Genomic DNA, 72,089 nt, shown 5'->3' on the forward strand with positions numbered 1-72,089 from the left:
ACTCCCCCACACTTGTCCTTTGCTTGTCCTCAAGCAAACAAGAACAAATGAGAGAAAGAGGTTGAATGCATGGGAGTTCACATTTCCTTTTTGAGAGAAGTGATCACAATGAGAATTCAAGTTCATGCTCAATTATGCAATGCAAAGCCATACTCAGATATATATCAACTCAACAAGGAATCTCCACAAGTTATTGTCTCTCTCAACTCTTTCACATTCATTAAGCTTTTTACCAAGTGTATCAAATGATGCATTGTTTAAACAAACATAGTTTGGCTTGGGTGAGGTTATGAGACTAAAATGATCTCATTAATGCCTGAGTGGGTTCAATGCAGCAAAAGGATCTCTCTATGGATTACCAAACTTTGGCAGAATGCTAAAGGTAAAAGGCAACCTATGCAAACAAGGGCAAAGACTCATCCCACCCCACACTCTACTCAAAGTTTCCTCACTTGCTCACTTTTCACACTCATTCTTCTCTCACTAGGGGACTCTCTTTTCTTTTTCATACACAAGTCTTGGAGTTCAAACTTCCAATAGCTCTTTTTCACTTTCTTTTGTAACCTCTAACCTCTTTTTTTTCTTTCTTTTTTTAAAACATTTGAGCTCTTTGGCTTCTTTTCGTTTCACTTAGAGGCTAGACTCTTTCTTTTCAAAACACTAGAGCTCACTTTCTTTGACTCAAAACTCCAAGACTGATTTCTTTTCTTTTTCATTCCCCTAGTTCTCACCATTCTCCTTTCATTTCCACTCATCTCTCCTTTTTCCACTCACCAACATTTGTTCCCCCACACTTAGTTCTTGCCAAATCTCTCAGCTCCTTGATGATGGAACTTAGCACTCAATGAGACTTGCCCTTGTCGCCCTAAACCTAACACTTTCTGCTAAGTTTGGTCCAAGGTGGCCTCTCAATCACACACAAACAATTGGCTTGAAAGAAGGATGGGTTCAGGGTGAGGAAAACTGATCTATTATGCAGATTCAGCTATTTGAGCTAAGGAAGAGGATGGTAAAAACAGGGTTCTAGCTCAAATATGTATATTGGTATCCACAAGCTTGTTCAAACAATGCACCAAATGATAATTTCAAGTCAAGTTCAGGGTTTTCACTTAATTAGAGTTGAGTTCAATTCAAACTTGCTTCTCAGATTCAGATCATTTCAGACTTTGCAAGCACATAAAAAGATTCACAAGCATATTCAGTTCAAGTTCTCAAAGTGATGTACTCTCTAGAAAACCTATCATTACTCCCTGCAAGATGCAACCTACATGCATATGCAATCTAGACTCAATCCTAGAAATGAGAATGCAACTACATGATCATTTTTTTTTGTGTAAATTTTTCAGATTTTTTTCATTTTTTTGGTTTTTATATGCACTTAGATTAGACTACCTGAATATGCAACTAGAATGTGACTCAAAACTCAAAGTGTAAAATAAGAAAAGAGAAAACATGATTAGTAAAGGATGAAACTCCTCCCCCACACTTAAATAACACAGTGCTCTGTGTTATAAAAGCAGAAAGGAGTTAAAAACAAATCAAACAAGTAAAATGCAAAAAATGGAAAAGAAGAACTACATGCATATGTACAGAGTTTTGAGTGTTTACCTCAATCACTGAGGTCTGATCCCAAGTAGTGGGATGGGTTGGAGGTGGAACATGATGGAGTTGAGTATCTAGGTGGGCTGCTCTCAGGTGAGTCTGGTTGGAACGCTGTGGCCGGGTTCACCCAATCTTCTTTTCCTGGTGGTAGCACAAGGTCATGAGCAGCTGAGCTTTCTCCCACCTCTTCTCTTGTATCTCGTTTGGGTGAGTTGGCTGGAGCTGTGAGCTTTTTAACCTTCTTCTTAAGCTGCCTAACACAGTCAACTAGCTTGGTGATGGTTTTGTCTTGCCATTTGCATCATTTCTGAAGGGTGTTAACTCTGGAATACAGCTTCCTTGTGTGATAGTCAGGCTCACCCCAAAAGTAAGGATCAAAGTGATACCTCCCTGCTTCCATCTTTCGTTCAAAATCTCTTGGCTCCTCATTCTCACAACCAGCGGTCCTAGTTGTGTCCTCCTCTTCAACTGGCTCTTTACCCTTAGAACTAGCGGTTCTCTTGCATTTGGGAATAGGAGGGTGAAAGGCTGGGTTGTAGAGCTGATCTTTTAGGACAATAAAGGAGACATTGTGCCTTTCTGTGAGAGTGGTGATTGCTGGGTGTGGCAACAGAACATGAACCTTTTCATCTTGCAAGAGCTTGAAGGTGTACAAGAAGTTTTTACCATTACTTTCTTTTAAAAACCCAACCTTGGTGAGGGTAGCTTCATCAATCAACTCAGGCCTGACCTCAACATCATCAAAGACAAAACCTCTTGCTTTCAGAATCTTTGTCACTAGCCATCCATTGTGCAACTTAGTGAGCTTCTTTCTTTTACCCTCACTCCAAGCAATGTCCTTGTAAATCAGCATTTGGCGTGCCAAGAATGCACCACTAGATGGGATGTAATGTGGGAGGTGAAACTCTCTCTTGCTCTTCAAGTGACTGATGAGAGGATGAAGACCCATACCCAGTAGCTCCATGTCAGCTAGATGCACCACTCCATCATTGTGCTTGGTAAAGAACATTTGGCAAAGCACCTTGTGAGCATAGCGGATTGCTGGGTTTCTTATCCATGAACTCTTGCATCTTCCTCCTCTGAAGCTCCCAAAAGCAATTGTATCCCACAAGTCAGTAATCATGTGATCAGGGTATGTGAACTTCACTGTCTGTTCTTGTGCAGGTCTTGGAAAAGCAAAGATCTCATCTAGTTCCTTGAAGCTTACATGGTATTGTGTACCATCTATTGTGAACTCTATGTGCCCTCATTGATTCTTTCATCTCTTGGGCCATATCCACAAACTTGAAGGGATGCAAGAAACTCTTGTGTAACACCATCATGAGCCACATCTCTCATCTCAAAGAATCCACCAAACCCCATGTTGTTGAAAATGAGCTGAACCTCTTCAAGAATTCCCATCTTCCTCAGCAACTCCATATCAGGGAACTTGGTTTGCAGCACTTTTACACCCCTGAACATAGCAAAGTAGTCATCAAAGGTTGGTTCACTGTCCTCAGAACTTGTCTTTGCTTTCTTGACCCGCTTCAATGCTGTTTCAGGATCACTTTCTGTTCCTTCTTCATCCTCAGCCACAGCCACCTCTTTTCCTGCCCTGTGAATGACCTCAACCAATGCCAGTTCTTTACCAGAAGTTTTTGAAGTAGAGGCCTTTGTTTTCTTTGGTGCAGCAACCTTCTTTGTTTTCTTCTCAGCTGGATCCTTTGGCTTTCTCTGCCTTTTCTGTTTCTTGAAAACCTTATGCCCAAAAGGCAAAATCTGATCTTCCAAAGGTCCAGCTTTCTGTTTTTTGGCTTTATCCATGGCTGCTGTTCTTTTTGTTCCTCCCATCTGCATTTTCTCAAACAGCTGTAAGCACCAAAGCAAGAGAACAACAAAAGTTTTCCAAAATTCACCAAGTTCAAGTGTGGTAACAAATCGATTCCTCTTGAAAAGAATGTATTTTAAGCTGATTAAAAACTCAATAAACTCAGAGCAATGGCAAGAAGCAATGCACACCAAGAGTTCAGCCTGAAACACAATTCTAAAAAAAATCAATACACTTGATGAATTTCAAGAAAAAATTCTCAAAAATTCCAAGAACAGGTTATTCTCAAGTAAGATCCATGAAATTCCTATCCATTCTACTTGCACAATACTCACAAAATGATTCCAAGGTATCAAGAAGTCCATTAAAATCGATTCCATTTGTTTTTCTGTTCATGAACAGTACACTAAAGCATGGAAAAGGTGAGTTTTAACAGATTAAATACCTTGGAATCTTCAAGTTTCGAGTGAAAAACGAATGTGCAGCAAGAAACAAGACAGGATTACGAGTTCAATGCAGTTGGAATTTCTCAATTTGATGTAGGAATGAGAGAGATATGAAAGTTTAAAGCTCAAGAATGGAGAGAAGGGAGCAAACTCGCAATGAAGAAGAAGGAGAGGTGGGGAACAGCTGGCTTGGCGCGTGTGTTGACCGGTCAACGTCCGTACGGTCAACTGAAATTCAAATTTGGTCGCGTCTGGTTGACCGTGTCACGTGGTGGTGGCAAGAAGGCGTTTGAATCTCTTCTTTGACGCGGTCTTGGTGTGGCCATGGCAACTAGACCGTGGCAAACACCGAATGTGTGCTCCTTTCCTTTCTTTTGCCACGGTCTTGTTGTTTCCCCGTGGCATTCTTACCCGTGGCAATGTCAAACCTCGGCCAAACCTTCTCGTTTCTTGCCACGGCCAAACCCTTAGCCCGTGTCCTCTAGACCGTGGCATTCTCCGAACATCTGCATCCTTTCTTCTTGCTTTGCCACGGCCAAGTCCTTCTCGTGACAATCCCCTCGTGTCAAACCCTGAGCACTGCTCATTCCATCATCATCTTGCCACGGCCTGGTCTTGAACCCATGCCTTGTAGCCGTGGCAAACCTCGAATCCAAGCCTTTGTTAAACTTTGTGTTGCCACGGTCGAGTTCATGTCCGCGTCTCGTGGCCGTGGCAAGAACCGAATGAATGCTTAGTCTTTTTTTTCTTTTGCCACGGTCACCTTCCATCTCGTGTCTCCCACCGTGGCAAAGTCCGAACCAGGTCCTCTTCTTATTTCTTTTTGCCGCGGCCACCAGTGTCTCGTGCCTTTTACCCGTGGCAATCACCGAACCCTTGCTTCTTTTGCCACGGCCTGATCTTGAGACCGTGATTCATTCCCCATGGCAAAGCAAAAAGGCTTGCCACGCCTTGTTCCTGACCGTGGCCGGTGCCCATGTGAAAGGCCGAGCACAAGCTTGTCTCCATTCCTTGGTCTCTTTTCATTTTGCACTCACTTTCCAAGGGTTCAGATTCAAACCTATAACCTGTAGACACTAAACAAACCCATCAAAACATCCTAAAACACAAAAAAAGAAAGAAATCAAAAGATCAAAAGCATATTTACAAAGGATAAGCTTGGGGTGTCTCCCAAGAGCACTTTGTTTAAAGTCTCTAAGTTTGACTTTGGAAACCTGTTTAACAGGCTGGTGGATCAAAAAGGGGAACTGATGTAGCTTCCTCCTTCATTTTTGAAACCAAATAGTGCTTGATCCTTTGGCCATTTACCACAAACTCTTGACCATTCTTTCCTTCCAAGACAACAGCTCCATATGGCCTGAACTCAAGAACTTTAAAGAGACCAGACCATCTAGACTTAAGATTTCCTGGAAACAACTTAAGCCTAGAGTTGAACAGCAACACCAGATCACCATTCTTGAACTTCCTTTTTAGAATCTTTTGATCATGCAGAACCTTGGTCTTCTCCTTATAGATCTTTGAGCTCTCAAAAGCCTCAAGCCTAATCTCCTCAAGTTCATGGAGTTGCATGATCCTCTTCTCTTGAGCTGTCTTGATATCAAAGTTCAGCAACTTCACAGCCCACATAGCCTTGTACTCTAACTCAACAGGAAGGTGGCAGTGATAGTAGGAATTTTTCTATCCTTGATCAATTCCTCAACTACTCATGTCATTGTAGCACTTGAGGTATCAATCCAAATGGAGAGGTTCTAGACACTATGACTATGAGGATCAATTCTTAATCCAAGTCTAACTAAACAGATGAGTTGGTAACCAAGATTATCTAAAAGCATATAACAAAACAAGCAAGGACAAACAGTAATTAAGAATTAAACAAGCAAGAGAAATTAAAAAAACACTCAAATTCAAATAAAGAGAAAGCTAAACCTCTAGATGTGATCGTTGATCAGGGTGCTTTAAATGTGAATTCATGATGCTAAGCAAACAATGCAACACTTTCAAATCTTTAGTCTAGACTTCCAATTCAGATTTATTCATTCTCATGACAGAAATCCCTTTGTTAATTACTGGTAGTAGGAATTTTTCAATCCTTGATCAATTCCTCAACTACTCATGTCATTGTAGCACTTGAGGTATCAATCCAAATGGAGAGATTCTAGACACTAGAACTATGAGGATCAATTCTTAATCCAAGTCTAATAAGCAGATGAGTTGGTAACCAAAATTATCTAAAAGCATATAACAAAACAAGCAAGAACAAACAGTAATTAAGAATTAAAAAAGCAAGAGAAACTAAACAAACACTCAAATTCAAATAAAAAGAAAGCTAAACCTCTAGATGTGATCATTGATTAGGGTGCTTTAAATGTGAATTCATGATGCTAAGCAAACAATGCAACACTTGCAAATCTTTAGTCTAGACTTCCAATTCAGATTAATTCATTCTCATGACAGAAATCCCTTTGTTAATTACCAATTCAAGACTAATTCCCATTAGTGAATAAGCAGTTAACAAGCATAAGGTTCCAAGTCTAACATGACCAGACAGCCTCTTTGTGCATCAAAATAAGAGCTAAGAAAGACTGAATCTTATACAGAAAGATAAAGCAAGCATCACATGATCTCAAATTCCAATTAACTTAGAACTCTAATCTAGATTAATCCTCTCATGAAGGCACTAACCTCTACACTAATCCATTTTCAAACCAAATCATCATTTGTGAAATATGAATCAATGAGCATTAAGAAACAGTTCTAATATGCCATTCATGCATTTAACAATCATTCCCATGACATTAATGCATAAACCCTTAGTTAGCTTTCATTCAGGCATTTCATCAAACGCTTTTGGTGCATGAAAAACCCAGATTCTAGACCCAAGTGATGTGCAAGGATCTAGCATTAGGATCAGCTAACTAAGGAAAGGAGAAGAGAATCTAAGCTTAAACAATCATTAATCTACATCTAAGCACCCTAATCTACACACCTAGAAGCTTAAAAGATGACTACTCACTAATCATGAAGAACACATCTAATCTTTTGCAAGAGATGATGTTAATCATGATTAGAAGCAGAAATGAGATGATGAGATGATGAGAAACAGACTTAGATTGATTAAATCCTTGAGATCTCTCTTAATCAAAAACGTTTTTACACTAAAAAGGAAAGAAAACTAGAGAGAAACTAAGAGAGAAGATGATGTCCAGGGTTTTTCTCCCAAAAAACTACATATACCTAGTGCTAATGGACCGGGTCAGCCCAGGACAAATTGGGTACTGACCCGGCTCAGTTGGGTCAAGTGGAAATCCTGCGGGTCAGTCCAGTATGTCCCAGGTCGCACACCTAAGTCGCAGTAGATGAAGACTTGTCTTGTGAAGCCTAAATCGCCTTGTCTTAGCCGCACGCCTAAGTAGGAGTGTTTTGCGAGTGTTGCTGCGGCTTGGTCTCCTTCCTCTCCAACTCGCAGGGCTAAGGCGGTTTCTGGGGAATGTACAAACTGTGCGGGTTGGTCTCTGTTGCACCTAGGTCGCAGGCTCAAGTCGGAGTGATTTGCGAGTGATCGTGCGGCATAGTTCCAGGCGCGGCTAACTCGCATGCCTAAGTCGCACGATTGTGGACTTAGCATTTCTCTTGCTCTTGAGCTTCAGACCTCTTCCAGTGATAGTTTACCCGCACATATCAACTCGCAGCATCAGCATTCAGGCGTTCATCTTCAGGCCTGCGGGTTAACCAAGTCGCAAGACCATCTCGCAGCATCCAGAGCAGCTTAGACCACTTCGCATTCCGGAGAGTGTAACTCCTATGAGACTTGTCCGAATTGAATGATTTCGGTTGCAGAAGACAGAGGACTCATTTATCTCCAACTTTAGTGAAGGAAGCTTCGGTTCTTGGGAAGTGTAAGGCTTCCTGGAGGGCACATCTTTGCAGTGCATGTACACGACCAGAGAGAGGCGTCTAGACATGTGTCCATTCCGGAGACCGTATCTTTCGGCTCATAGATCCGAATTGAATGCTCTTGGACGTTCTAGAAAGAAGACTCAAATGTCTCTGGTTCTCATGAAGGACCCGGAAACTAAATCGGCCTGGAAATGCACCGTCCTTCGCATCCTTTAGAACTGATCTGCTCGGTCCGGAATACCTGCGAGACTGGGGTTCCTTCCGACAAGCTTATCTCTCTGCTCACGCGTCCGAATTCCACGATTCCACTTGCTAAGAGACCGTGATGCAATGCTCTCCAACTTCTATGAAGCACCTACCGTCTGAATCGGACCGGAAGGCTCCCCGGACAGGCGATCATTCAGGGGTATCGGATTGCTCCGGAATGAGTGCGAGACCTGTTCGTCTTCCGATTACCATATCTTTCAGTTCCGTGGTCCAAATGCCTTGATTCCAACTGTTATGAACTCTTGACTCAATTATCTCAAACTTTTATGAAGACTCCGACAGCTGAATCTGCCGGCAAGAGCTTCCGGTGACGCGATTTCGGAAATGTATCTGCACCCGGGAATTTTGGCCGAGAGACTTGACCGCGGTACGTGTTTTTGGCCGAGAAAGCTACCCGCGGGAAGGATTTTGGCCGAGAATCTTCGGCCATCAGTATATCATTTTGCCGAGAAACCCAAAATTGCTCCTTTTCACCATTTTTGATCATTTCAACTCCATTTCTTCATCTGAATCACATCCTCCACTCCAAATAAACTCCAAAAGCACCTGTTTAACACTCCAAAACATGCAAAACTCTCTTGGACCTAATGCAATCTCCTAAGTCCTAAAACAATGCTTAAACACCTAAAATGCATGCAAATGAGACATGATTTGGACTAGAATATGTACATTAAATGATGCAATTTATGAATATATCAATACTCTCCAACAAAATGCATTGGCTTCTGAGTGGTGAATTTCAGCTTGTCCAATTCACTCCTAAAATGACCAGACAGCCTCTTTGTGCATCAAAATAAGAGCTAAGAAAGACTGAATCTTATACAGAAAGATAAAGCAAGCATCACATGATCTCAAATCCAATCAACTTAGAGTTTAAAGCTAGATTAATCCTCTCATGAAGGTATTAATCTCTATACTAATCCATTTTCAAACCAAATTCCCATTTGTGAAATATGAACTAGTAAGCATTAAGAATCAACTCTAATATGTCATTGATGCAATTAACAAACATTCCCATGGCATTAATGCATAAACCCTTAGTTAGCTTTCATTCAGGCATTTCATCAAACACTTTTGGTGCATGAAAAACCCATATTCTAGACCCAAGTGATGTGCAAGGATCTAGCATTAGGATCAGCTAACTAAGGAAAGGAGAAGAGAATATAAGCTTAAACAATCATTAATCTACATCTAAGCACCCTAATCTACACACCTAGAAGCTTAAAAGATGACTACTCACTAATCATGATGAACACACCATTTCCTTTGCAAGAGGTGATGTTAATCATGATTAGAAGCAAAGATGAGATGATGCAATGACAAGAAACAGCCTTAAGATGATTAAATCAGCAAGATATCTCTTAATCAAAAACGTTTTTACATTCAAAAGGAAAGATAAACAAGAGAAAACAAAGCATAAGTCTTGGAAAAAACCCTAAAAAGCATATATAGTGTCTCTTGCGGACCGGGTCAGCCCAGGACAAACTGGGTCCTGACCCGGCTTTGATGGATAGTGGTGTGGTTTGCCACGGTCAGATGATGCTTGGACAGACCGTGGCAAACTGATAGTGTCAAAGTTCTTGGACAGATTCTTCATGATCAAGGTTGCCATGGCTTGATTTACACCATGTCTAGTGGCCGTGTCTCTTCTTTTCTGGGTTTGGGTGATGAACTTCTTGGATTGCCACGGTCTAGTAGCTCTTGGTCAAGCCCCGTGGCAAGTGGTCGTGTCAAAAGCCGAAGGTGTGTAAAAGTTGCCATGGTCAAGTCCTAGACCGTGGCATTCAAGCCGTGTCAAAACCCGAATGCTTGTAAAGTTCCTCCCAGCCAAGTGTTTGTTTGCCACGGTCAAGTGTAGACCGTGGCATGAAGATCGTGTCAATCACCGAAGGTGTGTAAAAGTTGCCACGGTCAAGTCCCAGACCGTGGCATTCAAACCGTGTCATGTTTCACTTAGCTCGCATCATTCAGGGCTGTCTGGACCACTTCGCATTCCGGAGAGTGTAACTTCTAAGATACATGTCTGAATTGTCTGCTTCCGGTTTAAAAGGACATAGGACTCATATACCTTCAACTTTGGTGAAGGAAGCTTCGGTGCTTGGGAAGTGGAAGGCTTCCTGGAGGGCTCATCTTCGCAGTGCATTTACACGATCAGAGAGAGGCGTCTAGACATGTGTCCATTCCGGAGACCGTATCTTCCTGGTAATAGCTCCGAATTGAATGATCTTGGACGTTCTGGAAAAAGGACTCAAATATCTCTGATTCTCATTTAGGCCCCGGAAACCGAATCGGTCTGGAAGTGCACCGTCCTTCGCATTATTCGGAGCTCATCGGCTTGGTCCAAAAGGGCAGCGAAACAGGAGTTTCTTCCGACGAGCTTAACTTTCTGCTCACGCGTCCGAATTCCATGATTCCACTTGTTCTAGAACCGGGATGTAATCTACTCCAACTTTTATGAAGCCCCCGACAATTGAATCTGACCGGAAGGTTCCCCGGACAGGCGATCATTCCGGAGTATCGGATTGCTCCGGAATGGATGCGAGAGAGGTCTGTCTTCCGGTGACCGTATCTTTCAGCTCAGTGCTCCAAATTCCCTGATTCAACCTGTCGTAAGTTTTTGACTCAGTTATCTCCAACTTTTCTGAAGACTCTGTAAGCTGAATCGGCCGTCAAGAGCTTCCGGTGATGCGATTTTGGAAATGTATCTGCACCCGAGATTTTTGGCCGAGAGACTTGACTGCGGTACGTGTTTTTGGCCGAGAAAGCTACCCGCGGGAAGGATTTTGGTCGAGAATCTTCGGCCATCAGTACATCATTTTGCCTAGAAACCCAAAATTGCTCCTTTTCACCATTTTTGATCATTTCAACTCCATTTCTTCATCTGAATCACACCCTCCACTCCAAATAATCTCCAAAAGCACCTGTTTAACACTCCAAACCATGCAAAACTCTCTTGGACCTAATGCAATCTCCTAAGTCCTAAAACAATGCCTAAAGACCTAAAATGTATGCAAATGAGACATAATTTGGACTAGAATATGTACATTAAATGATGCAATTTATGAATATATCAACTCCCCCACACTTATCCTTTGCTTGTCCTCAAGCAAAAAGAACAAATGAGAGAGAGAGGTTGAATGCATTGGGAGTTCGTATTTCCTTTTTGAGAGAAGTGATCACAATGAGAATTCAAGTTCATGCTCAATTATGCAATGCAAAGCCATACTCAGATATATATCAACTCAACAAGGAATCTCCACAAGTTCTTCTCTCTCTCAACTCTTTCACATTCATTAAGCTTTTTACCAAGTGGATCAAATGATGCATTGTTTAAACAAACATAGTTTGGCTAGGGTGAGGTTATGAGACTAAAATGATCTCATCAATGCCTGAGTGGGTTCAATGCAGCAAAAGGATCTCTCTATGAATGACCAAACTTTGGCAGAATGCTAAAGGTAAAAGGCAACCTATGCATACAAGGGCAAGGACTCATCCCACCCCACACTCTACTCAAAGTTTCCTCACTTGCTTACTTTTCACACTCATTCTTCTCTCACTAGGGGATTGTCTTTTCGTTTTCATACACAAGTCTTGGAGTTCAAACTTTCCTTAGCTCTTTTTCACTTTCTTTTGTAACCCCTAACCTCTTTTTTTCTTTCTTTTTTTTAAAACATTTGAGCTCTTTGGCTTCTTTTTTTTTCACTTAGAGGCTAGACTCTTTCTTTTCAAAACACTAGAGCTCACTTTCTTTGACTCAAAACTCCAAGACTGATTTCTTTTCTTTTTCTATCCCCTAGTTCTCACCATTCTCCTTTTATTTCCACTCATCTCTCCTTTTTCCACTCACCAACAAGTATTCCCCCACACTTAGTTCTTGCCAAATCTCTCAGCTCCTTGATGATGGAACTTAGCACTCAATGAGACTTGCTCTTGTCGCCCTAAACCTAACACTTTCTGCTGAGTTTGGTCCAAGGTGGCCTCTCAATCACACACAAACAATTGGCTTGAAAGAAGGATGGGTTCAGGGTGAGGAAAACTTATCTATTATGCAGATTCAGCTATTTAAGCTAAGGAAGAGGATGGTAAAAACAGGATTCTAGCTCAAATATGTATATTGGTATCCACAAGCTTATTCAAACAATGCATTAAATGATAATTTCAAGTCAAGTTCAGGGTTTTCACTTATTAGAGTTGAGTTCAATTCAAACTTGCTTCTCAGATTCAAATCATTTCAAGCCTTGCAAGCACATAAATCATTTCACAAGCATATTTGGTCCAAAATTTTCAAAGTCATGTACTCTCAAGGAAAAACTAATATTACTCCCAGCAAGATGCAACCTATATGATGCAAACTAGACTCAATCCTAAAAAAATGTGAATGCAACTACATGATCATTTTTTTGTGAAAAGATTTTTTTTAATTTTTCAATTTTTTGGTTTTTATATGCAGACTCAAGATGCAAATCAAAATAAGAACAAAGAAAACATGATTAGTAAACACAAAACCCCTCCCCCACACTTAAATAACACAGTCCCTTGTGTTATAAAAGCATAAGAGAGGAGTGAATGGAAAAAGCAAGAAAGATGCAAAATGAGAAATAAAGAACTAGATGCATATGTACAAGGAGTTTGGAGTGTTACCAGATTTGTTTGTGATGGAAAGGAGTAGTGGAATTGTGAATCTCAGGAGGCTAAAGAACACCATGTCATCTGTAACCTGAACACACTCCACAAGACACATAAAAACATCCTAAAAACACCAAGAGAAAGCATTAAAAAGAATATTTACAAAGGATAAGCTTGGGGTGTCTCCCAAGAGCACTTTGTTTTAAGTCACTAAGTTTGACTTTTCATACTCTTTTCTTAGTGAGTGAGAGGAGGAGCTTTGATGCTCCTTGTCTTGTCCATGAATTCAAGCATTAGGTCCTTGTTCATCAGCTCTTGGACACCATCAGATCCTTTGTCTATGAGCTCTTGTGTGAGGATTGCCCTGACTTTTGCAAAAGGTTTTGATCCTCCAATGCCTTTAACCTTGTATTCCACAGCTCCACCATCAAACTTCCATGGAGTGAGCTTTATCACCTGAGAAGAGGACCCAAGAGTGAATGATTTGGTGCTTGTTGGGTTCTTGTCTTGAGACCCTGAACCATTGCTTTTGTTGCTGCTGACTTCCTTCTCACTTGGTGTGGGAGAAAAATATTCCAAGCAAGCTTCATCATCACTAAAGAAATCTCCTTCAAACTCAAGATCAGGTCTTACTAAGGATTCTTTCTTCTTCTCAGCAGATGCAAGGGGTTGAGCTTCTTCTATAGTTCCAATACTCCCCACATACTTCATCTCATAGTGTTTCAACTCATAATAATCATCAGATATAACCCCACAAAACCCAGCAAGAGGAGGTTTAAGGGGATAAGATACTTCATCATCTACCTTAGTAAGCACCACTCTTTGAGTATCAAAGTCCATCCTTGCTCCTGTGGTGTTCAGAAATGGTGTTCCAAGCAGAAGAGGTAGCTCTTTGGTCTTTTTCATCTTCATGACTACAAAATCAGTTGGAATTGTGCATTCACCAATCTTTAATGGGTAGTCTTCAAGGATTCCATATGGCTTCTTTGAGGATGAATCTCCAAAGGTAATTGACATGGGGTGATGCTTAAGACTCTTGATCCCTAGTCTCTCCACCATGTATAAAGACATTACACTGATGCTTGATCCAGAATCACATAAAGCATTGTCCACTTTCAAACTTCCAAGAGAGCATGAGATGGAGAACTTTCCTGGATTACCTAGCTTGGGAATTGATTTGGGTTTCACCCTTGTTGAACCAGTGCTAGAGACTCCATCAGATGTCCTTCCTTGAACCATTCTCTGATCCTTTCTTTCCGTAATCTCAGAATCATTCTTTCTCATATCAAAAGAAGCTGCCTCCCCACCTTCTTTCTCAATGTCCTCATTGAGATCACTGAACAGGAACTCACTCATCTATGATGGCGTCCTCATCATCTTTTGTCAGGCATTTTTCACTTGAGACATTGCCATGGAGAAGGTCCTCAATTTCCTGGACAGCAGCATGATTCTCATCATTTGAGAGGATTGCATTGCAGTATTCTGTTTGATGTGCAATTGATGTCCCTGGTAAAGATCTTTGAGCTTGAGAACTGCAGGGGCCCTTGTTGTTCTCTAGAGTCTTGACTTTGGAAGCCAAGGTTGAAAGTTGAGTTAGAAGATCAGAATAAGTGCAATCCACCTTGTTGTTAATCTCTGCCATTTTCTTGTTGAAGTCTATGGCACCACTTGCTTGACCTTTAAGGATTTTCTGGAGCAGGTTCTGCACTTCTTGATCCTTATTCTCTGAGTTCTGTTGGAGACTTTGTTGTTGGGGAGAGAAAAAACCTTGTTGTTGAGTGTTTTGAGGATAGAAGTTCTGGTTTGGGGGATTCTTGTAGCAGGTAAAGCCCTTTGGGTAACCTTGTTGGCCACCTACAAAGTTCACCTCAGCTGTGATGTCTTCCCTTTGAAATGTGTCTTGAAACACATGATTCACATCTCTAACAATGTTGGCTGACTGATGAGAAGCTAAGAGAAGTGTGTCTAGCTTCTCATTGAGAGACTTGATGTCTTTCCTTGTCCTTTCCTCTTCAGCACTAACAGCTCCTCTTGAATTCCTTTCAAAGTCTGATCCATAAAGCTCATCACTTTGAGCTACATTCTCCACTAGGGTCATGGCACCATTGACTTCCTTGGTCATGAAATTACCATTTGAAGCTGTGTCCAAGAGGAGTCTGACCTTTGGTAAAGCACCTCTGTAGAAGGTACTTAGCAGCAGATAATCTGAGAATCCATGGTGAGGGCATTGCATGGTATACCCTCTAAATCTTTCCCAAGCCTCACAAAATGATTTATGGTTCTTCTGAATGAAACTTGAGATTTCATTTCTTAACCTTGCTGTTCTTGATGAAGAGAAGAACTTGGTTAGAAATGCTCTTTTGCATTGCTCCCATGTTGTGACTGATCCTTGAGGTAGAGACTTTTCCCACTGATGAGCTTTGTCTCCTAGAGAAAAAGGGAACAGCCTCAACTTGAAACTGTCCTCACTCACTCCATTTGATGTGATCCTGGTAAGGATTTGCCCTTGATCGTCACTCTAATGACTGGAACTTGATGAAATAGGCCTTGGAAACAATCGGAGATTATTCAAGGGACTTGGGGAATCGATAGGACACACACAAGAGTCACAGAACACTCTTGATACGCCTACTTGAATCTTCTAAGTGATATAACACACACAAAGTTGATTCAAGGTGTTTGTAGGATATGACACACCAACAAACGTGATCTTAAACTTTAAGGAAAGAGTTTGAGAATAAAAGATAATATGTTTTGATACAAAGGACTTCAAGCGAATATAAAGAAGAAAGAAAGAAGAGATGAGCCTCATAAACATTAACTCAATCTCGGAAATAAACAAAGAACAAGCTGTCAAGTTTGAATTCGATTTAGATGCTCCTCTTGATGAAACAGCTTGGGCTTAGGCTTTGTGGACTTAGGCGAAATAGAGATCCATTCTTGCCTCATTAAAAACCTATCTCAAGAAAACCCAATGGGACAAAACTTGAGATAGGGAAAAAGAGTGCAAGCCTGGATCTCAAGCCCACTTAGCCATCTTGGACTTGGATCACAATCAGGGTGCTTGGGATCGGCTCTTTTCCCTCCTGAATCGAGTCAAGGCCTTTGATGATAGCTCCAATGATTTGCTTGAGCTTCTTAGTCCTTGATCGAGTCATTGGACCACTTGGAACGCTTAAAAGATCTTCTTGATCAGCTACTAGCTCTAGTTCCTCAGCTACTTGCTCTCCATCTTCTAGTTCCAACTCCAAGTCTTTGTTGTTGCTTTCCAGAATCACATCATCCCCCTCTTCTTGAAAAAGATTTGACCTCAAATCTGGATCATCTGCACAAAAGGGAGCTAAGTCAGCAACATTAAAGCTAGGACTAATATTGTACTTACCTCGGAGATCTAGTTGATAAGCATTGTTTTGAATCCTCTTGATGATCTTGAACGGTCCATCAATCCTCGGCATAAGTTTTGATTTCCTTTCAGCCGGGAACCTTTCTTTCCTTAGGTGAACCCAGACTTGGTCGCCAACTTCAAAGATCATCTCTCGTCGTTTCTTGTTAGCTTGTTCCACATAGAGCTTAGTGTTTTCCTCTATATTTTTCTTGGCTTTCTCATGGATCTGCTTCACTAGCTCGGCCTTCTTTTGCCCATCAATACTAGTTCTTTCACTCAAAGGAATAGGGGTTAGATCCAAAGGAGTTATAGGGTTAAAGCCATAGACAATTTCAAATGGTAAAAATTTAGAAGCAGTGTGCATCGAGTGATTATTAGCGAATTCCACCTGAGGTAAACATTATTCCCATGACTTAAGATTTTTCTTAACTAATGCACGTAGTAAAGTAGACAGAGTTCTATTTACTACTTCCGTTTGTCCATCAGTTTGCCGATGACATGTAGTAGAGAACAGAAGCTTAGTTCCTAGCTTAGACCATAATGTTTTCCAAAAATAACTAAGAAACTTAGTATCACGATCAGAAACAATGGTCCTAGGCATGCCCTGCAAACGAACTACTTCTTTAAAGAATAGATTGGCTACATGAGATGCATCATCGGTTTTATTGCATGCAATGAAATGAGCCATCTTTGAGAATCTATCCACAACAACGAATATAGAATCCTTTCCTGTTCTAGTCCTAGGCAAGCCAAGTACGAAATCCATAGAGATATCAACCCAGGGGTGAGAAGGAATAGGTAATGGAGAGTACAAACCGTGGGGCTTAACCTTAGACTTAGCCTGTTTACAAGTTGCACATCTCTTGCAGATTCTCTCTATGTCTCTCTTCATGTGAGGCCAGTAGAAGTGATCTTGCATTACTTTCAAAGTTTTAGTAATGCCAAAATGACCCATGAGACCTCCCCCGTGTGCTTCCCTGACTAAAAGATCGCGAATAGAACAGTTAGGAATGCATAGGCGATTATCATAAAAGAGAAAACCATCTTGCCTGAAATAATGATCTTTGGCAAATTTTTCACATGATTGGTATTTCTCTCCAAAGTCAGAATCTGACGCGTACATATGTTTAAGCTGTTCAAATCCTATAAGCTTAGCATCAAGAGTAGAGATCAAAGCATACCTTCGAGACAATGCATCGGCAACTACATTGTCTTTACCTTGTTTGTACTTGATCACATAGGGAAATGTTTCTATGAATTCTACCCACCTTGCGTGTCTCTTGTTGAGCTTTTGCTGTCCCTTTAGATGCTTAAGAGACTCATGATCCGTGTGTATGACGAACTCCTTAGGCCAAAGATAATGTTGCCATGTTTGCAAGGCTCGGACCATGGCATAGAGTTCTTTGTCATGTGTAGGGTAGTTAAGTGTGGCGCCTCCAAGTTTCTCACTGAAGAAGGCAATGGTCTTCCGATCCTGCATCAAAACAGCACCAATACCTATACCAGAGGCATCACATTCGATTTCAAAAGTTTTAAGGAAATCTGGTAGAATTAAGAGGGGAGCATTAGTAAGCTTATCCTTTAAGGCTTGGAATGCATCTTCTTGCGCTTGTTCCCACTTGAATCCAACTTCTTTCTTGATTATCTCAGTAAGTGGAGCAGCAATGGTGCTAAAGTCCTTCACAAACCTCCTATAGAATCCGGCTAAGCCGTGAAAACTCCTTACTTCACTCGTGGTCTTAGGACTTGGCCATTCCTTTATTGCTTTCACCTTCTCTTCATCGACCTTGATTCCATCTGCGCTTACAACAAAGCCTAAAAATACCAAGTTATCTGTGCAGAATGTGCATTTCTTAAGATTGGCATACAATGTTTCTTTCCTAAGCACATCTAAGACAGATTTCAAATGCAAGACATGATCGCTTAGACTCTTACTATAGACCAATATGTCATCAAAGTAAACGACCACAAAAACACCTATAAACGCCCTAAGAACATGATTCATCAATCTCATAAAGGTGCTAGGTGCGTTAGTCAAGCCAAAGGGCATGACTAACCATTCGTATAGGCCATGCTTAGTCTTAAAAGCAGTTTTCCACTCATCTCCCTCTTTCATCCTAATTTGATGGTATCCACTCTTAAGATCAATTTTATAGAAGATGCTAGACCCATGCAATTCATCTAACATGTCGTCTAATCTAGGAATTGGATGCCTATACTTAACCGTTATATTGTTAATTGCGCGGCAATCAACACACATGCGCCAGCTACCGTCCTTTTTAGGCACAAGTAACACGGGCACAGCACAAGGGCTCATGCTCTCTCTGATGTGGCCCTTCTCCATGAGCTCGTTCACTTGTCTTTGTAGCTCTTTAGTTTCTACCGGGTTGGTTCTGTAGGCAGGTCGATTAGGTAATGAAGCTCCGGGACTGAAATCTATTTGATGTTCAATGCCTCTAATTTGTGGCAATTCCTTAGGATTATCCTCTGGGAACACGTCATTATAAGCCTGCAATAGATCATTCATTTCACTCGGTAGCACCGGTGTGATGTTAGTGAGACTAACAAGAGATTCTTTAAAGACAAATAGTAAAACCGGTTGCTTGGATATCAAGGCTCTTGCTACATCACCAGCTTTAAAGAAAAAGTTCGATGATTTGTTCACGAGTTTCTCCTTTTGTTTGAGTTGGAGCTGATCTTCATACACTTCTTGAGGGGTTAGAGGCACCAAATTTGTTTTCCTGCCATTGAAAACAAACGAATGCTTATTAGTGAAACCATCGTGTATAACTCGTCTATCGGATAGCCATGGCCGGCCAAGAAGGATATGTCCAGCCTCCATAGGTAACACGTCACAAAGGATCTCATCTTGGTATCGTCCGATGGTTATAGGGACTGAGACTTGGCTATTCACTTTAAGTTCTCCATTCTCGTTTAACCATTGAAGCTTGCATGGTCTCGGATGCTTCTTAACGCTTAAACCTAGCTTCTTGACCATAGCCTCACTTGCGACGCTAGTACAACTGCCCCCATCGATGATAAGACTACATACTTTCCCTTGAACAAGGCATCGAGTGTGGAATAGGTTCTCTCTTTGCTCTTGTTATTCTGTCTTGGACTGAACACTTAGAGATCTTTGGGCAACTAGTAGCGAACCTTGAGCCGGCATCTCCTCGTACTCGGTCATAGGTTCATATTCAGGACTTTCTTCCTCAGACTCGATCTCTCCATCGTCTTTGAGAATCATAACTCTTTTATTAGAGCACTCATTGGCGTAATGACCTCGGCCTTGGCACTTGAAACACTTTACATCTCTAGATCGACTTGTGGAGGTTTCGGTTTTGCCTTTTCCTTCTTGTTGAGTCACGAACGGCTTGTTCTCAGGCTTTGGCATCGCTATTTGCTTTCCATCTCTCTGATAAGGGTTGAGCTTCTCCTCCTTTAGGTAACTTGGCCTAGAAATTGTATATACGGCTCCATAGTTTGATTTTATCACCGGTTTGCTCTTAAGTTGTTGCTCGATAAGGATGGCCTTATGCAACATTTCCTCAACCTCCACGTAATGCTGCATCTCAAGCCGATCCTGTATATCTCGGTTTAAGCCACCTAGAAACCTTGACATTGTGGCCTCTCTATCTTCGGTGATATCAGCTCTCAACATAAGGGTTTCCATTTCTTGATAATATTCTTCCACTCATCGGTTGCCTTGAGCCAATCTTCTGATCCTCTGATGCAATTCCCTATGATAATGGCTCGGCACAAACCTCTTCCTCATGATAGTTTTCATTTCCTGCCAACTCTCAACAGGGTATTCTCCATTTCGTCTTCTAGAAGTAACCAATTGATCCCACCAGCTTAAGGCGTAGTCGTAGAACTTGGTGGCCGCGACCCTTACTCGGTTAATCTCAGTGTAATGTTGACAGTTAAAGACCAATTCGATCTTCTTCTCCCATTCTAAGTAAGTGTCCGGATCATTTTTCCCATGAAACGAGGGAATTCGCAACTTGATTCCTCCTAGTCCGTCTTGGAGAGGTATAGGCTCGTCTCGGGCTCTTCTTTGGCGTCGGTGGTGGCTCCTAGAAGAGCTGCTATCTCGGCTGTAGTACGACTCAGCCGCTTCATCTCTTGGTGGTCTAAGTTGTTCTCTGGTTCTCTCAGGCGAATGCACGCGATTCCTTCTCCTTGTTTCTCGGTCAGTTTTTGCATCGGATTGGTGTTGCATCTCTTGCCTGAACACTTCAAACTGAGCAGCCATTAGTTCTTTCATTTTTGCGGTCATAGCCTCCATCAGAAGCTTGTTGTCTCGTTGTTGGCTTGTCTCTTCTTCTTCGATCATGGCTTTTCCTGAAAATTTTCACAAGCAAAGTCACTAGCGATCGGTTCTTTTTACAGAATCTCGATAGACACTTTAAGAGAATTTAAAAAGACGATCTCAAACGGATGCGAGTAGGAAGTTGATCGGTCAGTTTATAGTAAGACTAGTATGATCTAGATGTCTTGTGATGCAAACAATAAAGTTCTCAACAGATCTAGCACAAGTGATCATAAAATACAGATTAGAACTCGAAAAGAACTTGGATTTGAATCGGTACAACCTGATACACGACGATCCAGTGATTAGAATGGTGCCCTGATACCACTTGATGTGATCCTGGTAAGGATCTGCCCTTGATCGTCACTCTAATGACTGGAACTTGATGAAATAGGCCTTGGAAACAATCAGAGATTATTCAAGGGACTTGGGGAATCGATAGGACACACACAAGAGTCGCGGAACACTCTTGATACGCCTACTTGAATCTTCTAAGTGATATAACACACACAAAGTCGATTCAAGGTGTTTGTAGGATATGACACACCAACAAACATGATCTTAATCTTTAAGGAAAGAGTTTGAGAATAAAAGATAAGATGTTTTGATACAAAGGAGTTCAAGCGAATATAAAGAAGAAAGAAAGAAGAGATGAGCCTCACAAACATTAACTCAATCTCGGAAATAAACAAAGAACAAGCTGTCAAGTTTGAATTCAATTTAGACGCTCCTCTTGATGAAACAGCTTGGGCTTAGGCTTTGTGGACTTAGGCGAAATAGAGATCCATTCTTGCCTCATTAAAAACCTATCTCAAGAAAACCCAATGGGACAAAACTTGAGATAGGGAAAAAGAGTACAAGCCTGGATCTCAAGCCCACTTAGCCATCTTGGACTTGGATCACAATCAGGGTGCTTGGGATCGGCTCTTTTCCCTCCTGAATCGAGTCAAGGCCTTTGATGATAGCTCCAATGATTTGCTTGAGCTTCTTAGTCCTTGATCGAGTCATTGGACCACTTGGAACGCTTAAAAGATCTTCTTGATCAGCTACTAGCTCTAGTTCCTCAGCTACTTGCTCTCCATCTTCTAGTTCCAACTCCAAGTCTTTGTTGTTGCTTTCCAGAATCACATCACCATTCATCTTAGTTAGATCACAAACTCTATCAAAGTTGTCAATGTGATCTAGTGGGTCTTCTACTGCCAAGCCATGGAACCTGTTTGATTGCACCATGTTGATCAAGCCAGACTTGATCGCAAAATCCTTTTCAAGTGTTGGAGCTTGAATCCCATGTCTTTGACCCTGAGCATTGGCCTCATCACCAGCTCCCACAACTTGTCTTGGACGTGGAGGTGGTGGGTCTTGCTGATTCTGGTGGTTTCCATTACCACCATGAGCCTGTTGCCCTTGATCCATACCCAACCTCTCAATGTGCTCAGCTCTTTCTCGTTGTCTTCTTTCTTCACTTCTGGTGTTCATACACCTGAAAACAAAGACAACACTTGAAGGTAATCAGTAAAACAAAAGAAAATGACTTGATCTCAAGAAGATCCAAAGTCCTAATGCTAGAATGAATCTCCAATTGGCAACGGCGCCAAATTGATAGTAGGAATTTTTCTATCCTTGATCAATTCCTCAACTACTCATGTCATTGTAGCACTTGAGGTATAAATCCAAATGGAGAGGTTCTAGACACTAAGACTATGAGGATCATTTCTTAATCCAAGTCTAACTAAACAGATGAGTTGGTAACCAAGATTATCTAAAAGCATATAACAAAACAAGCAAGGACAAACAGTAATTAAGAATTAAACAAGCAAGAGAAACTAAACAAACACTCAAATTCAAATAAAGAGAAAGCTAAACCTCTAGATGTGATCATTGATCAGGGTGCTTTAAATGTAAATTCATGATGCTAAGCAAACAATGCAACACTTGCAAATCTTTAGTCTAGACTTCCAATTCAGATTAATTCATTCTCATGACAGAAATCCCTTTGTTAATTACCAATTCAAGACTAATTCCCATTAGATGAATAAACAATCAACAAGCATAAGGGTTCAAGTCTAAAATGACCAGACAGCCTCTTTGTGCATCAAAATAAGAGCTAAGAAAGACTGAATCTTATACAGAAAGATAAAGCAAGCATCACATGATCTCAAATCCAATCAACTTAGAGTTTAAAGCTAGATTAATCCTCTCATGAAGGTATTAATCTCTATACTAATCCATTTTCAAACCAAATTCCCATTTTTGAAATATGAACTAGTAAGCATTAAGAATCAACTCTAATATGGCATTTATGCAATTAACAAAAATTCCCATGGCATTAATGCATAAACCCTTAGTTAGCTTTCATTCAGGCATTTCATCAAACACTTTTGGTGCATGAAAAACCCAGATTCTGGACCCAAGTGATGTGCAAGGATCTAGCATTAGGATCAGCTAACTAAGGAAAGGAGAAGAGAATCTAAGCTTAAACAATCATTAATATACATCTAAGCACCCTAATCTACACACCTAGAAGCTTAAAAGATGACTACTCACTAATCATGATGAACACACCATTTCCTTTGTAAGAGGTGATGTTAATCATGATTAGAAGCCAAGATGAGATGATGCAATGACAAGAAACAGCGTTAAGATGATTAAATCAGCAAGATATCTCTTAATCAAAAACGTTTTTACATTCAAAAGGAAAGATAAACAAGAGAAAACAAAGCTTAAGTCTTGGAAAAACCCTAAAAAGCATATATAGTGTCTCTTGCGGACCGGGTCAGCCCAGGACAAACTGGGTCCTGACCCGGCTTTGATGGATAGTGGTGTGGTTTGCCACGGTCAAATGATGTTGGACAGACCGTGGCAAACTGACCGTGGCAAACTGATAGTGTCAAAGTTCCTGGACAGATTCTTCATGATCAAGGTTGCCATGGCTTGATTTACACCATGTCTAGTGGCCGTGTCTCTTCTTTTCTGGGTTTGGGTGATGAACTTCTTGGATTGCCACGGTTTAGTAGCTCTTGGTCAAGCCCCGTGGCAAGTGGTCGTGTCAAAAGCCGAAGGTGTGTAAAAGTTGCCATGGTCAAGTCCTAGACCGTGGCATTCAAACCGTGTCAAAACCCGAATGCTTGTAAAGTTCCTCCCAGCCAAGTGTTTGTTTGCCACGGTCATGTGTAGACCGTGGCATGAAGATCGTGTCAATCGCTGAAGTTGTGTAAAAGTTGCCACGGTCAAGTCCCAGACCGTGGCATTCAAACCGTGTCATGTTTCACTTAGCTCGCATCATTCAGGGCTGTCTGGACCACTTTGCATTCCGGAGAGTGTAACTTCTAAGATACATGTCCGAATTGTGTGCTTCCGGTTTCAACGGATAGAGGACTCATATACCTTCAACTTTGGTGAAGGAAGCTTCGGTGCTTGGGAAGTGGAAGGCTTCCTGGAGGGCTCATCTTCGCAGTACATTTACACGATCAGAGAGAGGCGTCTAGACATGTGTCCATCCCGGAGACCGTATCTTCCTGATAATAGCTCCGAATTGAATGGTCTTGGACTTTCTGGAAATAGGACTCAAATATCTCGGATTCTCATGAAGGCCCCGGAAACCGAATCGGTCTGGAAGTGCACCGTCCTTTGCATTCTTCGGAGCTCATCAGCTTGGTCCAAAACGGCAGCAAGACAGGAGTTTCTTCCGACGAGCTTAACGTTCTGCTCACGCGTCCGAATTCCATGATTCCACTTGTTCTGGAACCGCGATCTAATCTACTCCAACTTTTATGAAGTCCCCGACAACTGAATCTGACCGGAAGGTTCCCCCGGACAGGCGATCATTCAGGAGTGACGGATTGCTCCGGAATGGATGCGAGAGAGGTCTGTCTTCCGGTGACCGTATCTTTCAGCTCAGTGCTCCAATTGCCCTGATTCAACCTGTCCTAAGTTCTTGACTCAGTTATCTCCAACTTTGCTGAAGACTCTGTAAGCTGAATCGGCCGTCAAGAGCTTCCGGTGACGCGATTTCGGAAATGTATCTGCACCCAGGATTTTTGGCCGAGAGACTTGACTGCGGTACGTGTTTTTGGCCGAGAAAGCTACCCGCGGGAAGGATTTTGGTCGAGAATCTTCGGCCATCAGTACATCATTTTGCCTAGAAACCCAAAATTGCTCCGTTTCACCATTTTGATCATTTCAACTCCATTTCTTCATCTGAATCACATCCTTCACTCCAAATAAGCTCCAAAAGCACCTGTTTAACACTCCAAACCATGCAAAACTCTCTTGGACCTAATGCAATCTCCTATGTCCTAAAACAATGCCTAAAGACCTAAAATGTATGCAAATGAGACATAATTTGGACTAGAATATGTACATTAAATGATGCAATTTATGAATATATCAGGCAGCTCTTCCCATATAGCAGACTGAAAGGTGATGTCCCAATTGGAGTTTTAAAAGCAGTCCTATAAGCCCATAATGCATCATCTAGCCTTTTGCTCCAATCTTTTCTGCTTGAGCTAACAGTCATCTCAAGAATGGCCTTGATCTGTGTATTAGATACCTCAACCTGGCCACTAGTTTGAGGATGATAAGGAGTAGCTACCTTGTGTTTCACTCCATGCTTTCTCAACAAACCCTCAAAAGTCTTGTTCACAAAATGAGATCCTCCATCAGAGATAACAACCCTTGGAACTCCAAACCTTGGAAAGATAGTGCTCTTTGAACAGCTTCACTACAACCTTGGAATCATTGGTAGGGGAAGCAATGGCCTCAACCAATTTGACACATAGTCCACAGCAACAAGTATATACTGATTCCCATAGGATGAAATGAAGGGTCCCATGAAGTCAATCCCCCAGCAATCAAAGATCTCAACTTCTAGAATGGGGTTTTGAGGCATCTCACTCCTCTTTGATATGTTCCCATGCCTCTAACAGGCATCACATGCTGAAACCACCAACTGAGCATCTTTGAACATTGTAGGCCACCAAAACCCACTCTGAAGAACCTTTGCCACAGTCTTGAATGCCCCCATGTGACCTCCAAAAGCAGAACCATGACATTCTTGCAACACAGGTTGCATCTCCTCTTCAGCAAGACACGTTCTATACAGCTGATCCTTGTTCAGAACATAGAGATAGGGCTCATCCCAATGGTATCTCTGGACATCTCTGAAGAACTTCTTCCTCTTGTAAGCATCTAATTCAGGAGGCTCCACCGCACATGCAAGATAATTCACTATGTCTGCAAACCAAGGCATCCTCCTTTCTTGAATGCTCTCTACTTCCTCAAACTCCAAGTAGGAATGGAGCACCATCAGAGACTCTTCAGGCAAAGCATCATCTATGGGGACCTTTTCTTCAATCCTCAGCCTTGAGAGATGGTCTGCAGCCCCATTCTCAATGCCCTTTTTATCAAGCACTTCCATATCAAACTCTTGGAGCAATAAAACCCATCAGTATATACAATGACTTTTGATCCCACCAGGTAGCTTCTGAACTTATCAAAGGCAAAGACTATTGCCAGCATCTCCTTCTCGGTAGTAGCATACTTCTCTTGTGCAGAGTCAAGTGTTCTACTGGCATAGTAGATGACATATAGCTTCTTGTCTTTCTTTTGCCCAAGCACTGCTCCAACAGCAAAATCAGATGCATCTGCCATGACCTCAAAAGGAAGGGACCAGTCTGGTGCCTGAACTATTGGTGCACTAACCAATGCCTCCTTGATCAACTTGAAGGCCTCCTCACATTCAGAATCAAATATGAAATCCACTTCTTTACACAACAGTCTTGTCAAGGGCCTGGCAATTCTTGAGAAGTCCTTTATGAATCTTCTATAAAACCCTGCATGGCCAAGGAAACTCCTTATCCCTTTAACTGAAGTAGGAGTTTGCAGATTCACCATCACTTCCACCTTTGCTCTATCAACCTCTATGCCCTTCTCAGATATCTTGTGCCCAAGAACTATTCCTTCCTGCACCATGAAGTGGCACTTCTCCCAGTTCAACACCAAGTTATGCTGCTCACATCTCTCCAAAACCTGTGACAAATTTGAGAGACAATCCGAGAAGGAGGAGCCATAGACACTAAAGTCATCCATGAACACCTCAACTTTCCCTTCAATAATATCAGAGAAAATGTGCATCATACATCTTTGAAAAGTGGCCGGTGCATTCCATAAACCGAAACGCATTCTCCTATAAGCATAAGTGCCATAAGGGCAAGTGAATGTGGTTTTCTCTTGGTCTCTTGGATCTATGGGAATTCAAAAAAATCCAGAGTACCCATCGAGAAAACAATAATAAGGATGATTAGCTAACCTTTCAAGCATTTGATTAATGAATGGTAGAGGGAAATGGTCTTTTCTAGAAGCAGAATTCAATTTCCTATAGTCAATGCACATGCGATGGCCAGTTATGGTTCTTTGGGCTATGAGTTCATCCTTATCGTTTTTAACCACTGTGATCCCACCCTTCTTGGGCACAACATGAACAGGAGACACCCATCTTGAGTTAGAGATTGGGTAAATTATTCCTGCCTCAAGAAGTTTTAGTATCTCCTTCTTAACTACTTCCCTAAGGTTGGGGTTAAGTCTTCGTTGATGCTCAATAGAGGACCTAGATTGGTCCTCTAGGTGGATCCTGTGGGTGCAAATGTCAGGAGAGATCCCTCTAATATCAGCCATAGAATATCCTATGGCTCTCCTGAACTTTCTTATCTCACTAAGCAATGCATTTTCTTGATCCTCTAATAGGCTATCATTGATGATGACAGGATATGTGGAGTTTAAGCCCAAGAAAGCATACCTGAGCCCTGTTGGTAGAGGCTTGAGCTCAACAAGGGGTGCATCAGCCTCATTCCAATCCTGGTCCAAGCTGCTTTGGCTGGTGTCTGATCCTTTGATTGCAAAAACCTCAGAACCACTTTGTTCCAGCTCCAAAAACCTTGTCTCAGGACCCAGCTCTCTTGCATTGTCCAAATACAGGTTATACCCTTCACTTGCTTCAGCTAAGAGCCCATTGTCTCCTTGTTCTTGAGTTAGAGCAGCTTGAAGAGGATCCTCAGTGTTCAGCTCCTCTAGCAACTCATCAGCCAACTGATCCATTGTCTCAACATAGAAACATTGACCCTCAATGGTGGGTTTCTTCATCATCTCATTCACATCAAACTTGAGCTTTTCAGACCCAAGTTGAAGCTCTATTATCCCACCTCTTACATCAATAATAGCTCCTGCAGTTGCTAAGAATGGCCTGCCTAAGATTAAAGGATCTACTGGTTCCTCATCCATTTCCAGCACAACAAAATCTGTTGGAACCTCAAAACCACCTATCTTGACAGGTAGATCTTCCAACATACCAACAGGCAATCTAACTGATCTATCTGCAAGGATAAGAGAGATCCTTGCAGGCTTGAAAACTCTAAAGCCCAGCTTCTTAGCTATGGAGAATGGCATCAAGCTGACTGATGCTCCTAGATCACAAAGACATCCAAAGAATAGAAGAGGTCTAATGGCACAAGGGAGTGTGAAGCTCCCTGGATCAGTTAACTTCCTTGGAATGGACTTCTTCTGAATGATAGCACTACATTCATGACTTAGTACTACCATGCCTTGAAACTCTTTTGTCTTGTTCAGAATGGCATCCTTCAAGAACTTCCCCATCTTTGGCATCAATAAGAATGCATCAATGAGAGGCATAGTGAGTGGTGTCTCTTTGAGTGCCTTCTCAAATACAGCTCTTGCCTTGTCCACTAGTTGCTTCTTGAATCTCCCTGGAAATGTGAGCTTGGGTTGGTATGGAGGTGGTGGCACATATTTCTTCTCTGGTTCTGGTTCCTTTGCTACCTCTTTACCCTTTTCTGCCCTTGGTTTCTCAGCAACTTGATCATCTTTTAAGGCTGCCTCCCCCTCAGTTTGATCATTGTCCTCAATGATCATTTTGTTGTTCTCAATACCAGGTAACTCTTTTCCACTCCTCAGTGTAATGGCCTTGGCATATTCCTTGGGGTTGGGTTCTGGTTTTCCAGGTAGGTGACCTTGGTTCCTTGAGCTTGAGGCCTGGTTCTGCTTCAGTTCCTTGATTTCCTGCTGCATGGCTGCATTCTGGCTTGCAAAGATCTGTTGACCCTGAAGTAGTTGTTACAGAATACCAACCATATATGTACCCATCTGTGGCTGCTGTTGAACCGTTGGTGGCTGAAACTGTTGTTGAACAGGCGCTTGCTGTGGAAAGTTGGAATGACCCTTGAAAGTTGTTCTTGGGAACAAAGTTCTGTGGAGCTTGAGAATTGGGATACACCTTGTCTTGTGGGTTAGCTACATTGGTGTTCCTGTAAGAAAGGTTTGGATTGGCATTACCATACTGATATCTCTGGAACCTCTGATTCCCAATGTAGTTAAGCTCCTCTTGGGTGAGACCCTCTTCACTTATGTTCTCAAAGATTTAAGATGGTTCCTCATACTCTCCAACAAAATGCATTGGCTTGTGAGTTACCAACTTCAACTTGTCTAGTTCACTTCTCAACTCCTTAACTTCTCTGGTGAGTCTCTGTTCTGAGCTTGAACCTTCAGACCTATTTGATCTGTCATAGTCTTCACCATAAGTATCATTGCTCAGTGCTAAGTTCTCCACTAGCTCTAAAGCAGCATGTATCTCTTTACCCAGAAAGTTCCCATTGGAAGCAGTATCCAGCTGGTTTCTAATCTTGGGAAGAGCTCCTCTATAAAGTGTGCTGAGAAGAGAAGCCTCACTAAACCCATGGTGTGGGCATTTGTTTGTGTAGCTCCTGAATCTCTCATATGCTTCACCAAAACTCTCATTGCTGTGCTGAGTGAAGCTAGAGATTTGGTTCCTCAGTTTTGCAGTTCTGGAGGTGGAGAAGAACTTAGATAAGAAAGCATGCTTGCATTGCTCCCAGGTTTGAATGGAGCCTCTTGGAAGATTCTTCTCCCATTGATGAGCTTTGTCTCCAAGACTGAATGGGAATAGTCTTAGCTTAAAGCTGTCTTCTGAAACTCCATTTATCTTTGTCAGATCACACACCTTATCAAATTGATCCAAGTGTTCCAAGGGATCTTCCATTGCTAACCCATGGAACTTTGAGTTTTGGACCATATTCAGCAATGATGCCTTCACTTCAAAGTTGTTGTTTTGCACAGTTGGTGCCTGAATACCAGCTCCATACTGATGAGCATTGGCCCTGTCATTCTCTCCAACATAGACTTGGGGTTGCTCATATCTTATTTGTTGTTGTTGGAAAGGGTGGGGTTGGTGGTGCACTTGTTGTCTTTGCTGAACATTGGCCTGATGCCTCTGTTGATGAGCTTGAGCTTGTCCCTGGTGGACATAAGCTTGTTGATGGTGCACCTGTTCCTGATGAACATTACTCTGATGAAGCCCTTGACCAACTCCATTACCAGCTCCATTACCCTGAGCCTGTTGCTCCTGAACTGGTTGTTCTATATCTACCACGTGATCTCTTTGTTCTTCCATCTCAGCCTGATCAATCTGTCTACCACGTCTGTCCCTTCTCCTCCTTGGTACCAAAAGGTTGATATTGTCGTTGAGAGGGAAAGGAGGACCACAGCTTCTTGATCTAGACCTGGTGTTCATACACTTGAAATCACAAACAGAACTTGAAGGGAATCAGTAAAAACAAGAAAGTAAGCACTTGATCTCAAGAACAGATCAGAGCTTAATGCTAAACAAACCACAATTTGGCAACGGCGCCAATTGAGAGACAAGACTTTTTAAGGTCTCAGGGCTATCAATCCCCTTGTCAAAGTAGCACAAAGAGGTTTATCAATACAGATGTGGAGTTAGACACTAAGCTATGTGATCAGGTTCTTAATTCAAGCAAACAAGAGTGGGTTTTGATTATCTAGAGACAACTACAAACTTAAACAGAATTAAAGACTAATGAAATGATTAAACAAGAAATAAACAATGACAAGTGATGAGAATGTATGAATGATGATGAGAAAGGTCTTAGACATGATAGTGGATTAGGGTGCCTTTAGTGATAAACTAATAAGCTAATGAATCATATGATCAAGCAAACCACTCAACATAAACATCTTTAATTAAGTTAATCCTCTCATGAAGGTATTAACTCCTATGCTAAAACAGTTTCTAACCCAATCATCATCAGTGAAACATGAGTTAACAAGCATTAAGAATCAGTTTAATCTGTCATTTAAGCATATAAACAATCATTCTCATGATGAATAACACTTAAATCTCTAACAACTTTGGTTCAGGCATTTCATCAAACACTTTTGGTGCATGAAATGCCCAGAATCTAGACCACATATGATTTGTATGGATCTAGCATAGAGAACAAGTTGTAGAGAATGGAATATGCATGATCTAACCCCTAAGCTCACTAATCTACCACTTAAGCACCCTAATCTACATATCTAAGACCTTAATATGGGATTACTCACTAATCATGATCAACACACTAAATCCTTTGCAAGATGTGTTGTTAATCATGATTAAAAATGTGATTTGATGATAAGAAATGATGGAACCAGATGAAAAGAAACTCCAAATCGATATTAAGCTCTAAAAACAAAGTGTATCAAGTGTTTTTTCACCAAAGAGGAAAAGAAACTAAAAGTAGATAAAAGGTGTTCTCCAAATTATGTCTAAAAACAATATATAGGAGTCTTGGGCAAACCGGATCAACCCGGAACAAACCGGGTACTGACCCGGCCTTGATGGGTGAAGATGGGTTTGCCACGGTCTGGTGTGTTCTTGGTGTGACCGTGGCAACCTAACCGTGTCAAAGCTTTCTCTTGTGTTCTTGGTCGCCTTTTGATGCCACGGTCTGATCAAACCTCGTCCGAATCCCGTGGCATTCAGACCGTGTCAAAAACCGCATGCATGTAAAATCCTTCCCAGCCAAGTATTTGATTGCCACGGTCAAGCTCCAGACCGTGGCATTCAAACCGTGTCAAAACCCGAATGCATGTAAACGTTGCCCCCCACCCATCTTCTGTTTGCCACGGTCAAATGTAGACCATGTCATGAAGCTCGTGCCAATCGCCGAAGGTTTGCAGAAGTTGCCACGGTCAAGTCCCAGACCGTGGCATTCAGGCCGTGTCAAATGCCGAATGCTTGCAAAGTTCCTCCCAGCCAAGTGTTCGTTTGCCATGGTCAAGTGTAGACCGTGGCATGAGGATCGTGTCATTCGCCGAGGGTGTGCAAAATTTGCCACGGCCAAGTGTGGACCGTGGCATTCCATCGCGGCATGTTTAACTTAGTCATTCTGGGCTGTCTGGACGAACTCGCATTCCGGTACGCGTTTTGGCCGATAAAGTCTACCCACGGTACGTGAAAATGGCCGAGAAAAACCTTCCTGGTCAGCGAGAATGGCCGAGAATCTCCTTAAACCCAATTTTACCACTTTTCAAGCTTGATCACCATTCCACCTCCTGGATTCATCTTTGCAGCTCCAAATACACCTGATAAACACCCAAAACATGCAAAGACTCATTGGGACCTAATGCATCTCCTAAGTTCTAAAACAAACCCTAAAGACCTAAAATGCATGGAATAAAACATGATTTAGAATGAATTATGCAACCTAAATGATGCAAATTATGAACATATCATTTGGCCAACAATTTTATAATGAAGAGCACATCCAGATTAGTTCAGAGCAATTTTATACATCAAAAAAAATATTGGACCAGTTCAAAACAATTTCTGCACTATAAATCATGCTCTAATGACGGAAACGTTTCGAGAAAGTACAGGACAAGCGAATTGAGGAGGACGAAAATGGTAGGATTACTGTGAATTTTCGAAAACAATTTTAGCATCAAGAACACATCCACAGAAATCCACAGCATTTTACCACACCAAAAACAGAGATCAAACCAGCTCAGAACAATTCTTGCACCATAAATCATGTTCAAGAGGACTAAGTTCCCAAAAATTTTGAGAATCAGCACAAGAACAGCAATTAAGTACAGGGGTTTCTTTCTAGCTCATTTACAATCTAAATCCCAAGGTTATAAGTTCCTCTAACAGTTCAGTTACCGATTTCAAAAACATTCCACTCAGAAAACTCACAACAGAATCGGTTCAGGTTCAAGAGCAAGAGGGTTTCGTTTATGAATGATTACCTTGGAATTAAGTGAAATACAGCTAAATACGTTTGCAGGAGCAGAAAGTAGAAAGAAAACCGAGCTCAATGCAAAAAGAATCAAGAGAAACCGAGCTGTATTGAGAGAGTTATGGTGTTTAAAAGTTAAGGGACAAAGAGGCAAGCCTGGTCGGGAAAGAGAAGACATCTAGGTCTTGTTCCCCGGTGTGAGACAGCTGGGTATGGAGTGTCTTTGTTGACTTTAACCAAGTATATCCTTTGGACCGCTGGGTAAAGAAGTGCATCAAGCTACACCGAACGGCTTTTTCCCGGTACGATGCTCGGTGTCGCTCAACCGCATTTTCGAGAGATTCTACACCGAGGTAAGTCCCTCAGGTGCCCGTCTCGGTGTTATCCTGTGTGGTCTTGGGAGGTTCAACACCTGCCTGCTTCTGCCCAGTGATGTGGTCGGTGCTGCACACTTTTCTCGATCTGGGTTAAGCAACGGTCACTGCATCGCCGATGTTAATCTCGATGTTGCACGGCTCGGACAAACGTTTTGTTTTACACCGGCCGAGGTTTCTCGATGCTGGCCTCAGTGTTGCCCAACACGGCTTACTTCTGGATTTTCACCGGCCAATTTATCTCCATGCTATCCTCGGTGCTGGACGTTTCTTGGAGAAAAATGTCCACACCGAGGTGTCTTTGGCTGGTGCTGGCCTCGGTGTTGCCCAACACGGCTTACTTCTGGATTTTCACCGGCCAATTTATCTCCATGCTATCCTCGGTGCTGGACGTTTCTTGGAGAAAAATGTCCACACCAAGGTGTCTTTGGCTGGTGCTGGCCTCGGTGTCACCCTGATCGGATCCAAACCCTTAACAACCTCACTTGTTCACTTGTTTTTGCACCACTTTTCTTTGGATAAACTTGGATGCAACTCCTTAACACTCAATAGACCTGAGAACACTTAACAAAGACATCAAAAACATCCTAAAAACATGAAAAGAAAAGATTAAAAAGACATTTACAAAAGATAAACTTGGGATGTCTCCCAAGAGCACTTTATTTAAAGTCACTAAGTTTGACTTTGAAAACCTGTTTAACAGGTTGGTGGGTCATCAAGAGGAACTGTGGAAGCCTCCTATCTCTTCTCAGAAACAAGGTAATGCTTGACCCTTTGTCCATTCAAAACAAAACCCTTTCCATCTTTTCCCTCCAAGACCAATGCCCCATAGCTTCTAACTTCTAAAACCCTGAATGGTCCTGACCATCTTGACCTTAATTTACCAGGAAAGAGCTTGAGCCTTTAGTTAAACAAAAGAACCAGGTCTCCCACCTTAAACTCCCTCTTGAGAATTTTATGATCATGCAAGATCTTTGTTTTCTCTTTGTATATCTTTGCACTCTCAAAGGCATTGAGTCTGATCTCTTCAAGTTCATGCAACTGGAGTAGCCTATTCTCTTGGGCTGTCTTAATGTCAAAATTCAACATTTTGACAGCCCAAAGAGCCTTGTACTCAAGCTCTACTGGTAAGTGGCAGCTTTTTCCATAGAAGAAGTGTGAAGGGAGATGTGCCAATATGTGTCTTGAAAAGCAGTCCTATAGGCCCAAAGAGCATCATCTAACTTCTTGCTCCAGTCCTTCCTTGAATAGTTCACTGTCCTTTCCAAAATGGCCTTGATCTGTCTGTTTGAAACCTCTACTTGGCCACTGGTCTGAGGGTGGTATGGACTAGCTATCTTGTGCTTGACACCATGCTTCCTTAACAGCCCCTCTAGAGTCTTGTTCACAAAATGAGAACCTCCATCACTTATCACCACTATAGGAACCCACATCTTGGGAAGATGGTGATTTTAAAGAGCTTGACCACCACTTTAGAGTTATTGGTTGGGGAAGCAACAGCCTTAACCAATTTGGACACATAATCCACAGCAACAAGTATGTACTGATTCCCATATGAGCTCACAAAACGACCCATGAAGTCAATACTCCAGCAGTCAAAAAGTTCCAATTCCAAGATGGGATTTTGGGGCAATTCACTTCTCTTAGAGATGTTGCCTTGTCTCTGGCACTGATCATAGCTTGACACAACCACATGAGCATCTCTGAACATTGTAGGCCACCAGAACCCTGATTGTAACATCTTGGCCACTGTCTTGAAAGCTCCTAAGTTACCTCCATAAGCTGAGCCATGACATTCCTGTAGCACTGGTTGCATCTCTTCCTCAGCTAAGCATCTCTTATACAGGTGGTCCTTGTTCAGCACATATAAATAAGGTCCTTGTTCAGCACATATAAATAAGGTTCATCCCAATGATACCTTTGCACTTCTTTGAAGAATCTCTTTCTCTTGTAGGCATCTGGTTCAGGTGGCTCTACACCACAAGAGAGATAGTTAATAATGTCTGCAAACGAAGGTAAACTCCTCTCTCTTATAGCATCAGCCTGTTCCACCTCTAAGTAAGACTTCACAACCATTAGATGCTCTTCAGGAAGTGAGTCATCTAGAGGGACATCTGCTTCCATTCTCAGCCTAGAAAGATGGTCAGCAGCTCCATTTTCAATGCCCTTCTTGTCCTGCACTTACATATCAAAATCTTGCAGGAGTAGCACCCAACTCAAGAGTCTAGGCTTGGCGTCCTTCTTAGTCATGAGATATCTGAGGGCTGCATGATCAGTGTACACAATGAGTTTTGAACCCACAAGGTAGCTTCTGAATTTATCAAATGCAAAAACTATGGCCAGCATCTCCTTTTCTGTCGTTGCATACTTTTCCTGAGCATAATCAAGGGTCTTACTGGCATAGTAGATCACATGAAGTTTTCTGTCCTTCCTCTGGCCAACCACAGCTGCAACTGCATAGTCTGAAGCATCTGTCATCACTTCAAAGGGTAATTTCCAATCAGGAGCCTGGACAATTGGTGCACTGATCGATTCCTCCTTGATCTTCTTGAAAGCTTCCTCACACTCAGCATCAAAGAAAAATTCAACCTCTTTGCACAACAGCCTAGTCAGAGGCCTAGCTATCCTTGAGAAGTCTTTAATGAACCTCCTGTAAAACCCTGCATGCCCAAAGAAGCTTCTTATCCCCTTGACTGAATTTGGAGCTTGCGGATTCATCATCAATTCCACCTTTGCTCTGTCCACTTCTATTCCAGCTTCTGAGACCTTGTGCCCCAACACTATCCCCTCCTGAACCATGAAGTGACATTTTTCCCAATTTAACACCAAGCTGTGCTCCTCACACCTCTCCAGGACCTGAGACAGGTTAGACAAACAAGAGGAGAAAGAGTGTCCATACACTGAGAAGTCATCCATGAATACTTCCACTTTCTTCTCAATCAGATCCGAAAAAATAGACATCATATAACGCTAGAAAGTAGCTAGAGCACTGCACATCCCAAATGGCATGCGCCTATAAGCAAATGTCCCATAGGGACAGGTGAATGTGGTCTTCTCTTGGTCTCTTGGATCTATGAGGATTTGAAAGAATCCTGAGTAACCATCTAGAAAACAAAAGAAGGGATGGTTTGCAAGCCTCTCTAGCATTTGGTCAATAAAAGGCAAAGGAAAATGGTCTTTCCTAAAGGCTGCATTGAGCTTTTTATAATCTATACACATCCTGTGTCTAGTTATATTCCTTGTGGCAATTAGCTCATCCCTATCTTTTTTTATCACTGTCATTCCCCCCTTCTTGGGCACCACATGTACTGGTGAAACCATCTAGAGTCTGAGATTGGATAAATTATCTCAGCCTCTAGGAGTTTGAGAATCTCTTTCTTCACTAGCTCTTTTAAGTTGGGATTGAGACGCCTTTGGTGCCCAATGGATGACATAGATTCCTCTTCTAGGTGAATCCTATGAGTGCATAGGGAGGGTGAAATACCCTTTATGTCATCCAAAGAATAGCCAATGGCTCTCCTATGTTTCCTCAACTCTTCTAACAAGTTATGCTCTTGGTCCTCTAACAGCTTATCATTGATAATGACATGATAAGACTCATTGAGACCTAACAAAGCATACCTGAGCCCCTTGGGAAGAGGTTTGAGTTCCAATTGTGGTGCTTTAGATTCATTCCAATCCTCTTCCCAGCTGGCTTGGTCTGGTCCTGACCCATTGCTGTTGTTTAACTGCCCCTGTTCAGACACCATTTCTCCTTGCAAACCCACTTTCTCTTTGTCTTTTGAACCTACACCGGGTACCACATCGAGATTATGCACCCCGGTGTTGGTTCTAGCTCCCATGGTCTCGTCAAAAACTTTCAACACCGGGCCTGATATAGCCGGTGTCTTGCCCGGTGCAAATCTCTGTGCATTTTCGACTCATTTTAAGCCGATTACAGCACCTGGAAGATGCACCTCGGTGCTAAACCCAAAGTCTCATCTTCTAGATAGCCATACTCACCATGTTCCTTTGTTAGAGTTATTTGGAGAGGGTCCTTAAGATTTAACTCCTCCAAGAGCTCATCAGCTAGCTCATCCATGGTCTCTATGTAGAAGCATTGTCCTTCTATGGTGGGTTTTTTCATCATGTCCTTGATATCAAAATTCAGCTTTTCTTTACCAAGTTGTAGCTCAATGATGCCACTTCTTACATCAATAATTGCTCTTGCTGTGTTCAAGATAGCATCTTTTAGAAACTTTCCAAGCTTAGGCATCATCAGAAATGCTTCAATAAGAGGCATTGTAAGTGGTGTCTCATTAAGAGTCTTCTCAAAGAGTGCCCTGGCTTTATCTACAATCTGCTTCTTTAATATTCCTGGATATGGGAGCTTAGGTTGATAGGGAGGTGGTGGAACATAAGGCTTTTCTGGTTCTGATGGCTTTTCCACCTTTTTGTCCTTCCCTTTCTTTGATCTTTCAGCTTCTTGATCATCCCTTGGGGCTGCCTCCCCACCAATTTGATCATTGTCGTCAATGATCACATTGTTGTGCTCTATACCTGGTAGCTCTTTGCCACTTCTCAATGTAATGGCTTTAGCATACTCCTTTGGGTTTGGTTCAGGCTTACCTGGTAAGCCACCTTGACTTCTTGAAGTGGAAGCCTGATTCTGTTTCAGCTCCTTGATGTCTTGCTGCATAGATGCATACTGACTTGCAAACATTTGTTGACCCTGAAGCAGCTGTTGTAGAATCACAACCATATCTGGCCCCATCTGCTGCTGCTGGTGAACCGGTGCTGACTGAAACTGATGCTGAACCGGCGCCTGCTGCTGAAAGTGTGGTGGACTGAACCCTGGTGGTTCTTTTGGCTGCTGCTGTGAACTGAAACTAGAACCCTGAAGTGGTTGCTGCTGATGCTGACTGTAACCCTGATTCTGAACAAACTGATTCTTAGGTTCAAAAGACCCTTGAAAGTTGTTCTTGGGAACAAAATTCTGTGGAGCTTGAGAGGTAGGGTAGACTTGGTCTTGTGGGTTGGCTACATTGGGATTCCTGTAAGAGAGGTTTTGATTGGCATTGGCATATTGATATCTTTGGAACCTCTGATTCCCAATATAGTTTAGATCTTCCTGAGTAAGACCCACTTCACTAAAGTTCTCAAAGCATTGAGAAGGTTTCTCAAACTCTCCTACAAAGTGCATTGGCATTTGAGTGGCCAATAACACCTTGTCCAGCATGCTTTCAAGTTTTTTAAAATCTTTCTGATACCTTTGATCCCTGCTTGAACTCTTACTCCTATTGGCTCTATCAAAGTCTTCTCTATAAGTGTCATTGCTTATTGCTAGGTTATTTACCAACTCTAAAGCAGCATGAATCTCCTTCCCCAGAAAGTTTCCATTTGATGCAGTATCTAGTTGATTCCTGATCTTTGGAAGAACCCCTCTATAAAGTGTGCTGAGAAGAGAAGCTTCACTAAACCCATGGTGTGGGCACTGGTTTGTGTAGCTCCCAAACCTCTCCCATGCTTCGCCAAATTTCTCATTGCTATGTTGAGTGAAGCTGGAGATTTGGTTTCTCAGCTTTTCTCTTCTGGAATTTGAGAAAAACTTAGACAGAAATGCCTGCTTGCATTGCTCCAAAGTTTGAATGGAGCATGTTGGAAGATTCTTCTCCCATTGGTGTGCTTTGTCACCAAGATTGAAGGGGAATAATCTGAGTTTGAAGCTGTCCTCAGATACTCGATTTATCTTTGTCAAGTCCCAAACTTTATCAAACTGGTCCAAGTGTTCCAAAGGATCTTCCATTGGCATTCCATGGAACTTGGAGTTTTGGACCATATTCAGCAAAGATGCCTTGACTTCAAAATTGTTGTTCTGCACCGGTGGTGATTGAATCCCTGCTCCATACTGATGAGCATTGGCCCTGTAATTATCTCCAACATAGACCTGTGACTGCTCATATCTCCTTGGTTGATTTTGGAAGGGCTGTTGGTGGTGAACCTGTTGTCTTTGCTGCACATTGCTTGGTTCCTTTGCTGATGAGCTGGAGCTTGTCTCTTGTGGACATAGTGATATGTTTATAATTTGGAGCATTTAGGTTGTATAATTCATTCCAAATCATGTTTTATTTCATGCATTTTAGGGCTTTAGGTGTTGTTTTAGGGCTTGGGGATTGCATTAGGTCCCAATGAGTCTTTGCATGGTTTGGAGTGTTTATCAGGTGTATTTGGAGCTATTTGGAGCTGAAAATGTGAAACCAGGAAAAGAAATGGTGATCAGAGCTTTAAAAATGGTTAAAACAGCCTTTTGGAGGTTCTCGGCGCTGGCCTGTACCGCAGGAAGCTTTTTCTCGGCGATTTTCATGTACCACCGGTGGATTTCTTGGCCAAAACACGTACCGGCTGTTCAAGTTTCTCGGCCAAAATTCCCGGGTGCAAATACATTTCTAAAATGGCATCACCGAAAGGTCTTTCCGTCCGATTCAGTCTTTGGGGTCTTCATCAAAGATCAAGATAATTGAGTCTAGATCTAAGAAAAGTTGTACTCGATGAATTTGGAGAAGCGAGCTTAAAGATACGGCCACCGGAAGACAGACCTCTCTCGAGTCAATTCCGGATCAATCCGATACGTCTGGGAAGATCACCTGTACGGGGAGTTTTAACGTCCGATTTAGATTATAGGGTCCTCATCAACATTGGAGATAAGAAGGTTACGGATCCATAACAGGTCGAGTCATTGGATTTGGACTTGTGACCTGAAAGTTAAGGTCACCGGAAGACACACCTGTCTCGCGACAGTTTCAAGACCGAGACGATGAGTCACAAAGATTGCGTGGGACGATGGCTTTCCAGTCTGATTCAGTTGCCGGAGCCTTCATTACGATTCAAGTTCTTTGAGTCCTATTTCCAGAACTTCTGAGATCATCCAGTTTGGAGCTGTGTGCTGAAAGATACCATCTCCGGAGTGAACACTACTCCAAGAGCTTCTTTTCGATTGTTTCATTGTGCTGCAGAGATGAGCCGTCCAGGGAACCTTCCACTTCCCAAGCTCTGAAGGTTTCTTCACCAAAGTTTGAGGTATTAGACTACTATTTCCACTGAAGTTGGAATCATGCCATTTGGATTCTTATCCTGGAAGTTACGCTGCCCCGAATGCGAAGTGGCATGCGACTTAGGCATGCGAGTTGGCCGAGCAGCGAACTGAACCGCTGATATGTCTATATTTTACATCATTTAGAGTGCATTTTAGAGTCCTCATCTTGTGTTTTCCCATGTAAATTGAGTCTCTAGGCATGAAAATAGGATTTAGGGCTTGCATTAGGTCCCAAAGAGTTTTGCATGTTTTGAAGTCTTTATCAGGTGCTTTGGGAGTCATTTGGAGCTTGAGAAGAGGAGCAGAGAAGAAGACGGTGAAGAAAAGGGTCAAAAATGGTGAAAACCGCTTGGAGGAATTTCTCGGCCAAATCGCGTACCGGACGGACAGAAACCTTGGTCAAAATCCTTACCGATCGCTCATTACCGGCCAAAATCCTTACCGATCGTTCAACCTCGACCAAAAAGCTTACCGATCGCTCAGCACCGACCAAAATCCGTACCGATCGACCAAAGTCAGCCTGGGTCGAAGATCAGGCGTAAATACCGCGGGATGAGTTTTGTCCGAGGCGAAGGAATTTTTACGACCAAAAAGCTTACCGCGGTACACAGCCCTCGGTCATTTTCCTTACCGCGGGAAGCTTTTCTCGACCAAAATCTGTCCTTGTCCACGCGTCTCAAAGATCTGCAATCCGGGGAACCTTCCGGTCCGAACCAGTTGGCGGGGTCTTCAGCAAAGTTGGAGATAATCAAACAAAGATCCCAGAACAGTTGGAATCATCCAATTCGGACCCGTGGGGAGAAAGATACAGCTTCCGGAAGGTGCACCAACATTACGCGCATCCGAGAACCGAACGGCGGAGCACAAAGATCACGGCGGACGGAACCTTTCCGGACCGAACCAGCTTGCCCGGTCTTCATCAAAGTTTGAGATCTGTGAAAGACCTTTTCAGAACAGTTGGGGTCGCTCAATTCGGACGAGTGGTTTGAAAGATAAAGTCTCCAGAGTTCACATCGGTCCAAACAGCTTATTTTCCGGTGATTCCAATGCGGTTCAAAGATGTGAAATCCAGGAAGCCTTCTACTTCCCAAGCTCCGACGCTTTCTTCATCAAAGTTCGAGCTTATTGAGTCATCTTGACTATGGGACTGGTCTCAGTACATTTGGAGTCGTGGGTTGAAAGTTACTGCTTCCGGAAGGCGACATGGTCAATACGAGCCCAAATATGTTGCAATACGCGCTAAGTGTTTTCTCAGGGCTCGGCATCATTACCTCGACATCGGCCAAGTCAAGGCTCATATTTTGGGAGTATTCTGAACTAGGCCTCGTGCTGACACGTCGGCACGTTGGAATCAAGGCATGCACACGTAAGAAATGAAGCTGGAAACAACTAAGTGTTGAACGTGCACCTCGGTGTAGCGACCTCGGCGTGCATGCCGGACCCTGTTCGCCCAAACCCCTCGACTACCAAGCGCCTCGGCATTTCATGCCGAGGTCCATTGTCACGAAGACAGAATCAAGAACAAAGCTGCCTAAGAACACACACGTGAAGATGGATCAAAGACTAGGGTTCATGCATGTTCTTGATGAGTTCTTCACGAGATCTTCGTTTGGATCTGGACTCACGTGCACTCCTCGACATGAAGACCTCGGCTTCACTCTCCGACACACCGTGGCACTCACCCATCAACCCAAGAACGCGGTTCAGTACCTGGTTTGTTCCGGGCTGACCCGCGACACTTTACCTTTGCTATATATACATTTTGAGACTAAAAACCTAAGGATCTGATCTCTTATCTGTTTTTAGCTTTAAGAACTTGCCTCTTTGGTGAAACTTGATGATTCTAATCTGATATCTCGTTTTTGCATGAGAAATCTTGTTCTTTCTTTATTTCTTTTATCATCTAACATTAAACTCCTCATCATGACCAGCTACACGTCTTGCAAAGGACTCAGTGAGCTCGTTATGATTAGTGAGTAGTCGTTTAAGCGGCTTTAGATGAGTAGATTAGGGTGCTTTCAAGGTAGATTAGTGGGTTTAGGTGTCTAGTCTTGCATGTTTCATTCCTTAACCGACGAGATCTCTAGGCTGGATCTAAGCACATCACTTGAGGTTCAGATCTGAGACATATCTCGCATCAAAAGTGTTTGTAGAAATGTCTGAACCACTCGGTTAAGGGTTTAAGAGTCTTTCATCGCGAGAGTGATAGTTTGTTCTCTTAAATGACATTTTTGAACTGATTCTTATTGCTGATTGATTCGATGCTTCTCAAAAGACATTTTTGGTATGAAGGAGGATCAATTTAGATGCTTAATACTTTCATGAGAAGATTAACATGCCTTGAGTTCAAAGTTAAATGAAACCGCTTGATGTTTTGATTCATTAACCCACTAGTTGAACATTGGGAGCACCCGAGTCAAGTATCTCGTCTAAAGTCTCTTGCTTTATTACATATTATCATCATCTGAATCGCTTAGTTATCATTTGCATCTTTGTTTTGTTTGATTCTCATCATTTACTTTACTTACATGCTTAATCGTTGTTATTTAGCTTAGTAAAACCTTCACCTTTTTATCTTGACTTAAATAAACAAACAACATAGACTAGTGTCTCGTTGACAAGTCTGGATTGACACCTCTTAGTACTACTTTGACAAGGGGATTGATAGCCCTGAGATCTAAAAAGTCTTATCTATCAATTGGCGCCGTTGCCAACTTGTCGGAGCATTAGTCTTTTGTTTGTTCTTGAGCTCAAGATTTTAACTTTCTTTGTTTTACTAACTTCTTTGCAAGTTCTTGTGTTGCTTTCAGGTGCATGAAAACCAGGTCTCGGAGCACAGAACCGCCTTTACCGTACAACGACAACATCAACCGGATTGAGAGGCGAGCTCGCGAGAGGGAACGGCATTTTGAACGACTTGGAATGGCAGAACAGCAAAGGATCGAGCAACAGGCTCAAGAAGCCGAACACCAGGCTCAAGAAGCCGAACACCAGGCTCATGCTAATCAGGCGCAGGCAGGCAGGAATGAACAACAAGCCTATGTTAACCAACAACAGGCTCAAAGGAACGAGAGGCTTGCTCAGCAAAACCAACAACAAGCTAATAGGAACGAGCAACAAGCCCACCATGTTCATCCGCCACCGCCACAAGCTCAGAGACAACCTCCTCCGGTCTTTGTTGGAGAGAACGACCGAGCTAATGCGCACCAATACCGAGCTGGGATTCAAGCTCCACCGGTTCAAAACAACAACTTTTAGGTTAAAGCTTCCCTGCTCAATATGGTGCAGAACTCAAAGTTCCACGGTCTAGCCGGAGAAGACCCCCTTGAGCATCTAGATCAGTTTGATCGGGTTTGCGACCTAACTAAGATCAATGGTGTCTCGGAAGATAGCTTCAAGCTACGCTTGTTCCCATTCAGCCTCGGTGATAAAGCTCACCAGTGGGAAAAGAACCTCCCGAGGGGTTCTATACAAACCTGGGAGCAGTGTAAACTGGCGTTCTTATCAAAGTTCTTTTCCACATCACGCACGGCTAAGCTCAGAAACCAGATCTCAAGCTTCACGCAGCACAACAACGAGAGCTTTAGCGAAGCTTGGGAACGGTTTAGAAGCTACACTAACCAATGCCCCCACCACGGCTTCTCAGAGGCATCCCTCTTGAGTACTTTATACCGAGGTGCACTCCCCAAGATCAGAAACCAACTCGATACAGCTTCAAATGGAAATTTTCTTGGGAAAGAAATCAATGCGGCAATGGAACTAGTCGAGAACCTAGCCATGTCTAATGATACTTATGGCGAAGACTTTGATAGAGTAAACCGTACAGAGGGCTCCAATGAAGAACAGCGTATGAAAAAGGATATAAGAGAGCTTCAGAGCAAGCTTGACAAGGTTCTGATGGCAACTCAAAAGCCAATACACTTTGTAGGCGAGTTTGATGAGCAAGGGCCAAGTTTTGACAATGTTAATGAAGATGGTCTAACTCAAGAGGAGCTGAACTACATAGGGAATCAGCAGAGGTATCAGCGGTTTAACAACTACAACAGTAACCCAAACCTCTCATACAGAAACCCGAATGTAGCTAACCCTCAAGACCAAGTGTACCCTGCTCAGCAACAACAACAAAGCTATGCTCCAAAAGCTCCTTTTCAGAATACCTTCCAGCCCAAACAACAGTTCAGTGGGCAACAGCACGGCTACACTCATCAGAATCAAGCGGCTCAGGGTAACAACTTCACCAGCCAACCGCAACATCACAAGTTTCCACCAGGGTTCAATCCGCAGCCGATGGGTAATCAGCAACAGAATCAGGGAACGGGTCAGAATCAGATGGGAAACGATGTCTGTGGGATCTTACAGCAACTGTTACAGGGTCAGCAGAGAGTTGAGAGCCAGCACGCGACAATGCAGCAAGATATCAGAGAGCTTAAGCAGAATCAAGCCTCTACATCATCCCGAGGCCCGGCTTTACCAGGTAAACCGGAGCCCAATCCCAAGGAGTACGTGAACGCCATTACATTGAGGAGTGGCAAGGAACTACAAGCTCCGAAGCCTAAGACTAAGCTCATTGAGGCCAATGAGAAATTAGAGGGGGAGGCAGCCTCAGGTGATGCGTGTAAAGAAGCAGATTTTGAGAAAGAACCGATCAAGGACAAAGGAAAAGAGGTGGAAAAGACAACTGAGCTTGAAAAGCCATACGTTCCACCACCACCTTACCAACCCAAGATACCGTTCCCAGGGCGTTTCAAAAAGAAAATCTTAGACAAAGCCAAAGCGGTCTTTGAGAAACACTTGGAGAACACACAACTCACCTTACCCATTATAGATGCTTTCTTAGCTATACCACAGCTTGGGAAGTTTCTAAAGGATGCAATCCTCAACAAGACAAAGGAGCTCCAGGGTATGGTAATACTGAGCCATGAATGCAGCGCCATAATACAAAGGAGGTCTATACCAAGGAAGCTATCCGATCCGGGCAGCTTTACCTTACCGTGTGCTTTAGGTCACTTGAAGTTCTCAAACTGCTTGTGTGATCTAGGAGCTTCTGTGAGCCTAATGCCATACACGGTGGCGAAGAGATTGGGATACAAGAGTTACAAGCCGGCCAAGATCTCTCTTATATTAGCTGATAGATCGGTTCGCTTACCGGTGGGTTTGCTTGAGGATTTGCCTTTAAGGATCGGTGAGATAGAAATCCCCACGGACTTCATAGTTCTTGAGATGGACGAGGAACCATTGGACCCTATCATCTTGGGCCGACCGTTCCTAGCGACCGCAGGAGCCATTATAGATGTGAGAGGAGGAATGATTGAACTACACATCGGTTCCGAGAATATGAAGTTCAATGTGAAAGAGATGATGAAGAAACCGACCATTGGAGGTCAGGTTTTCTATGTGGAAGTGATGGAGGAGCTAGCTGATGAGCTCCTGGAAGATTTGAACGCAGAGGATCCGTTACAAGTGGTCCTTACACGTGAACAAAGCGAGCACGGGTACTTGAACGAGGAAAGCGAGGTGTACAAGCAACTTTTGGACCAACCGAAGGAACTTGGAGCTGAGGCTAGGTTTTTGGAGCTCAGGAAGAGTGGCCTCGACATCTTAGACAGCGGGGAGTCCATGGGAACAGAGGAGACACCTCGGGATATCATGGCCGTGGCAACTCATTTCGAGGCCGATGGTAATCCGCGCGAGAACAAGGAAAAGGCCGAGGAAGCTGTTCCGGGCCAATGTAGCTTTGATACCGATTGGAATGAGGCAGACGCTCCCCCTGTTGAGCTCAAGCCTCTACCAACAGGGCTCAGGTATGCGTTCTTAGGCTTGAACTCCACTTTCCCTGTGATCATAAACGATAGTTTGCTTGAACATGAAGAACGTGCATTGCTTAATGAAATCAAGAAATTCAGGAGAGCAATAGGGTATTCCTTGGCCGACATAAGAGGAATCTCTCCTGATATATGCACTCATCGGATCCACCTGGAGGACCAAGCCATGTCCTCTATTGAGCATCAACGTCGCCTTAACCCGAACCTCAAAGAGGTGGTTAAGAAGGAGATACTAAAGCTCCTTGAGGCAGGGATCATATATCCAATCTCTGACTCTCGGTGGGTATCTCCTGTGCACGTTGTGCCCAAGAAAGGTGGTAACACGGTGGTAAAAAATGATAAGGATGAACCCATAGCCCAAAGAACTATAACCGGCCATCGCATGTGCATTGACTATAGGAAATTGAATTCTGCATCAAGAAAAGATCATTTCCCTTTACCATTCATTGATCAAATGCTTGAACGGTTAGCCAATCATCCTTATTTCTGTTTTCTCGATGGATACTCTGGATTCTTCCAAATACCAATAGATCCAAGAGATCAAGAGAAAACGACATTCACTTCCCCTTATGGCACTTATGCTTATAGGAGAATGCCTTTCGGTTTGTGTAATGCACCGGCCACTTTTCAAAGATGTATGATGCACATTTTCTCTGATCTAATTGAAGAGAAAGTCGAGGTGTTTATGGATGATTTCTCCGTATACGGCTCCTCTTTCTCCGAATGTCTTGCTAATATTTCTCAGGTTCTAAAGAGATGTGAGGAGCATAGACTTGTATTGAACTGGGAGAAGTGTCATTTCATGGTACAAGAAGGCATTGTCTTGGGGCACAAGGTATCAGAGAAGGGAATTGAGGTGGACAAGGCCAAAATCGAGGTGATGGTGAACCTACAAGCTCCGAATTCTCTAAAAGGGATAAGAAGCTTTCTTGGGCACGCTGGGTTCTATAGGCGGTTCATTAAGGATTTCTCCAAGATAGCTAGGCCTTTAACTAGGCTATTGTGCAAAGAGGTGGAGTTCATCTTTGATGAAGAGTGTGAGGAAGCGTTTAAGAGGATCAAGGAGGCTTTGATCAGTGCACCAATTGTACAAGCTCCCGATTGGTCTTTACCATTCGAAGTGATGACTGATGCATCTGACTATGCCGTAGGAGCTGTCTTGGGGCAGAAGAAAGATAAGAAACTCCATGTGATTTACTATGCCAGCCGCACCTTGGACTCAGCTCAAGAAAAGTATGCAACCACCGAGAAGGAAATGCTTGCCATTGTGTTTGCATTTGACAAATTCAGGAGTTATCTAGTGGGATCAAAGGTCACGGTTTACACAGATCACGCGCCCTTGAGGTACTTGATGTCTAAGAAGGACGCTAAGCCGAGGCTTTTGAGATGGGTCCTATTGCTCCAAGAATTCGACATGGAAATACTTGACAAGAAGGGCATTGAAAACGGGGCCGCAGATCATCTCTCAAGGCTGAGGATTGAAGAAAAGGTCCCCATAGACGATGCTTTACCTGAGGAACATCTCATGCTGGTACGGTCTTACTTAGAGGTGGAAGAGGCCAACACGATCAAGGAAAGAAGCCTCCCATGGTTCGCGGATCTTGTGAACTACCTGTCTTGCGGTTTAGAGCCACCGGATCTTGATGCCTATCAGAGGAAAAAGTTCTTTAGAGATGTGATGAGATATCATTGGGATGAGCCGTATCTTTACGTGCTTAACAAGGACCATCTCTATAGGCGATGCTTGGCCGAAGAAGAGATCCATCCGGTGCTACAAGAATGCCACGGCTCAGCGTACGGTGGTCACTTAGGTGCATTCAAGACGGTTGCCAAGGTTTTGCAAAGCGGCTTCTGGTGGCCGACTATGTTCAAGGACGCTCAAGATGTGGTATCGAGATGCGAGGCTTGTCAAAGGCACGGTAACATATCCAAGAGGAATGAGATGCCCCAAAACCCAATCTTTGAGGTCGAGGTCTTCGACTGTTGGGGCATTGACTTCATGGGCCCCTTTGTGAGTTCATGCGGAAATCAGTACATCCTTGTCGCGGTGGATTATGTGAGTAAGTGGGTCGAGGCTGTTGCATCCCCAACCAACGATTCAAACGTGGTGGTAAAGCTTTTCAAAAGTATCATTTTCCCACGGTTTGGAGTTCCAAGAGTAGTAATCAGTGATGGGGGAAGCCACTTTATCAATAAGACTCTTGAGAGTCTTTTAAGGAAGCATGGGGTAAAGCACAAGGTGGCCACACCTTATCATCCGCAGACTAGTGGTCAAGTGGAGGTCTCTAACCGACAGATAAAGGCTATTTTAGAAAGAACTGTGAGCTCATCTAGGAAGGATTGGAGCAAGAAACTTGATGATGCTTTGTGGGCTTATAGAACCGCGTACAAGACCCCCATTGGAACCTCACCGTTTAACTTGCTCTATGGGAAAAGCTGTCATCTACCGGTTGAGTTGGAATACAAAGCATTGTGGGCAGTGAAACTTCTGAACTTTGACATCAAGACTGCACAAGAGAAGAGGGTTTTACAGCTTCATGAGCTTGAGGAAATCAGGTTAGATGCTTTTGAGAGCTCTAAGATCTACAAGGAAAGGACCAAGGCGCTTCATGACAAGAAGATACACAAGAGAGAGTTCAAAGAAGGAGAACAAGTTCTGCTGTTTAACTCGAAACTCAAGCTATTCCCTGGGAAGTTGAGATCCAGATGGTCCGGTCCATTCAAAATTCTTGAAGTAAGGCCTTATGGAGCGGTTGTTCTAAAAGGAAAAGATGGACAAGGCTTTGTGGTAAACGGTCAGAGGGTAAAGCACTACCTGGCATCAGAAACAAGAGAGGGAGCTACCTCAGTTCCTCTTCTTGAACCAGAATCAGCCTGAAAAGGTATGAAAAGTCAAACTTAGTGACGTTAAACAAAGTGCTCTTGGGAGACACCCCAAGCTTATCCTTGTACATATTTCGCTTTTCATCTTCTTTTTCTTTTTACTTGAAGCTTTTTGAAGGGTTTGTTAAGTGTTTCAGGAGTTAGATGGTGAATCTTGATGATGAGAGTAAGAAAAAGCTTGAAAATGACACGGCCTGATGAATTAAGTCCTAGAGTGTACGTAGCCTCGGTATCGACCCTTGGTATATACATACCGCGGTCACCTTTTACCGAGTAAAGCCTGAAGAACCTCGGCTAGACTCCTCGACTCGATTTCATCATAGCCGTGTCCGAGAAGTGTCATAGTGAAATGACTAAGTGTGGGGGAGAGCCACGGTGTAAACACCTCGGTATAACTATACCGAGGGGCAAAGTTCACTTAAAACGGTCTAAAACCTCAATCCGAGACCGCGACCAGTTTACACCAGGGCCGGACCGTTTAAACCCCCTGCACCAAGTGATTCTTTGTTAAAACAAGTGACCTCGGCATGATACCCTCGTGGTGGAGCATACCGAGGTGCCCAGTTTCAAGAATGATCAAAAACATAAACACTTGGGACACTTGAGTCAAAGAAGAAGGTTTGCGCGGACTAAGGAAAAGATTTGAAGGCCGCGGGGAAATTCTTGTTAACTTGAGCTTAGCCCACTCGGCTTGGTGCCCTCGGGGTAGAACAAGTCGAGGCCGCTCAAGAGAACACGAGAAAAACCACTCTAGTCCGTACGGCCCACGTCATTCCCAAGTCGCGCCATTTGGAAGCTTTGCGCGGTAATTTGAATTTAAACGACCGGTCAAAGCTGTTTTGGCGCGGGTCAACGGTCGCAGCTGGAGGAGAAGGGGGGACCAGTCCCACTACAGTCCAAACGCCAGCTGGAAAGAGCGACACCGCCCATACCAGCCTCCATCCCGAGCCAAAACCGAGAGTTCGCCTTCTTCTCTCTTTTCTCTGGATTTCACGAGCACATCTCTCTCATTTCTCATCCATTTCTTGTGATTCCAAGCGTTCTAGACTCGTTAGGGTGTTGTATATTCATCATAAGCATTCCACTAAGCTTGAATCTTGGATTTCCAAAGGTATTTGCATCTTAAAGAACTCATCTTTTTCCTTCATTCTTTGCGAGCTTTATTGTTTGTGAAATGTGGAATCGATTCTTTTAGAGCATGTCGGCCTTTGGGAACAATTTTAAAAATTCCATCAAGATAGATAACATAAGAAAAACCGGTCTTTGCCCTGAAAATCACTTGTTCTTGAGTTTTTAAAATTCTTGAGAAAATGCGCTTGGAATCGGTCTTAATGATGCTTTGAGATGTTGAGCTGAACTGTCTAGATATCGTGTCTTTCTTTGCTTTTTCTGGCTTGTTCTTACTTCCTTTGATGTTTGGAAAAATCTATAACCCTGGTCTTGTTAGAGAAAAAGCTCTGTTCTTGCTATCTTTAGAGACATGTGCTTGTTGATGTACATGATTCTAACGGTCTCTTTGAGGATCTGCCTTGCAGATGACCGGCGACCGAGCTGTTCCCACTCATGAGACGAAAAAAAACGAGGTCCAGAGGAGAAGTACAAAAGGGAAAGCCGTGGCCGTGGCACGCAATGGTGGAACAAGCAAGAAACCCTCCGTGAGATCCGATGGTGAGCCAGCCGCCAAGCGAGCAAGAAACGCCGAGCTCACTCTGGTTCCAACCCTTGAACCAAAAAAGAATGGGAAGCAGGCAGCCACTGAGAACGATGGAGACAAGCTGAGAGCCATAGTCCCTCATGAACCCGATTGTGGCAAGAAGGCCAAGAAGGAACCAAAGCCCGAGCCCGAGGAGGAACATTTCCCGACTACTGAGGAGTACTTGGACCACTTTAACTCTATAAGAGTAGCTCAAGGTCGGTTCCCTGATATGGAGCTGTTGAGGAAGCTTGAGATACTCGATGATGTTACACTCATCTTTCAAAACATGGGCTTGGCCGAGTTCTTCATGATGAGCGATGTTGCTTACGAGGGGATCACACAACAGTTTCTTGCCACTTTGGAGGTTGTCATCTACCCCAAGAGAGATCCCAAGCGTCTACATGGCAAAGGGTTCGGACACATTGAGTTTGACATAGAAGGCATGCACTACAAGGTCAGTTTCAAGGAGCTTGATGAGATATTTGGATTTGAAAGGAATGGAAGCTCGCTTGACAAATTTGTGTACCCTCGTGATGAGTTGGCCGCGTTGTGGGAAACGATATCTTTTGGGCCTTACTTCGGAGGCAAGAGCAAGACAAGCTGCATCAGGAACCCTGCGATCAGATACACCAACCGGGTCCTGGCCTCTACGTTCTTCTCTACATACAACCCTGGTGTCATTCACACGGCAGAGCTTGAACTGTTGGGACTTGGACTTAAGCCGCTCATCACTCAAATGAAGAACAAAAAGGAGTTCCAAGGGCCAATGCATGTACCGTCTTTAGGAGCGTTCTTTGCGATTCAAATGCTCACCTATAAACACAATGTGTGGTGTGACCGAAAGAAGAAGGGAGCAAGGAGGCTTCAGAACGGTTGGATTGTCACTAAAATCTTGAGAGCTCAAGGGTTCATATTCCCTGATTCACCATCGAGGCCGAGTCTCATTAATGAGCAATACCTAAGTAAAAGTGGTTTCTTTGGAGGCAAGTCAGGGGATAGATGGGTTTACAACTTCACACTGATGCACAGGGACGGTACACAAGTTCTACTGCCTAACCGAGGCCTCACCATGCTTGATAAGCAGTGTAACGTCTCCTTCTATGTCCTCAAGGATCAGTTGTACAACCCATCTCTCGGCCCACCAATGCGCAAGTGCACCAAAGCCATACCTAACAAGCCTCAGAACGAGAACGGCCCGGCCGGAGGTGAGAATGAAGAAGAACGGCACGCTGAGAGAAGGATGGGAGCAGGCCGATATCATTTTGATCCATACGTGTGGGGTGAGCCTGAATATCACACCAAGAAGCTGTATTTGCGAGTGAACACTCTCCAAAAGTGGTGTAAGTGGCAAGACAAGACCATTCATGCCCTGGTGGACTGTGTAAGGCACCTGAAGAAGAAGGTCAAGCAGCTCACACGGCCATCTTCTCCGGACAAGAACTCGGGGACCTCAACCGCACCAGTTACACAAGAGGAGGTTGGGGAAAGCTCAAACGCAAGGAACCCGGAGTTTCCACCAGGCAAAGAGGATTGGATCGACCCTGCCTTGGCATTCTTACCTGAACACTCGGATAGCAGCCCACCACGTCAGTCCACACCCTCCTGCTCAACATCAAATCCCTCGTACTACTTGGGATCAGACGTCTCCGACTAAGGTATCGACTTCAAACTCTCGTACATATGCATCTTGTGTATATCATCCTGCATTCGTTTAGTTTGATTTTTTACTTCTCTCACACGCTTTTATAACACACGGGACTGTGTTATTCAAGTGTGGGGGAGGAGCTTTGTGTTTTCTGATCTTGTTTTCTTTGTTCTTATTTGACTTTTGCATTCTTGAGTCTCATCTAGCTTTGTACATATGGTAAAACCGCATCATTCTAGTTGCATCTCGCATTTTAAGATCGAGTCTAGGTTGCATCATGTAAGATTGCATCAGTGCAAGGAGCAATGATAGATTTTTTTTCCTAGAGAGTAAATCACTTGAGAACTTGAACTAAATATGCTTGTGAAACTCATTCTGTGCTTGTAAAGCTTGAAACGATTTGAATCTGAGAAGCAAGTCTGAATTACACTCAACTCTAGCTAAGTGATAACCCTGAACTTGAATTGTAAATATCTTTTGATGCATTGCTTAAATTGGCTTGTGGATACCGATATACATACTTGAGCTAGAATCATTGTTTTCACCACCCTCTTTCCTTAGCTAAAGCAGCTGAATCCGCATCATGGATCAGTTCCCTCACCTTGAACCCAACTTTCTTTTCGAGCCAATGTTTGTGTGTGAATTGTAAGGCCACCTTGGACTGAACTTAGCAGAAAGTGTTAGGTTTAGAGCGACAAGGGCATGTCTCATTGAGTGCTATGTTCCAACATCAAGGAACTAAGAGTATTGGCGAGAAATAAGTGTGGAGGAAAAGATCTATTGGTGAGTGGAAAAAGGTGAGCTGAGTGGAAAAGAGAGTGTGGAGATAGCTAGGGGAATGAAAGAAAAAGAATCGAGTCTTGAATTGGAAAAGATAAGCTCTGTTGTTCGAAAAAGTAAAGTATAGTCTCTGAAATGAAAAGAAGCCAAAAAAAAAAAAAAAAAAAAGGGGGCTCAAGTGTTCTAAAAAGAAAAGAAAAGAGGCTAATCGCTGTAAAAGAAAAGAGCTGTGTGAATAGGTAAACACCAAGACTTGGAAATCAAAACAAAAGTTAGTCCCCTGGTGAAAAGAAAGCAATTGAGAGAGTGAGGATCTTGAGAGGGTGAGCAAGTGAGAAAAGCTTTGAGTGGAGCGTGGGGTGTGATGAGTCTTGCCCTTGTATGCATCGGTTGCTTTTTACCTTTAGCATTCTGCCAAAGTTTGGTCGTTCATTGAGAGATCCCACTGTTGCATTGCACCCGCTTGAATATTGATGAGATCACTTTTATCTCATGACCTTACCCTAGCCAAGCCAGCCTATTTGAACATTGCATCATCTGATTCACCGGTTACTAGCTTAATGAATGTGAAAGAGTTGAGTGTGATAATGACTTGTGGAGATTCTGTGCTTTAATTGTGAAATATCTGAGTATGGCTTTGCATTGCATATTTGAGCATGAATCCGAGTTCTCTTTGTGATCACTTCTTTCTAAAAAGGAAATATGAGCTCCATCTGCATTACAACCTCTTTCTCTCATTTGTTCTCTTCGCTTGAGGACAAGCAAAGGACAAGTGTGGGGGAGTTGATATGTCTATATTTTACATCATTTAGAGTGCATTTTAGAGTCCTCATCTTGTGTTTTCCCATGTAAATTGAGTCTCTAGGCATGAAAATAGGATTTAGGGCTTGCATTAGGTCCCAAAGAGTTTTGCATGTTTTGAAGTCTTTATCAGGTGCTTTGGGAGTCATTTGGAGCTTGAGAAGAGGAGCAGAGAAGAAGACGGTAAAGAAAAGGGTCAAAAATGGTGAAAACCGCTTGGAAGCTTTTCTCGACCATAATCTGTCCTTGTCCGCGCGTCTCAAAGATCTGCAATCCGGGGAACCTTCCGGTCCGAACCAGTTGGCGGGGTCTTCAGCAAAGTTGGAGATAATCAAACAAAGATCCCAGAACAGTTGGAATCATCCAATTCGGACCCGTGGGGAGAAAGATACAGCTTCCGGAAGGTGCACCAACATTACGCGCATCCGAGAACCGAACGGCGGAGCACAAAGATCACGGCGGACGGAACCTTTCCGGACCGAACCAGCTTGCCCGGTCTTCATCAAAGTTTGAGATCTGTGAAAGACCTTTTCAGAAAAGTTGGGGTCGCTCAATTCGGACGAGTGGTTTGAAAGATAAAGTCTCCAGAGTTCACATCGGTCCAAACAGCTTATTTTCCGGTGATTCCAATGCGGTTCAAAGATGTGAAATCCAGGAAGCCTTCTACTTCCCAAGCTCCGACGCTTTCTTCATCAAAGTTCGAGCTTATTGAGTCATCTTGATTATGGGACTGGTCTCAGTACATTTGGAGTCGTGGGTTGAAAGTTACTGCTTCCGGAAGGCGACATGGTCAATACGAGCCCAAATATGTTGCGATACGCGCTAAGTGTTTTCTCAGGGCTCGGCATCATTACCTCGACATCGGCCAAGTCAAGGCTCATATTTTGGGAGTATTCTGAACTAGGCCTCGTGCTGACACGTCGGCACGTTGGAATCAAGGCATGCACACGTAAGAAATGAAGCTGGAAACAACTAAGTGTTGAACGTGCACCTCGGTGTAGCGACCTCGGCGTGCATGCCGGACCCTGTTCGCCCAAACCCCTCGACTACCAAGCACCTCGGCATTTCATGCCGAGGTCCATTGTCACGAAGACAGAATCAAGAACAAAGCTGCCCAAGAACACACACGTGAAGATGGATCAAAGACTAGGGTTCATGCATGTTCTTGACGAGTTCTTCACGAGATCTTCGTTTGGATCTGGACTCACGTGCACTCCTCGACATGAAGACCTCGGCTTCACTCTCCGACACACCGTGGCACTCACCCATCAACCCAAGAATGCGGTTCAGTACCCGGTTTGTTCCGGGCTGACCCGCGACACTTTACCTTTGCTATATATACATTTTGAGACTAAAAACCTAAGGATCTGATCTCTTATCTGTTTTTAGCTTTAAGAACTTGCCTCTTTGGTGAAACTTGATGATTCTAATCTGATATCTCGTTTTTGCATGAGAAATCTTGTTCTTTCTTTATTTCTTTTATCATCTAACATTAAACTCCTCATCATGACCAGCTACACGTCTTGCAAAGGACTCAGTGAGCTCGTTATGATTAGTGAGTAGTCGTTTAAGCGGCTTTAGATGAGTAGATTAGGGTGCTTTCAAGGTAGATTAGTGGGTTTAGGTGTCTAGTTTTGCATTTTTCATTCTTTAACCGACGAGATCTCTAGGCTGGATCCAAGCACATCACTTGAGGTTCAGATCTGAGACATATCTCGCATCAAAAGTGTTTGTAGAAATGTCTGAACCACTCGGTTAAGGGTTTAAGAGTCTTTCATCGCGAGAGTGATAGTTTGTTCTCTTAAATGACATTTTTGAACTGATTCTTATTGCTGATTGATTCGATGCTTCTCAAAAGACATTTTTGGTATGAAGGAGGATCAATTTAGATGCTTAATACTTTCATGAGAAGATTAACATGCCTTGAGTTCAAAGTTAAATGAAACTGCTTGATGTTTTGATTCATTAACCCACTAGTTGAACATTGGGAGCACCCGAGTCAAGTATCTCGTCTAAAGTCTCTTGCTTTATTACATATTATCATCATCTGAATCGCTTAGTTATCATTTGCATCTTTGTTTTGTTTGATTCTCATCATTTACTTTACTTACATGCTTAATAGTTGTTATTTAGCTTAGTAAAACCTTCACCTTTTTATCTTGACTTAAATAAACAAACAACATAGACTAGTGTCTCGTTGACAAGTCTGGATTGACACCTCTTAGTACTACTTTGACAAGGGGATTGATAGCCCTGAGATCTAAAAAGTCTTATCTATCAACCGCAGAAAGACTCGCGGTTTACACCGACTTGGGACTAAAGGAGGACCAACTTGCACAAATATTATCTCCAGAATGCGTCTTGGTTGTGTGAGTTGAAGAGAAGAAAGCCTGAACATCACAAACACTCGCAGTTTCGCTTGACTTAAGAACTTGTCACATAAACTAGTGCCTAAGTACCACACATTTGGATTGATACCCTTTATGCTGCAACAGCAAAGGGATTGATAACCCTTTAAGAATCTAAAAATTCTCAGTTATCAATTGGCGGCGTTGCCATGTTGTGTGGGGATTGTTAGCATTAGTTTCTGATATAGTTTTTGAGATCAAGTTTCTTTTGTTTTACTGATCACCTTTCAAGTTCTGTCTTTGTTGTCAGGTTTATGATCACAAGAAGCCAAGCAAGAAGACAAAGAGAAAGAGCTGTTCACTTGGAAAGGTTAGGAATGGATCAGCAAGTTGGGAATGAGCATCAGGCTCAAGAAGCTGATCACGGTCAAAGAGCTGGTAATGGGATTGGAATTTAGGTTCAACAAGCTCAGGTCCATCAGGGACAAGCTCAGGGTAACTAGAACCAAGACCGACCTCAGGTTAATCCACCACAGCCCCACCCAAACCCACCCAGACGTCTTCAGCCACAACCGGCCTATGTTGGAGAGAATAACCAAGCCAATGCACATCAGCATCGTGCAGGAATGGAGGAACAAACAAGAAACCCTCAGCAAGACCCGATGGCGAGCCAGCCGCTAAACGAGCAAGGAACGCCGAGCTCAAACCGGCACCAACTCTTGAATCAAGAAGGAATGGGAAGCAGGCAGCCGTTGGATGCGACAAAGATGAGCTCAGAGCCCTAGTCCCTCACAAAGAAGAAAGTGGCAAGAAGTCCAAAAAGGAACCAAGGCCCGAACCCGAGGAAGACCATTTCCCAACTACTGAGGAGTACTTGGACCACTTTAACACTATAAGAGTGGCTCAAGGTCGGTTCCCTGATGTGGAGTTGTTGAGAAAGCTAGAGATACTCGACGATGTTACCCTGATCTTTCAAAACATGGGATTGACCGAGTTCTTTATGATGAGCGATGTTGCTTACGAGGGGATCACACAACAGTTTCTTGCCACTTTGGAGGTTGTCATCTACCCCAAGAGAGATCCCAAGCGCTTACATGGCAAAGGATTCGGCCACATTGAGTTTGACATGGAAAGCGTGCACTACAAGGTCAGTTTCAAGGAGCTTGATGAGATATTTGGTTTTGAAAGGAACGGAAGCTCGCTTGACAAGTTTGTGTACCCAAAAGAAGAGTTGGCTGCCTTGTGGGAAACAATCGCTTTTGGACCTTACTTGGGAGGAAAAAGCAAGACGAGCTGCATCAGAAACCCTGCGATCAGATACACCAACCGAGTTCTAGCCTCTACATTCTTCTCGACCTATAATCCTGGTGTTATTCTTCTCGACCTTTTGCTGCATTGCTCCCGCTTGAATATTGATGAGATCGTTTTTATCTCATGACCTTACCCTAGCCAAGCCAGCCTATTTGAACATTGCATCATTTGATTCACCGGTTACGAACTTAATGAATGTGAAAGAGTTGAATGTGATGATGACTTGTGGAGATTCTGTGGTTTAATTAGAAAATATCTGAGTATAGCTTTGCATTGCATATTTGAGCATGATCCGAGTTCTTATTTTGATCACTTCTCTCTAAAAAGGAAATATGAGCTCCATCTGCACTACAACCTCTCTCTCTCTCATTTGTTCTTTTCGCTTGAGGACAAGCAAAGGACAAGTGTGGGGGAGTTGATATGTCTATATTTTACATCATTTAGATTGCATTTTAGAGTCCTCATCATGTGTTTTCCCATGTAAACTGAGTCTTTAGGCATAAAAATAGGGTTTAGGGCTTGCATTATGTCCCAAAGAGTTTTGCATGTTTTGAAGTCTTTATCAGGTGTTTTGGGAGCCATTTGGAGCTTAAGAAGAGGAGCAGAAAAGAAAACGGTGAAGAAAAGGGTCAAAAATGGTGAAAACCGCTTGGAGGAATTTCTCGGCCAAAACTCGTACTGGCTGGACAGAAACCTCGGTCAAAAAGCTTACCGAACGCTCATTATCGGCCAAAACCCTTACTGATCGACCAAAATCGACCAAGGACGAGTATCGGGTGCAAATTACCTCGGGTTAAGTTTTTGGTCGAGGCGAGAGGAATTTTACGGCTAAAAAGCTTACCACGGTACATAGCCCTCAGTCATTTTCCTTACCGCTGGAAGCTTTTCTCGGCTAAAATCTGCCCTTGCCCGCGCATTTCAAAGATCAGCAATCCGGGGAACCTTCCGGTCCGAATCAGCTGGCGGGGTCTTCATCAAAGATGGAGATAATCAAACAAAGATCCCAGAACAGTTGGAATTATCTAATTCGGACCAGTGGAGAGAAACCTATGGCTTCCGGAGGATGCACCAGTGTTGCGCGTACCCGAGAACCGAATAGCGGAATTCAAAGATCATGAGGGACGGAGCCCTTCCAATCCGAACCAGCCTGCCCGGTCTTCATCAAAGTTTGAGATCTGTGAATGAAATTTCCGTAACGTTTGGAATCACTCAATTCGGAGCAATGGTTTGAAAGATAAGGTCTCCGGAGTTCACATTGGTCCAAAAGCTTGTTTTCCGGTGATTCCAATGCGGTGCAAAGATAACGAAATCCAGGGAGCCTTCCACTTCCCAAGCTCCGACGGTTTCTTCACCAAAGTTCGAGCTTATTGAGTCATCTTGACTATGGAACTGGTTCCATAGCAATTGGAGTCGTGTGTTGAAAGTTACTGCATCCGGAAAGCAATATGGTCGATACGAGCCTAAATGAGTTGCGATACGCGCTAAGTATTTTCTCAGGCCTCGGCATCATCACCTCGACACTGCTCAAGTCAAGGCTCATATCTTGGGAGTATTTTGGACTAGACCTCGGGCTGATGCCTCGGCATATTGGGATCAAGGCATGCACACGTAAGAAATGAAGCTGGAAACGACTAAGTGTTGAACGTGCACCTCGGTGTAATGGCCTCGGCGTGCATGCCGGACTCTGTTCTCCCGAACCCCTCGACTACTAAGCCCCGCGACATTTTATGGTGAGGTTCCTTGTCACAAACCCAGAATCAAGAACAACACGGCTCAAGAACACACACGTGAAGATGGATCAAAGACTAGGCTTCATGCATGTTCTTGACGTGTTCTTCACGAGATCTCCGTTTGGATCTCGGCTCACGTGCACTCCTCGACATAAAGACCTCGGCTTCACTCTCCGACACACCGTGGCACTCACCCATCAACCCAAGAAGGCGGCTCAGTACCCGGTTTGTTCCGGGCTGACCCGCGACACTTTCCCTTTGCTATAAATACATTTTAGGACCAAAAACCTAATCGTCTTATCTTTTATCATCTTTAGCTCTAAGAACTTGCCTCTTTTGTGAAACTTGATTAATCTAATCCGATATCTCGTTTTTGCATCAGAATCTTGTACCTTCTTTATTTCTTTTATCATCCAGCATCAAACTCCTTATCATGACTAGCTGCACGTCTTGCAAAGGACTTAGTGAGCTCGTTATGGTCAGTGAGTAGTCGTTTAAGCGGCTTTAGATAGGTAGATTAGGGTGCTTTCAAGATAGGTTAGTGGGTTTAGGTGTCTAGTCTTGCATGTTTCATTCCTTAACCGACGAGATCTCTAGGCTGGATCTAAGCACATCACTTGAGGTTCAGATCTGAGACATATCTCGCATCAAAAGTGTTTGTAGAAATGTCTGAACCACTCGGTTAAGGGTTTAAGAGTCTTTCATCGCGAGAGTGATAGTTTGTTCTCTTAAATGACATTTTTGAACTGGATCTTATTGCTGACTGATTCGTGCTTCTCAAAAGGGATTTTGGTATGAAAGAGGATCAGTTTAAATGTTTAATACTTTCATGAGAAGATTAACATGCCTTGAGTTCAAAGTTAAATGAAACCACTTGATAAAATGATTCATTAACCCATTGATTTAGCTTGGAAGCACCCGAGTCAAGTATCCTGTCTAAAGCTTCTGCCTTTATCATATATTATCATCATCCGAACCATTTGCTTGTCATTTGCATCTTTACTTAGTTTAAATCTCATCTCTTGTTTCATTTACATGCTTATTTACTTGTTAAATAGTTTAGCTAAAACCCTTATCATTCCCTCTTGACTTAAGATCACAAGTAACATAGATTAGTGTCTCCACTATAAGTTTGGTTTGATAACCCCTTGTACTACAAGGACAGGGTTATTGATAACCTCTTTAAAGAGTGAAAACTCTTAGTTATCATTAATGCATGTTTTCTTTGCTGGTCACTTAGAAACTGATCTTAGGTTTAATTAGAGCCATGATAACACCGTATTTTGACCACTTTTGTGGATCGAATTTAAATGCTTTTCAAATGCTTTTTATTTTTTTTTTAAGTGTTTTTACTATTATTTTCTAGTATTTGTAGTTCCAAGACTCTTTTCAGGTAATCAAGGCAAAAGGTGTGCATTTTGAAGCAAAAGACCATTTTGGATAAATTCGGATCCGCAGAAGTTTCACATCCGATGAAGACCTTCCCACCGTCAGATCATCCCCAAAACCGGACATAATATAGAAGAGACAACTATATTTCAAATGCAATTGAAGACAATCCAATGGTTAGATCTCCAGATATCCTTGATGCACTGAGGACATGTTTTGCAGTCTCGCGAAGGAAGCAAGCACAGAATGAAGATTCAACCTCAAAGACCAATCCCCGCGGGTCCAGGAGCCACGACCGCGGAGAACACACTCTCGACCGCGGTTACGAGTCTCTGGCCGCGGCCAAACCCCAATTCACCGCGGTCAGAAGCCTCGCGACCGGTGCCGACTAAAAGGCTGGCCCATGACCCTGTTTCAAGCCCAATTCGTCTTTTCTTCATTGGAAACCCTAAGGACGACTGGAGAGAGTTGAACACTTATAAATATGTATCTTTGGAGACCTATTTTCGTGTACCTCATAAGAATCCCTTTTGGGAGTGATAACACCGTATTTTGACCACTTTTATGGATCATTTTGAAATACTTTTTCTATGTTTTGAATTGCTTTCAAGTACTTTTATTACGTTTTTCTAGTATTTGTAGTTCCAAGACTCTTTTCAGGTAACTTAGGGAAAAGCTTAACAAAATGGATAGAAAACCAGATTTCAGCTCAGAGTCAAACCATCAGAAGTTCACCCCTGATTGAAGGCCTTCTCACCGTCTGATCCAGCTAAAATTTGGAGACCTTAAAGATGGAAGTATCAGCTTTCCAGCACATTTTACAGCTTGGCAATCCAACGGTTCAATCAAAAGATACGCGAAGAGCAAGATGTCCCGTAAACCAGCCGGCGAGCATTTCCACCAGCGGCCAACAGGCCATTTCCCGCGGTCAGAAGCATCCCGACAGCGGCCAGCCATCCATTTCCCGCGGTCACAGCCATCCCGACCGCGGCCAGCCAACTCCGAGCCCGAAGGCCCATTTCTGAAGCCCACAATGATTCCCTCATTTGGAGAAACCCTAAGTGACGTCCAGAGATGTTTTGAGCACTATAAATACATGTTTTAGGAACCCTAAAAAAAGAACCGAATTATTACTTCATATTTTTCTTATTGTTTTTTCTTTAGCTTTTAGGGAGAGAGAGATTTGTCTCTTGAACCCTTGTTCTTTCTTTTTCAATTTCGCTTTCTATTCTACTTATTAATACTATGTTTTTGATTTCGTTTATGTCTGAGTAGTTTTATTGTTGGGATTAAGGGATTTTCGATGGGGATTTATATGTACGATGAGGATTCCATGAGCTTTTGAGCCGAATCTTAGAACTTTTTCTTCTGAATTTGTTTTTACTGCATGAGAGTAGTGTCTTGAACTACAATCTGATCCAGATGCTTGGTGACACGAAAATGTTCATCCGGTATCAGATCTAGTTTGGGAGAGCAAAACAAACATAGGAGTGGAAACCTACCTATGGGCGATTTGTGAATGCTGACGAGTCTTAAACATAATGCATCTCTTCTTTTCCAGGGCCAGAGTAGAAACCTACTAGTCAGGGTTGAGAGAGATAGCTGTCTATGATCACGACAGTGGCGTATTCATACGTCCGTGACTCCAGTTCGAAAAGTTTAAGCTAAGATCTTATCAAATTTACTCTCTAGCAATGTTTTGAATCGTTCGTACCCCTGAGAAAACTTCTCTGAAGCCCAACGCCTCTTTCCTTATAGATTCACACCTTTTTTATTTCAAGCTTTAGTTCAATATTCTCATTCCTTTTTAGTTAATTTTCATTTAAGCAATTAGAATATCCATTTTTCTCGTTTTTATTCATTTTCGTTAAGTTTAGTTATTAGGTCTTTTTAATTCCCGTAATTTCTTTTTAGATTTCGTTTTTACATTTTAAACACACCACCAAAACCCCCACAAAACCGTTCGGTTCTAGACTTCCTTACTTTATATTTCTTTCAAAGGCTTTTGCAGGAAAAGATCCTCCTTCCCTGTGGATTCGATCCCTAAGTACTACAATCGATCAGCTGTGCACTTGCAGCTATTGATTTCATTTAGGGTAAAACTTGACAACCCTCACAACATCGACGACACACATCAAGTTTTTGGCGCCGTTGCCGGGGAAGGCACGCGTTTTCTTTTCCGCAAAACCCCGAGAAAGGTTGGTAAATCGACTCTAGAACCCTTTTTCTGCAATTTTCCATTTTTCGGTTATTTTGTTTCCATTTCAGAAGATATGGATCCTATAATTCGAAATATACACTATGAGGAAGGTTTCTATAACACTCCTCAAGCCACCAGACGCAGAGAGAGGCAGTATCTGCGCGATCTCTATTAAAAAATTCGAAGCGAAGACTACAGAACGTTCCAGACGGAGCCCTACGCACCTCAAATGGCAAACCCTAGATATTCTATGTATCGCCTACCTCACCAGGTTCTCCAGCAAGATGAGAACGTCCAGCTCAGCAACAGATTGAGTCAGCTCGAAGGCGTAATCAGACAGTTCATAGAAGCTCAAGCAACCGCTACAGCTGCTCTAAACGAAAGGATTGACGGGATATCGAAACTTTTCAATGAGAAAATCGATAACCTAGCCTCACAAGTCAAATCAATAGAAGAACGAGCAACCAAGGACGCAGCTATGATCGCTAACAGGTTCAACAGCATGGAGGAAGAGCAAGCAAAGCACACCTATGAGCTTCGCAACACCAAAAACAAAGTCATGGACCTGGATTTCAAACTTGATGATGTGGACAAAGCCCTAAACGAAGCTAAGAACGAGTCTTATGACTTTACAGTCGAAGTTTCAGAGAAGGTTTACAAAGTCATTGACAAAACCGAAGAGCTTGACTCAACCATGGACAAAGTAGTCTATGCTCTTGATGAAGTTGAAGAAAAGGTTGAGGAGATCATGCAAGGACTTGGAGAGCAGATTCCAGCAACCAAAACTAAAGACTCAAGTCCAGGGAGGAAGTACATCAAGCCAGAAGACCCAGGACACCATCCAGGAAGCAAAGGAGGAAGCAACAACAGCAAAGCAACTCGGAGACAAATCCCTGCGGTCGCGTCGGCTCCGACCGCGGCCAACAAGCACTCTCCCGTGGTCCTGTTAGGCCTGCCTGCGGCCCATGGTCGTTTTCCCGCGGTTGCGTCACCTGCAGTTAAGGCCAACCGTAAAAACGTTCGAAAACAGTCTCGTTCAGCTCATACAAGCATTTGTGGGTCTGGTACACCTCCTGGGATGACTAAACCACTCCATCAACAACTGGTTTGCTCCATAAGCACCCAAAGATTTGAAGAAGAGGACAAGTTATGGCCTTGCAACATGGCTTTGTGTTGTGAAGATGAGTATGAAGAGCAATACTCTGAAGATGAAGAGTATGGGTTATTTGTAGAAGATCCAAACGCAGGATATTCCTCAGAAGACGACTCAGGAGAAATTCAATGGATCACCAACAACATCAGTAGAGAGAAGCTAATGGAGTTCAACAACGTAGTCAGGTCATTCCCTGCTCATTTAAGCTTTGATGAAATCTGGAAACTTGGTTGTTTGCAAGTCTTTTTCAGGTACTGCAAGGAGTCTAAAGAGGATATCCATAGATACTTTATGAGAGCTCGATACATGACAACACCAGAAGCAGCCGTCTATGCGATTCACCTCAAAAATCCTGAGGACTGCAGCCACTACACCAACAAAATCAGCAAGGAAAAGCTCGATGAATTCAATGATGTGGTTCGAAATTTGCCTGAAGGAAACACCTTTGCCAGAGCTTGCAAGGACTTCATGATAGGCCACTACTTCTGTGTGAGTAAGGAATCAATCCCTGAGATAGAAGACTTGTTCAATCATGCAAGGATAGGTAAACCTGTTCGAACACTTCACAAAATCGAATGTGTAGGTCAGTTTCTTATCTCTTGTTCTATTAGAGGAGAAATGTTTAAAAACGTGCTATGTGATTCTGGAGCTTGTCTTAACATGATGTCCAAGGCAATTGCTTTGAGACTTGGTATTAAACACTTGCGCAGGACTAGAGCAAAAATTAGTTTAGCTGATGATTCCAATGCAACACCTCAAGGAATAACTCATGAAATTCCTTTGAGAATAGGAGATTGCATAGTGCCTGTCGACTTCTACATTGTCGAGACGAGAGATGCAACATATCCAGTGATTCTCGGATGGTCTTTTCTAGCAACTTCCGGATCTATTATGGACTGGCCAAACCGGAGGATTTCATTTGCTAATATCGACAAAGATGTCTTCACAGAAGCTGTCCTATACAACAGCAAAGCAGGAAAACGTTCTGCAGCTGAAGAATTTGAAGAAGCTTTTTGGAGTGACGAAGAACCTGCTAGGCAAAGCAAGGAGATGTCGAAAAAGACTTGTCTCAGGACAAGGTCTTCTTCATTGGAATAAGTCACGTCCAACACCAAAAGTCGAGCTAAACGACTTAAAACAAAAGCGCTTAATGGGAGGCAACCCATTTAGGTATTGTTTTCTTTAGGATTTTTCTTTCTTTTTCTTTTGATCTTTTTCTTTTTCTTAGTTTCAGGTGTTTCTTATAAAACAAAAAAAAAAACAAAAAAAAATCAAAAAAACCCGAAAAACCAAAAAGAAGGATGGTACCTGACTGCTCGGCCCAGCAGGAACCAAGGAGAAGCAGGAAAACGCAGCGAAATAAGCCCCCGCGGTCGCAGACGTTCTGACCGCGGGAAACGCCTCTTTGACCGCGGTCGCGTGATCCTGACCGCGGCCAAGCACCTGTTTGCCGCGGTCGCATGGCTCCTGACCGCGGCAATTGGTCGTTGAGATCAAACCCGACCCCAAACCACCCACTTCACCCCATTCCACCTCACCAATCACCCTCCACCTCATTCATCACCCTCCACCACCTTCATCACCACCTAATCACCTTCCCAAACCTCTTCGAATGAATCCGGTTCATCTCCACCAGCATCCCGGATCCAGGTAAGTTCTCTTTGTCCTTACCAATTCGATTATCTATGCATTTTTCTCATCCAATCTGGACTTGTTTCACACTGAGGACAGTGTGATTTAAGTCTGGGGGAGGATTTCATCCCTTTCTAACCACTTTTCTTTCATGAGTCTTGCATTATCTACACTTTTTGCATTTTCCTTAAAGTTTTTCAAAATCGGTTTTCAAAACAAAATACGTTTTAAAGGGAATGGTGATAATGAATCAATGATAGTTGACTGTGTGCTTTAGACTCTTCCTAGTGACATGCTCATTCATGATTTAGGACTAGACTAGGCGGTAGCTAAGCACATTTGAAACGAAGTACCCAAGAGGAATTTGAATGACTTCGATTTAGATGAAGGGATACACTAGCTCTGTTTTATTTGGACTTAATTTGGACTTAATTTTCTCATTGAAGCATTAGACCAGGGAAACGAATCATACATTCAGGACTCCTTTATCCTTTTACCACTCTCTGTTGATCCTGAATGGCTAGTTCATCTTTAGCTAGTTCCCCACCTTAACCAATCGTCTTTCAAACCACATGCACTCTTGTTTTCTATTGTCTTATATGCAGATAAGTGCAAAAACGTTGGAGAGAAAGAGGAACGACGCAGTTTTCAGTCACCAAAGACAGAGACCTGCGATTTGCCGGAAAAGTTCCCGGAATGATTCAACACAAGAGGAAGCTCAGTTTGCCTTAGAAAAAACTCAAATTTTGGTACAATCTCGTCCTCTAGTCGCTCTCTCTTTAAAAGGCATTTCCTTTCCAAAAAAAAAAAATCCAAAAATAAGAAAAGAAAGGAGATAAAAGCCTTAGAGAGTCTAGAGAGGTCGAATTCTAAGTCCCAAGGCAACTGGAGTTTGATTTTATGGAGTTCTGGAGATTGTTTTCTGATTCCCAGAAAGAATCTAAGTCTGGGGGAATAGCTGTTTACAACAAAGGAGGAAGGATTATGCAACAACATTTGGCAATAAGAAGTGACTGAAAATTGCGGTCATCAATAGGTCCTTATCTCTCTTGTGGTTTTGTATATTATCTTGCATCCTCCAGATCTTCAGGTAACCCGAAACACTTTAACTCCACCACTTAAACAGCCTTTTAATGCCAAACGCCATCTACCCTGGATGATGTCTTTAATGAGAACTCACTATTGAACTCAATGAATGTAGAGAGCTAGTTGACTGGAATCAAGATTTAGATTGTTTAAGTTTTGCATGATGGAAAAAGTGGACTAGTATCTCTTGTGCATTGGTGAGAATTTTCTAGACTAAGTTGTGGATTGATGCACTATCTTTGGTCCTAGTTTAGGAGTTCATGTCTATGAGATTTTTGCATTCCCTATTTTTTGTTTTCACTTAACCAGTTTAGGCTTTTGTTTTGTTTGAGGACAAACAAAGGTTTAAGTCTGGGGGAGTTGATAACACCGTATTTTGACCACTTTTATGGATCATTTTGAAATACTTTTTCTATGTTTTGAATTGCTTTCAAGTACTTTTATTACGTTTTTCTAGTATTTGTAGTTCCAAGACTCTTTTCAGGTAACTTAGGGAAAAGCTTAACAAAATGGATAGAAAACCAGATTTCAGCTCAGAGTCAGAAGTTCACCCCTGATTGAAGGCCTTCTCACCGTCTGATCCAGCTCAAATTTGGAGACCTTAAAGATGGAAGTATCAGCTTTCCAGCACACTTTACAGCTTGGCAATCCAACGGTTCAATCAAAAGATACGCGAAGAGCAAAATGTCCCGTAAACCAGCCGGCGAGCATTCCCACCAGCGGCCAACAGGCCATTTCCCGCGGTCAGAAGCATCCCGACCGCGGCCAGCCATCCATTTCCCGCAGTCACAGCCATCCCGACCGCGGCCAGCCAACTCCAAGCCCGAAGGCCCATTTCTGAAGCCCACAATGATTCCCTCATTTGGAGAAACCCTAAGTGACGTCCAGAGATGTCTTGAGCACTATAAATACATGTTTTAGGAACCCTAAAAAAAAAGAACCGAATTATTACATCATATTTTTCTTATTGTTTTTGATTTAGCTTTTAGGGAGAGATAGATTTGTCTCTTGAACCCTTGTTCTTTCTTTTTCAATTTCGGTTTCTATTCTACTTATTAATACTATGTTTTTGATTTCGTTCATTATGTCTGAGTAGTTTTATTATTGGGATTAAGGGATTTTCGATGGGGATTTATATGTTCGCTGAGGATTCCATGAGCTTTTGAGCCGAATCTTAGAACTTTTTCTTCTGAATTCGTTTTTACTGCATGAGAGTAGCGTCATGAACTACAATCTGATCCAGATGCTTGGTGACACGAAAGTGTTCATACGGTATCAGATCTAGTTTGGGAGAGCAAAACAAACATAGGAGTGGAAACCTACCTATGGGCGATTTGTGAATGCTGACGAGTCTTAAATATAATGCATCTCTTCTTTTCCAGGGCCAGAGTGGAAACCTACTGGTCAGGGTTGAGAGAGATAGCTGTCTATGATCACGACAGTGGCGTATTCATACGTCCGTGACTCCAGTTCGAAAAGTTTAAGCTAAGATCTTATCAAATTTACTCTCTAGCATTGTTTTGAATCGTTCGTACCCCTGAGAAAACTTCCCTGAAGGCCAACGCCTCTTTCCTTATAGATTCACACCGTTTTTATTTCAAGCTTTAGTTCAATATTCTCATTCCTTTTTAGTTAATTTTCATTTAAGCAATTAGAATATCCGTTTTTCTCGTTTTTATTCATTTTCGTTAAGTTTAGTTATTAGGTCTTTTTAATTCCCGTAATTTCTTTTTAGATTTCGTTTTTACATTTTAAACACACCACCAAAACCCCCACAAAACCGTTTGGTTCTAGACTTCCTTACTTTATATTTCTTTCAAAGGCTTTTGCAGGAAAAGATCCTCCTTCCCTGTGGATTCGATCCCTAAGTACTACAAAATCGATCAGCTGTGCACTTGCGGATATTGATTTCATTTAGGGTAAAACTTGACAACCCTCACAACACCGACGACACACATCAGGGAGCCACCAAATTTAGTTTTCTAGGGTTTTTATGTTCTTATGTTCTTAGTTTTTAGTTTAGGGAGATAGAGATTTCTCTTGAACCCTCTTTATGTTTTACCTTTATTTTAATTCGGTTTTTAACTTATATGCATCTTTCAATTTCGTTTTCATCTTCTTCATATTAGATTAGTTGTTTAAAGGATTTGAAGAGAAGTTTTCTCCGAGCTTAGATCTCGAAATCGAGATGCTTCTTCTTCATCTCCTTGTCTGTTTTTCTCTACTTCTTTCTTCTTATTAATCTATGCACATCTTTTCTATTTACTTTATGCACGTTTTGGAATGATGAGGTATGAGTTTAAAGGCTCGATCGAAGGGAATCGACTATGTTCGATAAGGATCTTCGCGAGATAAACCAAAGCCGAATTCTAGAAATCTTTCTTCTAAACTTATACTTAAAGCATGGATCTAGCGTCGCGAACTAGAGACTGATCTAGGTCCTTGGTGTTGCGAAAGTATTCATCCGGGGCTGGATCTAGTTTGAGAAGAGCAGATCAACCATAGGAGTGGAAACCTACCTATGGGCGAGCTGTGAATGTTGACGAATCTTAAACATAATGCATCTTTTCCCTTCCAGGGCCAGAGTGGAAACCTACTGGTCAGGGTTGCGAGAGAGAGATAATTGTTTATGATCACGACAGTGGCGTATTCATACGTCCGTGACTCGAGTTCTAAGAATTTACTAGGATCAATATTAAGAGCTTTGTTCATCCTTAAGATTTATTATCGATTTATTCACTTCTAGTTTTCAAATCCCTTTTTAAAATAAATATATAGAAATCGCACAACCTATCCAAAACACGTATTTCGTCTTAGACTTTGTTTACTAATTCTGGTTCTAAGGTTCTGCATGTAAAGCGTGGATTCTCTGTGGATCGACACCCTAAGTACTACAACGCACTGCTGTGCACTTGCAGATATCTAGGGTTATAAATTTAAAACATGAAGCCGCGAAGTCAACCCTAGCAGCATCAAGCCACGAGAGTGTTGTATCGGATTACCTGACCTAGAAGAGATAAGAGTGAATCGTTATAGGAGATGAAAGCTACCTATAGAGAGTCGTGAGCGTAGATGAATTCTGTTAGTAATGCATAATCTCATTTGCGGCAAGAGACGAAAGCTACTTGTTGATATTGATCAATAAAGGGCCAAGAGATGTTTAAGACTAAGGCTTAAAGAGATCAAGGCCCGAGTGTGTGAAGAAAATGCAAGGAAAAGGAGAGAAAGTCTTCTCTTGTCCGTACAATGGTCCCCACCGCTCTTAAGCGCTTAAAGCCACCCCTGACTATGGCGCATATGACCGTTGGAGGAGCTGTCACTATCTCTCTTGGATCCAGCAAGCATCTTAGTCTTTTCTCACGTGTTTTTAAGGAATTGTAACCACTTCTTTTTGTCTGTAGTCTAGGTTTAACCTAGTTCCCATCTTGTAGCTCTATAAAGAGCATGTATACGCTATTTTATGAGATACACTTTTGGGAACATTTTCCCTCTCTTCTAAAACTCCTCTCAAACTCTTTCTCTCTTACAATCTCTCTCTCACTAATCCAAATTTATTCCAACATGGTATCAGAGCTTCTGGTGCGATTTCCGGAGCTTTGTGTTCCTGATTCTATACTCTAAAATATTCTCTACTTCATTCTACCCTAAATCGTTGAATCTGCTTTATTCTCTCTTAGTGTTCTTCTCGCTGTCTTCTTCATTTCTTTCTCTACTTCTTTTCATTCCTTTTCTAAACAAACATGAGTTCTAGTGATGTTACTATCGAGGGCTCAAAACCCGTTGTCATTCCTGCTATCCTCAAAGGGGAAAACTACTTGCTGTGGTCAAGAACCACAAGAACTACTTTGTGTGGTCGAGGGCTCTGGAATCATGTCGTGGAAGAGAAGATTCTGGCAGAAGGCGACGCCAAAGAAAAAGACGCTGAGACCAAAGCCGCTGAGCCAAATGGTTTCAAGAAGATCAAACGGTTTTCGGTGTAATCCAAAACTCCTTGGAGCCGAGCATTCTTGAAGCTTACTCTTATTGTGAGAGCGCCAAATCTCTATGGGAAAATCTCAAGAATGTCTTTGGAAATGACTTGAATCTGAGCAGAGTCTTTGAAGTTAAGAAGGCTATAAACGATTTGAGCCAAGAAGATATGGAGTTCAAGATGCACTTTGGAAAGTGTAGATCTCTTTGGGCTGAGCTGGAGATGTTAAGGCTGAGTACTGTGGATCCAAAAGTGCTGAATGAGAGGCGTGAACAAGACAAGGTGTTTGCTCTTCTTCTCACTTTGAATCCGATCTACAATGATCTTATCAAGCATATCTTGAGAGAAGACAAACTCCCAAGTCTTGAAGAGTTTTGTTCAAGGATTCAAAAGGATCATGACTCCATTGGTGTCTTTAAGAAGCATGAGCTCATCTCAGCTAACAAAGGCGTCTTCAAACCGGATGAGAGGAAGCCATGGATCTGTGACCATTGCAAGAAGAAGGGCCACATCAAAGACAAGTGCTGGATACTTCATCCTCATCTCAAGCCGAGCAAGTTTAATGATGCTAGAGCAAATTTTGCTCAACAAGGAGTCGGTACATTGACACAAGGTGGAGATGGTGCCGTGAAAGCATCGGCCGAGTATGTGAGGAAGGAAGATCTTGAGGCTCTCATCAAAGCTTTGGCCGCAAAGCAGTCTGGTATCACTTTTCTTTCTAATAAACCTAAAAGCACCTTAGTTGTAGATTCAGATGCATCTCATCATATGATTAGTAACCCTGAACTCTTAAACAACATAGAACCTGCTTTAGGACAAGTTTTGATAGCCAATGGTGATGGTATTCCTATAGAAGGAACTGGAAATCTGAAACTGTTTGATAAAGATAGTAAAGCATTGTTTGTGCCTAAGTTTACTTAAAACTTATTATCGGTTAGTAGAGCTACTAAGGATTTGAATTGCTATGCAATATTTGGTCCTAATGATGTTCACTTTCAGGATATTAAGAATGGGAAGTTACTTGGAAAAGGTGGAACCAAAGATGATCTATATGTTCTCGAGGATTCTTCACCAAACAACTCAAATGTTTTCTCTTTTAATTCATGTTTTTCTGCAAGTTTGGACTCTATTTGGCATGCTAGATTAGGCCATCCTCACTCTCGTGCCCTTGAACTTATGTTACCTGATGTTTCTTTTGATCACACCAGTTGTGAATCTTGTATTTTTGGTAAACATTGTCGGGTTATCTTTCCAAAGTCATCTACTATCTATGAACATTGCTTTGATTTGGTTCATTCTGATGTGTGGACTTCACCTTGCATGTCTAGGGATAGTAATAAGTATTTTGTGACCTTCATTGATGAAAAATCTAAGTATACATGGATCACCTTGCTTCCTTCTAAAGATCGCATCTTTGAGGCATTTACAAACTTTCAAAATTATGTAACTAATCATTTTAATGCCAAGCTTAAGATTCTTAGATCAGATAATGGAGGCGAGTATACAAGTCATAGATTCAAAGAACATCTAGCAAAGCATGGCATCTTACACCAAACCAGTTGCCCTTATACTCCACAACAAAACGGAGTAGCTGAAAATAGGCACTTGATGGAGGTGGCCAGATCAATGATGTTCCATACAAACGTTCCAAAGCGTTTTTTAGGGAGATCCTGTCTTAGCCACATGCTACCTAATCAATAGAACCCCAACAAGAGTCCTACAAGATGTCTCACCATTTGAGGTAC

General features: G+C 42.6%; 4 non-coding genes across 4 annotated transcripts; 3 read left to right on the forward strand and 1 right to left on the reverse strand.

The window, feature by feature from the left end:
* The first annotated feature begins 14,855 nt into the window (after window positions 1-14,855).
* On the forward strand, window positions 14,856-14,962 carry LOC112083634. The gene has a single exon (XR_002897770.1). It is a non-coding gene; the product is annotated as a small nucleolar RNA R71 (small nucleolar RNA).
* Window positions 14,963-29,080: 14,118 nt separating this feature from the next.
* On the forward strand, window positions 29,081-29,187 carry LOC112083622. Its single transcript, XR_002897758.1, has one exon. It is a non-coding gene; the product is annotated as a small nucleolar RNA R71 (small nucleolar RNA).
* Window positions 29,188-38,282: 9,095 nt separating this feature from the next.
* On the forward strand, window positions 38,283-38,389 carry LOC112083672. Its single transcript, XR_002897808.1, has one exon. It is a non-coding gene; the product is annotated as a small nucleolar RNA R71 (small nucleolar RNA).
* Window positions 38,390-43,432: 5,043 nt separating this feature from the next.
* Window positions 43,433-43,539, reverse strand: LOC112083801. The gene has a single exon (XR_002897929.1). It is a non-coding gene; the product is annotated as a small nucleolar RNA R71 (small nucleolar RNA).
* Window positions 43,540-72,089: the final 28,550 nt, after the last annotated feature.

The sequence above is a fragment of the Eutrema salsugineum genome, unplaced genomic scaffold, assembly GCF_000478725.1.
Source record: "Eutrema salsugineum unplaced genomic scaffold, Eutsalg1_0 scaffold_6, whole genome shotgun sequence".
NCBI lineage: Eukaryota > Viridiplantae > Streptophyta > Magnoliopsida > Brassicales > Brassicaceae > Eutrema > Eutrema salsugineum.